At 36.3% G+C, this 72,089-nt stretch overlaps 4 protein-coding genes and 1 long non-coding RNA gene across 7 annotated transcripts; 2 read left to right on the top strand and 3 right to left on the bottom strand.

The window, feature by feature from the left end:
* Positions 1 to 15,229: 15,229 nt before the first annotated feature.
* Positions 15,230 to 16,416, bottom strand: LOC113351528. Its single transcript, XM_026595494.1, has 2 exons — positions 16,366 to 16,416; positions 15,230 to 16,234 (listed from the first exon to the last, which is right to left on the bottom strand). Exons 1-2 carry the CDS (start codon positions 16,414 to 16,416, stop codon positions 15,230 to 15,232), a joined length of 1,056 nt encoding a protein of 351 aa, XP_026451279.1.
* Positions 16,417 to 24,151: 7,735 nt separating this feature from the next.
* LOC113353648 lies at positions 24,152 to 25,574 on the top strand. The gene is made up of 2 exons (XR_003361442.1): positions 24,152 to 24,290; positions 24,626 to 25,574. It is a non-coding gene; the product is annotated as an uncharacterized LOC113353648 (long non-coding RNA).
* Positions 25,575 to 50,048: 24,474 nt separating this feature from the next.
* On the top strand, positions 50,049 to 56,482 carry LOC113348251 (NADPH:adrenodoxin oxidoreductase, mitochondrial-like). Of its 3 annotated transcripts, XM_026591957.1 has the most exons (14): positions 50,053 to 50,403; positions 52,370 to 52,557; positions 52,733 to 52,837; positions 53,158 to 53,271; positions 53,387 to 53,440; positions 53,608 to 53,724; positions 54,179 to 54,288; positions 54,386 to 54,459; positions 54,794 to 54,855; positions 54,984 to 55,179; positions 55,255 to 55,318; positions 55,484 to 55,551; positions 55,856 to 55,989; positions 56,096 to 56,482. In XM_026591957.1, the coding sequence occupies exons 2-14, from the start codon at positions 52,399 to 52,401 to the stop codon at positions 56,324 to 56,326; spliced, it is 1,488 nt and encodes a 495-aa protein (XP_026447742.1). In that variant the 5' UTR covers positions 50,053 to 50,403; positions 52,370 to 52,398; the 3' UTR covers positions 56,327 to 56,482. The 3 variants fall into 3 exon arrangements, with proteins under 3 accessions (XP_026447741.1, XP_026447743.1, XP_026447742.1); XM_026591956.1 differs by having other exon boundaries at positions 50,049 to 50,403; positions 54,984 to 55,318; XM_026591958.1 differs by having other exon boundaries at positions 50,051 to 50,403; positions 53,145 to 53,271; positions 54,984 to 55,318.
* Positions 56,483 to 56,572: 90 nt separating this feature from the next.
* On the bottom strand, positions 56,573 to 57,271 carry LOC113351527 (protein THYLAKOID ASSEMBLY 8, chloroplastic-like). Its single transcript, XM_026595493.1, has one exon. It carries the CDS (start codon positions 57,269 to 57,271, stop codon positions 56,573 to 56,575), a length of 699 nt encoding a protein of 232 aa, XP_026451278.1.
* Positions 57,272 to 58,413: 1,142 nt separating this feature from the next.
* Positions 58,414 to 62,309, bottom strand: LOC113348250 (probable beta-1,4-xylosyltransferase IRX9H). The gene is made up of 3 exons (XM_026591955.1): positions 60,521 to 62,309; positions 58,995 to 59,244; positions 58,414 to 58,906 (listed from the first exon to the last, which is right to left on the bottom strand). The coding sequence occupies exons 1-3, from the start codon at positions 61,441 to 61,443 to the stop codon at positions 58,736 to 58,738; spliced, it is 1,344 nt and encodes a 447-aa protein (XP_026447740.1). The 5' UTR covers positions 61,444 to 62,309; the 3' UTR covers positions 58,414 to 58,735.
* Positions 62,310 to 72,089: the final 9,780 nt, after the last annotated feature.

The following is a 72,089-nucleotide window of genomic DNA, read 5'->3' as shown; positions in this document are numbered from 1 at the left end:
ATCACAAGTTGTGGAAGCCAAAGCAAGATATTCTGCTTCGGCGGAGGAGCGAGAAACTGTAGTTTGTTTCTTTGTTTTCCAAGATATAGCAGAACCTCCAAGAAAAATAAAATGCGCCGTGAGAGAACGACGACTTATTGGACAACTATCCCAATCTGCATCACAATAAGCATCAAGAACTAAATCTGAATCAGCTCGAAGTAAAATACCTTGCCCAGGGCTAGATTTCAAATAGCGCACAACCCGGATTGCAGCATCCCAGTAAGATTCAGTTGGATGTTGTAAGAACTGAGACAAAATATGAACAGAGTAACATAGATCTGTCCGTGTGATATTTTAAATAAATTAGTCTCCCCACTAGGCTTCGATACCGAGCAGGATCAGGCATAAGTGCGTCTGAAGCAAGAGCTAGCTGATGGTTCTCCTCCATTGGAGTACTAGCTGGTTTGAAACAAGAAGACCTGTTTCTATTAGGATATCTAGAGCATATTTACGTTGGCAGAGAAAAATACCTTTGGAACTCCTAGCCACCTCAATACCAAGAAAATACTTTATCTTTCCCAAATCCTTCATATGAAAGCATTTACTGAGATAGGTTTGAAATTCACAAATAGCAGCTTTATTGTTGCCAGCTATAAAAAGATCATCCACATATACGAGAATATACATAATAGTATTGCCTTGTCGATAGAGAAATAATGAATGATCCGAGGCACTAGTAGAGAAACCATAGCTACGTAACGCAGTTGCTAGCTTTGCGTACCAACACCGGGGAGCCTGACGCAATCCATATAAGGACTTACGAAGTTTACACACTTTGCTAGATAATCCATTACTGAAACCAGGAGGAAGCCTCATAAATACTTCTTCATTTAAATCACCATGAAGGAACGCATTGTGGACATCCATTTGACCAACTCCCAGTTATTAATTGCAGCAACTTCCAAAAGAGTGCGTACCGTAACCATTTTGACTGTAGGGGCAAAAGTTTCCGTGAAATCAATACCTTCATTTTGATGATTACCGAAAACTACCAATCTTGTTTTATAGCGTTCAACAGAGCCATCAGATTTCCTCTTAATCCGGAAGACCCACATGCAACCAATTGCTCGTTTGTGGGCAGGTAAATCTTCAATTGTCCATGTATCATTGGAGATTAGAGCATCAATTTCTTTCTGCATTGCTTGATGCCATCTTGGATCTGTCATGGCTTCCTTAAATGATTTGGGTTCAACGTCATTGGAAATAGCTGCAATAAAAGCACGATGTACAACAGAAAAAGCATCACAGTTCACATAATGTGTTATAGGATAGGGAGTACCTGAGGTCTTGAATGGTATGGGTGAAGCTTCAGAGGAAACTAATGTTGTGTTAGTCGTTTTTAAAACCCCTTGCCACACAAAATCTTTATGTCTAATATTCTCAAACTTTGTACGTTTTCCCCGTCCCAATTCCGCATCTACAACTGTACGGCGATGAGCTTCACCAACTTCAGTCACGGTGGAAGAAGAAGGGATAGACTCTGTACGCACAGCAGGATCAACAATGGATTCGACAGAAACAGGCTCCAGCTGAGGATGTATCTGATCAGAGACGTCATCTGAGACGTGTACTGGGTCAATGTTTCGAGAGATCAGTGAACTGCCTGCAACGTTCGGAGCAGTTGCAATACTATCAGGTGAAGAAACAGCGGAATAATGACTATCCGAGACAAGCGAATCATCGGCTGTAAGGGGATCTCCAGACATGTCTCTGGACATTGGTGCAGCAGTGGTGTCAAGATATAATGAGTGCAGAAGCAGAAGTTCAGTGTCATCACCTAGCGTAAAATTGTCTTCGATAAAGTGCACATCTCGTGACTGGAAGTATTGACCCGTGTCTAGATCAAACAAATTCCAAGCCTTCTTTCCGAATGGATAACCAAGAAATATACATCGTCGACTTCTACCGTCAAATTTATCGCAAGGATTAAGATTCTTCGCATAACAAAGACAACCAAACACTCTGAGAGAGTTAAGAGTCGGGGCTGAGCCATAGATAAGGTCGTACGGTGTCTTGAAATTGAGAATACGAGATGGAGTTCTATTAATTAGATATGCAGCGGTTAATACGCACTCCCCCCAAAAATCGATTGGTAGGCAAGCTTGAAAACGAAGTGCACGAGCAACATTGAGAATATGACGATGTTTCCTTTCTACCCTAGCATTTTGCTGTGGTGTCTTAACAACGAAGTTTGATGAACAATACCATTTTTGCGAAAGTAGTAAATAAGACCTTTAAACTCAGTTCCATTATCGATGCGTAGAATTTTAACCTTTTTGGTAAACTGGCGTTCAATAAGTGCAAAAAAATTGAGTAACAAGGTAGGTACCTCATCTTTGGTTTTCATCAGATACACCCAAGCACATCTAGAAAAATCATCCACAATAGTTAAAAAATATCTCGAGTTACAGGAACGATTAGCGTGATAGGGACCCCAAACGTCGCAATGAATTAACTCAAATAAATCAACTGCCTTATTATCACTCAACGGAAAAGAAGTACGAGTTTGTTTTGCTCTGTGGAAAACTTCACAGTCATGAAAATCTAACGAATTATCAACACGACCAACTTGAGGAAGAGACTTCAACACTTGAATAGGAGGATGACCAAGACGTCTGTGCCATAATGCCGTAGTAGCTTTTTTTAACACAACATTAACACGAGCTGGTTCCCCTGGCAGCAGGTAGTAAAGCCCATCCATGAGCTTACCCATACCAATCGTCGTCCTCAGAGTATGGTCCTGGAAAACACAGTCAAAGTTAGTGAAATGAACACTAATGTTATGCTGCTGTGCATGAGTAGCATGCGAAGGAGAAAAGAATGGAGAGACAGAGAGGATATTGCAGTGGAAATCTGGTACGAACAGCACGTTGTGCAAAGTAAGAAAGCTGTTCAACTGCACGGTTCCACTTTTGGTCGCCTGTGTACTTACACCATTAGGCAGACCAACCTGAATAGGATTAATGATACGACAAGATTCAAAGAGAGTTTCATCACAACACACATGATTGGAGGCGCCTGTGTCAATAATCCAGGTACAACAACCCTTACCAGTTAAGCGAACGGAAGTTTGAGGTGTTGGCGTCTCACTGGCAATAGCATTCACTTTGGGGGACGGTTGATTGCGGAAAGGTGGTAACTCAGGGTTGAGATGACCCGCAGGTGGACGCTTTGGCTGGCGATTATCTGGATAGCCATGTTTCGCTCAACAACGATCCTCCAGATGTCCGTTATTACCGCAATAAGTGCACTTCAATGGAGGTCTCCCCCCCTTGTTTTCGATCATTGTGGATTATTTTCATGATCAAGAAAGGACATTGGAGTTACGAGATCCTCCTTTGGTTGAGTATATGCCTTGACTTCTTCCTCTTGTATGAGACGAGAGTATACAGTGTGCAGAGATGGAAGAGGTTCGGTACCCAGAATACTAGAACGAACGTTACCATAATAAGGTACGAGACCCATTAACAGTTCACATACCTGATCATTATTACGCCGAGTACGAAGTGTAGCGTTCAAACCACAAGTACAGCCGGAGCATTGACATGACAGTAAGGCATCAAAATCATTGATATCATCCCAGAGTTTCTTCATCTTCCCATAATATTCTTGAATGGATTCTCCATCCTTTTGTTTGCAACTAGCGACATCAGATTTGAGCTGAAAATTTTTGATTCCATTACCGAGAGAAAAACGAAGACGAATATCTTCCCATAAATCAAAAGCCGTATCCCGGTAAGAGATTGAGGATCGAAGAACTGGATCAATGGTATTAAAAATCCAGGAAACGATCATATAGTTGACCGTCCACCAATCTTCCAGGTCAGAAGAGTCAGCAGAGGGTTTTGAGATTTTACCGTTAATGAATCCAAGTTTACGTTTCACACCCAGAGAGATACGAAAACCTTTAGCCCATTCTTCATAGTTGGATCCTTTGAGAACTACATGTGTGATAATAGTACCTGGTCCATCGTTTGAAGCCAGAGCGTATATGGAAGGCTGAGTTTTAGGTAAAGAAGAAGATGAAGGTGGGATCAAGACTTCAGACATAGTTATAACCAGACTCAAGATACCATGAAGGTTTATATAAACCAAAAAAGAAACAACGATATGAACAAGACTACAAGAAGAAACGAGAATAATTGCTAAACTTTTCTGTGTGTTTCATTCTCAAAGAAACTTCTATATAAAGGAGTGGGATTACAAACAATAAGATATGAAAATATCTAACACAGGAAATAATCTTCTCAAAACAAGGAAGTGAATATTTACAAAATATTTACAAGAATATACATCCAATAATCTGCTTAAACATTTCATGTATCATTAGAGTCAAAGCATTATTAGATTTTTGTATTCAAACCCATACTTTAGAAGATATAATTTAGATGTTTTATAGATGGAAGTATCATTAGAAACCTTAAAAAGTTTAAGATTTCTAGATAGATTAGTTTCAAACCCTAGATTAGAAGGAGAAATGCGAATTCCATTGACATGATTGACACAATGAGTATATATGTTGAGATCCATTGAGCAATTTGATACAGAAGAAACAGTGAGTTTGAAGAGAAAAATGATTTTTTTTAAGGTTCCCGTTTTGTACTACTGACAAGTGGTTGAAGTTGGAACTAGAGATCCTTCATCCGAGTCGGTGAACTTCCCTAAGTTGTTAAGGTTTCGTAGTCTCGGGCTTCACTTCACTGACCATTTTGATGCTAGACCAAGATATGTTATTGATAGCAAACACCATGGGGGTTGGAAATCTCTTTCAAAATGAAAGACTTGATCAAATTTGATTAATTGGGGAAATTTTTATGGCAATCAACAAAACAAATATTTTTTGAGTTAGGTGGACGGGAAAATGAGATTTTACACTATGGGAAAACACTGGGCGGGGATGGTTGAACACGCGAACGAAGTGTGGACGCTGGCGGGTGTGGTAAAACTGCTGGTGGTTGTGGAAGAAATGCTGGCGTGCGTGGTAAAACCGTTGGCGGATAAACTACGACGGCCAATGATTATTTTTAAATGATCAACGAAACGGCTAGTTTCTACCACCATAAATACAAACCGAGTTTGATCTCACAAAATTAACAACAATCTTTCATCCGATCAATCTTTTTCTAATTTCAATTGTTTTCGATTTTCAACCATGAATCCTGATTTTGGTTCTTCTGAGGAAGATATGGATATGGTTGCAATATTGTATGAAGAAGAGAAAGAAATTTATATGGAGTTTTTGCGTCAAATATATGAAGACACAATTCAAAATAAAAGGAGGCGAAATTTTATGTTGCAATTACAAACATGGATGATACCAAATCCATTAGATCCACCAGAAGTTATGACTAGAAAATGGACGTGGCGAGATCGACATTTTTACCACGATAAGGTGATGCATGATTATTTTAATCATGATTATATCTATTTCGATGAATATTTTCAGCGCAAGATTTCGTATGGGTTGTAATTTGACGCAAAGGATTATTGCTGATATTTGTCACGTACAACCTTTATTTAATTACCAGTATGATGCACTACAAGTACGAGGCTTTAGTCGCGAACACAAGGTCATTGCGGTCCTATGTATACTATATTACGGGGTGCCAGCGGATTCCACAGATGATTACATCCGCATTGGGAAAACAAGCGCCTTTAGGTATCTCAAATAGTTTTGCAAAATAATAGTTGAGCATTTTGGTCCAACTTTTTTTTAAGAAAGCTTAATCATGAAGATGTTGAAAGAATCACTTTCGAAAACACCACGAGGGGTTTTCCAGGATTGCTAGGTAGTCTTGACTGCATGCACTAGATACGCCATTCGTGTCCGGTTGAATGGGCAAGCCAATATAGGGTCATTATCCAAAACCAACTGTAATTTTGGAATCTTCAGCTACTTATAATTGTTAGTTTTGGCATGCTATTTTTAGACTCCCGGGTTCAAATAACGATCTCAACGTTTTGTATAAGTCACCATTGTTTGAAGATCTTAAGCATGGGATCACGCCGCATTGTAATTTCACTATCAAATGTCATGACTACACTCAGATTTATTATCTAGCAGGCGGAATCTATCCAGAGTGGTAAACTATGGTTCAAGCTTATAGACAGACATGTTTTGGACCGATGACGGAGAAGGATAAGAAGTACTTTAACACCCAACAAATGAAATGCAGAACGGTCGAGATTTTAGCATAATGAAAAGGAAGTTCTTTATCATAGCTGGTCTGACGTGCTTTTTGATCTTCAAGAAATGAACAAAATTATGCTCACTTGCATCATTCTGCATAGCATGGTTATCGAAGAAACCAGAAGTAACCCAACCTGGACTATTTTTCCAGATGAAGATTTGAGGTCGAGGCTTGTGGTGAGGCATGGTAGTCCGGCAAGAGAATATAGACTTACCACTGACAAAATCCAAAATCGAGGACTCTATGGATAATTAAGAGAAGATCTAACTAAGTACCTTTGGTATTTAAAAGGATCAAGAGATGATGCGCGGGGTCGAGGCAGAGACAGATAGATATTATTTTTCAATTTAGTGGTGTTTATTTTATTTAATGTGTTATATAATTTAAAATTGTTTGTTTTTCAATTTAATGATTTTTATTTTCATGCAGTAAGACTAAACTTAAAATTAAAAATAACACAATTATATTAAAAGTAATTTTAACCAAACCATTACATCTAAATTAAACTTAACTACTGAACAAGAATTAAAATCAGTTACATCTAATCAAGACGATATTCATCTTCGTCTTCTTACGAGGCATCATGGACATCGGCATCATATTCTTCCACATTCTCATACTGTTCAATTTGTTGTGGGACTTGTTGTTCTTCCATATCCATTTGCTTAGTCCATAATCAAGTTGTCTTGCATTCATTGTTGAAGTGTTCAAGGAGAGTAGCTTGTTTATCTTATAATCCATGTAGTATTTTATTCGCGGAAGGAGAATTTTTCGAAGTTGCTTTATATCAACGTCACGGTCCATAGTTCTATCTGCTATTATGTTCATCTCAAATTCCTTGTGCTCTGTATAGTTGAACTCGTTTGAACCTCCTTCTAATATTTCCCATTGGGCTTCGTCTCTCGCTGCTTTTCTAGCTCTCTGACCCGCTCCTCTTCTTCTCTTGGTGTTAACGGCTAGAAGTTTATGCTTATTAAGGTTGGCACTAACCAATCTAAGGGGATGGGAACATCTTGGTTATAGGAGTTGAGGAACCAATCTGATTAGATGGAAACATCTAAAGAGTCTATTCATAAAAGCACAGAGCTCCGGTGTTAGAATTAAAAAAAACATGGTAGTTTCGACATATCTCGTTGAATCCTAATCCTTCTGTTTTTATTTTTTAAATGATTTGGTGGGGCACACGATTCAAGTTGTTACCATTGCTAGGGTGGAATAGAGTGATTGAGATACCAACAACAAAAAATAAAAAATGAAAATAAAAAAAATAAAAATAAAAATAAAAAAATAATAAAAAAGACCATTAGACCAACCAGAATATATTCAATAAAGTCGACCACTGGTGCCCTTGTATATGCCAGTTGTGTTGACTTAGATTTAGGTTTATCGACCACTGGTCCCCTTGTATATGCCAGATATGTTGATATTAGTCAGATCGGTATCTCAGTCCATTAGGATAGGTTCACCTTGGCAGAGGCCTTTAGACAGATATGGGAAACACCGTTCACTTTTAACCATCTCTTTATCCATGTTCTTAATATTTCCATGTGATTGGTTGACTCCGGTTATGATGTACAGAAACTATCTGAGTAAAGCTCTGTCACTTATATATGAATTTTAGTATGCTGAGTGCAAACTCGTGTACATCAATTGGAATTTCGCGTCAGGGTACTTCCTCTTATAGTCAATGATTGTATGCCAACCAAGGAGATTCTTTAGTGCCTTCCAAGGTTCTGCGTAGATAGCTAGGGTCTGGAGTAAATATTTTGTGGGTACACCTTTGGTAAACCCTCCGGAGACAACACTCCGCCACTAGGGCCATCTAGCAGTTTAACGGCTTGTTGCAGTGCTAAGTGTAGTCATTTTTATTTTCTAGATTTGCTCGAGGACTAGCAAATAATAAGTTTGTGGGTATTTGATAGACACATTTTTGTGTCTACGTTGTCCTTAATTTCATGTATTGTTGGTACTCGATTTTTTGTACTTATTATGGTATTTTATGTGTTTTTAGGTATTTTTGGAAATAAACATTCTTGGAAAAATCGGCTCGAAAAGTCGTCTAAAGCACCAGAAGGAACATGTTATTTAGACTCTCACTTGTGGATAAGGGGCGTCCAAATGATAAGGGGTACCCAAAGGATATTTGCACCCAAGCAGCTGTCAGAGACACCCCTCATGGCATCTGCTATTCGCACCCCAGGACCGGATAGGGGACACCCATCTTCTTCTTCACGGGAAAGATATTTGGCGGGAAAAGAAATCTCAACTGTGTGAGATTCTGGTCATGATATTATGGGGATATTTGTGTCTTTAAGACTTGATTATCTTTTTTTTACTATGATAGTAAGATTTTGTACGTGTCTTGAATGGAAGGAAATCGTATACTTTTGGATATTTTCGAAAACAGGGAAGGAATTATTCACGGAATTAATTGAAGATATTCTCTTCATTATTTGGCTCAATTAAATGAGAAGATTTGGATATACCATACAACTCAGAAGACGTGTGAAAATGGAGAGGAAATACTCCAGTGAAATACTTTCATTAACTGCAAAGATATTTTGGAGTAATTGAGATGATTGTCGACCTAAGATTGGCTTCACAGTATAAATAAGAGTTTCTTGGGTATCAATGAGGAGATAGAGAGTTTGGGAGAGTTACAGAGCATCACAGAGCCGAAAAATCGAGTTGCAGAGAACACCATTTCTGCTGCTGCAGAACTGAAGAACACGAAGAACAGACTCACGAAGACAGTCGTTTATCAACAGTGATAACGACACATAGGCGGGGGTCGTAGAAGCTGAACAGCGACAGTTGGCTTTTATCGTTTTATGTAACAGTGTTTTGCAACAATTAAAATGTTGCAAACACCCGATTTTTAATAGTTTTTCTCCAATTCATCATTTGTAAACACTTTGAGCAATGAAATCAACTTTTGAGCGCGTTTCCACAATGATGAGCTAAACCCAATCCTTGGGGCTATGGAGGAAGCCGTTGTTTCGGTAAAAGTGATATATTTTTATTAATTAATTACAACAACTCTATTATGATTTTTGCATTGAACTAAAAATTGTTTATATGATTTTGATTAGTTAGGTGTATTTTCTCTTGATAGAATATGCTTGATTTAGGGTTTTGATATTCTATACTTGGATTAACATCTATTCTTTTGTAAATCTACATGTCTAGGCAATACTATTAGAATCAATTTGAATGTTGAGTTGCATAATTATTGTTTTATTGAATCACTAATATCAACCAATGGTGGAATCCTAGTCCCACTCTCTCCATAATTTTCACAATATTTTTTAATTTAGTTCGCTATTTTTATTTATTAAAAAATATAAAAATCCGCTTTCACAAGTCTTGAACGAATCATATTACTACAACAACTTTGAAATACATTACGGTGCTGGCATGGCTTGCACATGCTCTTGGCGTGTCTAATTAGGGTTTGGTGCCGTTACCAAAGAATTTGCATAGCTAAGTGTATGTCGTGGCTAAAGAGTTGGCAGTGTAGCCAAAGGTTGCCAAAATTAGTTTGGTTTAGTGGCGAGCTTGTACGGTTGAGATTTGCATCTCAGAAGGAAGGATAGCCTTTTATTGTTGCAACCCTCCTTTTTGGCAGCCAGCGGCATGGAGGAATGTTCGGCATGGCTTAGGGATTTGGCACCGTGGCCAAATTAGGGTTTTGGCACCGTGGCCAAGAGTTGGCACCGAAGCCAAGATATTGGCAAAAGTCGTTTGGTGGCAAGTTTGTATGGCTGAGATCTGCATCTCAGGAGGAAGGATAGCCGTTAATTGTTGCAACCTTCCATTTGGAAGCCAGCGGCATGGACGGCATGGCTTTGGCGTGGCCAAATTAGGGCTTTGGCACCGTGGATAAATTAGGGTTTTGGCACCGTGGCCAAGAGCTGGCACCGTAGCCAAGAGAATGCCACAAGTCGTTTGGTGGCAAGTTTGTACGGCTCAGATCTGCATATCAGTAGGAAGGATAGACGTTGATTGTTGCAACCTTCCATTTGGCAGCCAGCGGTATGGTTGCATGGCCGACATGGCTTTGGCGTGAAGTGGAGCCGTTGGCAGTGTGCGTCTTGGAAGAGAGACGTCGGCAGCGTGCAGCTTGGAAGGGAGTCGCTTTCGGCTTGGAAGAGAAGCGCTTGCGGATTGTAAGGGAATCGCTTGCGGCTTGGAAGGGAACCGCTGGCAGCATGCGTCTTTGTCTAAATTAGTGTTTGACATGCTAAAACCCTAATTAGCGCCCTTTACTAGAACGCTGTAGAATTCCTGTATGGACTCAGATTTTGACGGTCTGCCCCTCCATTCTAATCGGAAAAGAATTCTTTATCTCCCCTCTCGGGAATATTTAGGTTTTGGTCTCGTTTAGGGGGTGAAAACAGCCCGACAGTAAAACTCAAGAGGAATTCAGGAGGGATGGCGGCATGGCCAAAGTTAGTTTTTGGTGGAACAAGCCAAATAATTTAGCGTTGTGGCCAAAAAGGTCGTCACAAGTCTTTTAGTTCGGTGGCGGACTTGGACGGCTGAGATTTGCATCTCAGGAGGAAGGGTAGCCGTTGATTCCGTTTGGCAACCAGCAGCATGGAGGCGTGGACGGCATGGCTTTGGCATGTTTTTAGGCGCGGCCAAATTAGGGTTTAGGCATAAACCTTGGAATTTGGCATTGGGCCATAAGTTTCCACGCGTTTGGTGGCGAACTTGTACTGCTGAGATTTGCATCTCAGAGGGAAGGGTAGCCGTTGATTGTTGCAACCCTTCGTTTGGCATCCAGCGGCATGGAGGCATGGCCGGCATGGCTTTGGCATGTTTTAGGCGCGGCCAAATTAGGGTTTTGGCATAAATCGTGGAATTTGGCATTGGGCCAGAAGTTGCCACGCTTTTGGTGGCGAACTTGTACGGCAGAGATTTGCATCTCAGAGGGAAGGGTGGTCGTTGATTGTTGCAACCTTCCGTTTTGGCAGCCAGCGGCATGGAGGCATGGCCGGCATGGCTTTGGCATGTCGTTGGCACGGCGGTGCGGCTGGCATGGTTGGGCCTTTGGCGCGTGAGGTGTGGCTGGCATGGTTGGCGTGCCGTTGGAACGGTGGTGCGGCTGGCATAGTTGGCATGCCTTTGGCGCGGAGGTGTGGATGGCATGGTTGGCATGCCGTTGGCACGGTGGTGCGGCTGGCATGGTTGGCATGCCTTTGGAGGAGAGGTGTGGGTGACATGGATGACATGGTTGGCATGCCGTTGGAATGGTGGTGCGGCTGGCATGGATGACATGGTTGGCATGCCGTTGGCATGCCGTTGGAACGATGGTGCGGATGGCATGGTTGGCATGCCTTTGGAACGGAGATGTGGCTGGCATGGTTGGCATGACGTTAACACGGTGGTGAGGATAACATGGTTGGCATGCCTTTGGCGCGGAGGTTTGGCTGGCATGGTTGGCATGTCGTTGGCACGGTGGTGCGGCTGGCATGGCTTTGGCGCGGTGATGCGGCTGGCATGGTTGGCATGCCTTTGGCGCGGAGATGTGGTTGGCATGGCATGCCATTGGCACGGTGGTGTGACTGGAATGGCTGGCATGCGGCGCGGAGATGTGGCTGGCATGGAATGCCATTGGCACGGTGGTGCGGCTGGCATGGTTGGCATGCCTTTGGCGCAGAGATGTGGCTAACATGGCATGACATTGGAACGATGGTGCGGCTGGCATGGTTGGCATGCCTTTGGCACGGAGATGTGGCTGTCATGGCATGCCATTGGCACGGTGGTGCGGCTGGCATGGTTGGCATGCCTTTGGCACGGAGATGTGGCTGGCATGGCATGTCATTGGCACGGTGGTGCGACTGACATGGTTGGCATGCCTTTGGCGCGGAGATGTGGCTGGCATGGCATGCCATTGGCACTGTGGTGTGGCTGGCATGGCATGCCATTGGCACTGTGGTGCGGCTGGCATGGTTGGCATGCCTTTGGCGCGGAGATATGGCTATTAGGGTTTAGCGTGTCGAAACCCTAGTTTAAATTATGTGGCACGCGTGATTGGCGCGTTTGGATAGCATGCGCGGCTGGCATGTACAGAGATGATGCCAGTCAGTACCGAAGGCTCTGCCGTGGTGCATGGCATATAAAAAGGTACCCCGGTAATTTTACGAAGTCATGTTGAATGGTTCAATAAATGTGCTAGTGGCGACATTATTACTCAAGTGTGACGTCACTGTCTGACTAAGGTTTTACAATTTTAACCCTAAGCTAAAAACCACCATCAACACTATGAAGATCTATTGGATGACCAATTCAAACTTGTGGTGGGAATTCTGGTGGAACCGATCTTAGCTTATGTTGAAAGTCAAGGTAGAACCGATCCCTACATATATTGGAAGACTTGGTAAAACAGATTCCTACCTATGTTGAGAATCATGGTAGAACCGGTCCCAAGAGAAAAACACATTTTCAACATTTACATATTACTTTACGGTTTCGTGTGAGTTTGGAATTAGGGTTTGCTAAATAGGAAAAGTCGATTTCGACATAATTTGAACATATACATTATTCTTATCGTTAATTGTTTCAAAATATTCCTTGATACTCAAGGTGATCCCAAACTAAAATATTAAGAATCTTTTAATTAAGATTTTCGAATAATATGTTTTTGATTTTCCAACAATCAAAACATATTTCTTGAAAATATATATTAGTTAAGTGATAAACTCAAAGAACTCATGACTTCTTTTTTTGTGTGGTTGTCGATCACTTTTCAAAGGTAGCAAACTTTGTTCCTTGCAAGAAGACTATGGATGTCGTGAGTACAACAAATATTTTCTTTAGTGAGATAGTTAGTTTACATGGAATCCTCAAGACCATTATTTCTGACAGAGACACTAAGTTATTAAGTTGGTTTTGGAAGACTTTGGACTCGTCTCCGAACCAAACTGCAGTTTAGTAGCACATCTCACCCTCAAACTGGTGGACAAACTGAAGTAGTAAAACGATCATTAGGGAATCTTATTCATTGCTTATCCATAAACAAGCCACGGTAGTAGGATTTATATCTCTCTTAACATGAGTTTTCCTACAATTTAATACTTAATTGATCTACTGGTTATGCACCTTTTAAAATTATTTTTCCCAAGGTTCTTAAACTCATATTGGATCTCGTCTTTTTACCATATCTTCCTGGTTTCAATGTTGCAACTGATTGCATGATCGAGTCCATACAAATGCTACATGAATCTGTAAATAAAAACTTGGAAGATGCTAACGCCAAGTATAAGCTAATTGCTTATCGTCGACATCGTTTTCAGGATTGTGAAGTTGGTGATCAATTTATGGTGTACTTAAGAAATAATCGTTTCCCCAACATGCACCTACAACAAGTCAATGTACAAGAAAATTATCCCTATCTGCATTCTCAACAAGATCACCGACAATGCTTATGTTGTTGGCATCCAAGTTAATATGAACATCTCGTCCACATTCAACGTTAAGGATATTTTCCCTTATTTCCCAGTGACGATGCTTCTCTTCCAACAACGAACTCGGAATCTAGTTCTCTTCAAAAAGGGGGCATGATGTAGGACATCTAAACCAAGTCACCGCGTTTGATATGAAAGTCAAATCTCGTTCTATTTCTAGTATTGTTTCTTAATTTAGGATTTCATTGTTCTAGTTCTTATTAATTTCCTACTATACCTTGATTTCCCTTTTCTAGTTATACTGCTTTTAGGAAATAGTGAAGCATATATAAGAAGGTCTAGTATTATAGAGTTTTTACACATCCAATATTATTATTTTATGCGATTTATTAAAAATATTTTATTTAGTTATTATTGTTCTCTAGTTATGTCTTTGTTTATGCGAATTTATTGATTTTACACAAGTTTTCATTATTTTCTGAAACTTTTATCCAAATTATACGCTTCCGCTACGTTAATATGGCTCAGATGTTATTCCATTGTGGCGCCAATGGTTTGCCATGACACCTAATATGGTAAATGGGTTTGTTTGATATGGTGCACAATAATTGGTATTAGATTGGGCTTTTTTTTTTGTTTCCTTATTATTCTCTCTCTTCTATAATTTTGTTATTTTTTTTATGAAAAATCCTATTATTGGGGCTTTGAGGGGTCTGACTTCGGGGGTTTAAAATGCTAGGTGGAGACTAAATGGTATAGGGGGAGATCAGATTTATGTGAAAGTTCAAAAACACCCTCATATATTTTCATTTAAGACACTTCTACCCTTCCATTAACTGATTAATCTAATCAATAAAAAAAACTGATTTTCATTAAATGTAAAAAAAAAAAACCTATTATAGGGGCTCCAACCAAATGGTTTCAAGGGCTCACAAGATGACAAAAAACGGGTCATGAATTAGTAATCTTAAAAACCCCTTATCCATCATTTTTGTTAATGGATAGAATATCGATTAGATTATGTAAACCAAGTTAGATTTGTGACATGATTAGGCTAATGATTTGATTTACACTTATCGAAATAAAATCAAAAAACATTTTTTTTTTGGGAGTGAAGTAGAAAAAGAAGAAGGGAAGAGATATTGAGGAAAATCTAAAAATTTGGATTTTCTCAATGAAAATGGGTGAATCTAACAAGATTCATGAGATAGGTGAATCCTCATCCTCCAAATCACAAAACAATCCTCCAACTATAAATACTCAATCATTTTTTTCTTGTGATTGATTAAAGTACCTAAAAAATTAGATTTTTTTTGCTTTCAAAAAATTACCAAACCCAGGTCGTAAGTACACCTACGGTGTGAAATATTGATACGACCAAACCGTAAGCTCAATATACGGTATGAAAACTATGCACTCCAAACCGTAGGCTTACCAGTTGGGTGTGGAATTTATGAACTCCACACCGTAAGTGAGTCTACGACTCTACGGTGAAAAACCCAGCCGTACTGCATGGCAGTGTTAAATACTTTTACGGTCTCTTTTTCCCACCGTAGGATACTTAAAACTAGATCACTTTTCACTTCAAAACAAACAAGAGGGAACGGAGAGAATTCCAGACTCAGACGTTGTAGGTTCAGATGATGATGACAAGTCGTTTCGATGAATTATTAAAGCTTCCAGGCGATGAGCTAGAGTAAAAGCCAAGAGGGAGCTGTTTACTTCAGCAACGATAGGAATTTTAGTGTTTATAATTAATGAACCTGCACCCAAAACAAATCCATTCATGTCCCTTGCCACCGCAGCTGCGTAGGAGCAATTGGAAGCCACAGCTGCATCTACATTCACCTTAATGACATTAGGAGGGGGAGGAATCCAACAAGCATCAGTCGGAGTATGCTGGTTATCAGTATGCAGGGACTGAACTTCTTCTAAACCGTCATCCTGGCTCCCTTTGTAAGTGTTGAACCAAAACAATCCATCATTGATAATAGCCTGAATATTGATAGATGCCTTCTCAAAAACAACCTTGTTTCGAGCATTACATATAGCCCGCCAAAGGCAAGCTCCCATGCAAAAACTATCAAACCCATCTTGTTTCGACAGCCAAAACTTACAACAGGCTAACACAGAGCTCTCTGAGATAAAGGAGGTGCTGAAATTTAAGGGAGAAGCAAATAAGATAGCACGGGATACCTGACAATTAACAAATAGATGGTCGTTTGTTTCCACAGCACACCGGCATAAGGGGCAGTCCATTTGCACTCCCTCTATGTGACTGCCAATTTTTGCAAGCACTCCAACACCATTTCGTAGCACTCTCCACAAAAAATTGTGGATTTTTGGGGCAAGAGACTTCACTCCCCAGAAGCGTTTCAATGGGAAATCATTGTCATTGCGAGAGGATGGTTCTGCGGCACTGGAACGAAGGAGTTTCTGAAAAGACTGAGCCGTGTACATCCCATGAGGAGTCAAGGACCAAATCAATTTATCACTGCTTATCCTTGTTAATATAGATCCTTTGTATCTGTTCAGCCACTTCTGGTTCAAAAGTGGCATTAATGAGAGGGATATTCCAGCGTCCTTCACCTGCAATGATCAGGTCCTTAATACTTGAGACACCGTTAGTACCACTTTGAGGAATAGAAGGAGTATAACCTGGTATCGTTGCTACTCAAGCATCAAACCAGACTTTTATAGATTCGCCATTACCGACTGACCACAAACAACCTTCCTTCAGATATTGCCTGCACTCCAGCACAGCAGCCCATGTAGTTGAGCATTTTTTTGAGGCTTACGAGCACTCCAAAAGTTCACATTTTTGAAAAGAGGAGGAGGACTGATGTTTAGATTGAGTTTCTATGATGGGGTTTTTTATTTTTATTTTAATTACTTGTTGTAGTCATGCTTTGTATGCTTGTTTAATGTAAGTGGTGATGAGTAATGGAACATTGGTTGTCAATCTATTTAGTTGTACATGATGACATTTACAGATCCCCAAATCATATGGTTACGGTTTGAATTCCAAACCGTATACACACTCAGAAGAGACTACGGTGTGGAAGTATCATACTACAGTAAGAAACTAAACAAGTTTTTCTTTTCTACGGTGTAAAACCCATACCGTAAGAAAAATCAGATGAACCTACGGTGAGGAAAAATGAGTCTACGGTGTGAGGAAAAATGAATCTACGGTGTTTAAGAGAAAAATATCAGGTGAACCTACGGTGCCGAAAACTTACACCATGTTTGTTTACTCCTGACTCATCTGAGTCGTCTGGATCTGAATCATCTGGATCTGAGTGAAATCACCTGACTCATCTGGATCTGAGTCGATATGTTTGTTTTGAGTCAGATCTGACTCATCTGACTCGGAAATAAGTGAGTCAGTGGTTTGGTCCCATGAGTCAGGGGTATTTTGTTACCTGACTCAAATGAGTCCGAGTCAGGGGTTATGTCTGAGTCATAGGTCGAGTCAGATCTGACTCAAAATGGAAAACAAACGGTCTGACTGCTGACTCGGTCCGAGTCAGGGGTTGACTCAGATTCAGACGCCGAGTCAGCTGCAAACAAACAAGTTCTTAATCTACCATCTGAAATCTGGATCTGACATACATTAAGAATCTACGGCATGGATATTGTAAATTTCAAACCGTAATGAGTCTACGGTTTAAACATTAACAACTCGACACCGTATACTATGTCTATGGTTTGAGTTTTAAGAACTCCAAGCCGTAAACTCAACTGAAACTCTCTTTTTTTAAACCGAAATCGTCGATTCGAATCCATACATGAGATAAACAATAAATAAAAAAGACGGGTTTTTTATTTATACCTAATTGAGGTCATTGCGGGTGGATTAATGGAAGATAAAACTCAATTCTTAATCTTCATCGGATTCATCATGATACGGTGGATTATTTGCATGTACTGATTCGAAATTTTAGTTTAGGTATTGGATAGGTATTAATAGTTAAGGGTATTTTGGTAGTTTTGGATATAGGTTTAGGTCTCCCCTTATTTTCATATAGAGCATTGAAATCCAAAGTAGCCCTCAAAACCATTTGGTTGGAGCTCCTATAATAGGTTTGAAAAAAAAATTGAAAATCAAATGAATTAAAAGAGAAAAAAAACTGTCCCCTTTTCATTTTCATTCCCTTTCTTCTCCTCCGCCCTTCTTCTTCTTCTTTTTCTTCTTTCTTCTTCTTCCATTCTTCTCCGTTCATCAACGATTAATCGTCGATTCAAAAAAATTATGTCGTCGACTAAACTCATTGTATAAAAGCATGAAAGCAAAGGAAAAATTAGGTCATTCTTCGTCGAATCAACCTCCTATTGAAGCAGAGAAACCAACTTCAACTAACGAAGTGGTAAGTGAAGATGAAGAGGAATTGAATGAAGGAGATGCACCAGCCTCCCAGACTACTGAGATGACAGCAATAAGGTATGAATCGAAATACCCACTTTTTAGTTAAGCTTTTTATCGATCTTTCATTAAGTTCGAAGATTTTAGCTCTGAAAAAACTGTTTCAGAAACTGTTTACGGCTGGGAGTTCTTTGTTTCCCAGCCGTAAATAAGTATCACAGTTAGGATATGTTTGTTTCCCAGCCTTTTATATGTATCACGGTGGGGAGATCTAAGAACTCCCAACCGTTTATATTTTCACGGTTGGGAAATCTAAGAACTCCCAGCCGTACTTTAGTTGATGCGTACGAGATAGAATAATCTTATTCGCAACAACTTAATCACGGACTTTCCTAGCCGTATATATCTTTGTGTTCGAATTCATGTTTCAGCGGTAGTGGTTACGTCTAGGTTTTCCTATCCTTAATATGAGTAAGCAATGAGAAAAAAAACTTCCCAGCCGTTATTGTTTTTACGGCTTGGTCGATAAATCAAAATCCCATCCGTTATTTCTGTTGCGGCTGGGACTTTTCACTTTTCCTAGACGTTTTTTGATTACGTCTTGGTCGTTTGGTAATTAACCCATTCGTAACTGTATTTTCGTCTGGAACTTTGCATACATCCTAGCCTCTTTTATGCTGTCGGCTGGGTTTTGTCAAGATTTCCCAGCCGTTGTGACTTATCTTCTTTTGCATTCTTGTCTGGTTTGTCTTTGAACAGAAACGAAAAGAGGACGAAAAGATCAATAGAAGTAACACCTTCTAGTGAGCCCAATCCGCAACCTCGTCACGGAAAACCATTGGGTGCAAACGCAAGGAATACAAGTTAAGTTGGAGTTGGTGGAGTAAGTGAATTTGTGCTTGATGTTAGTGGAGGAAATGAAGGTGGAGTTTCAGGAGGAAATGATGGTCTTGCTGTTACTGGAGGAAATGAAGGTGAAGTTGATGTAGGAAATCAAGGTGAAGTTGTTTTAGGAAATCAAGTTGGAGTTGCTATAGGAAATCAAGGTGTAGATGTTGTTGCTGTAGGAAATCAAGGTGTAGATACTGTTGTTGTAGGAAATGAAGGTGGACTTGCTGTTACTGAAGTTGCCACTTCTAGTGCTGCTCTTGATCAAGGTGTAGTTGTTACTGAAGTTGGTAGTTCTAGTGGTGCTTCTCTTGATAAAGGTAAAGTAGTGGTTGAGGAGGACAAGAAGGATGGAAATAATAAGTATCAACCAAAGGATAATGCAAGAGACGTCATTGATGCTATGGAGTTTTTACCTAAAAAGAATAATGAGAGACCTTGGGGTTTGTGAAAAGATCGTTCCGTCTTGATTGGTTACGAGTCATCATGGGCTACTAGAGTCTGTGCCGCAAAGGTAATAAATCAACTTAATATATCTTGTTTCCATTTTATTACGGATATTCAATCGTAACAACCATGATTTTTATATTATTTATAGTTTCCCGATAAAGCGGTTCCTAAACTAAAGCACTAACAACCAAGGTTTTGGCCGTTGGAGGGTGAGCATCCAGAGCATCCAGATGTGGTCGCTTTGGTAAAAGATTCGGGGTTATGGTACGGAATCGAGGCGCTGCATAAGTCGTATGATGTTGTGACAGTTTGTAATTTTAGAGAAAGATTCTGGCCCGAAACCATGACTTTCCAACTCCCATTCGGAGAGATGACTATGACTGGTGATGCAAAGGAAATCACCGGTCTTGCTTTGGAAGGAAAGTCTGTGTACGAGGGTTTCAACAATACTCTACCTTATGATGAGATTTATGTCTTGGCTAACCATTGTCTTGTATGGAGCAAAGATCAAGCGGAAGAAGAGTTTGAGATTGGTTATGGAGCCCCGCCCAGAGCTAAAAGGGGATTTAAACAACAAGGTGAACGTCGTGAAACAGTTAATATGTCAAGGAAGATTAACCTGTTCGTCTGAGGGAGCATTTTGAGGATTCTGACCGTAAGACCAAGAATGGAGAGATCGTGATGGACACAGAAAGATCTAGACATACGGCTATAGCTTACTTGTTGCACGCTCTTGGGACCGTCTTTTTTCCCGATTTCTCAAGAAATAAGGTAAATGCTTGTTGTTTGCAGTGGTTGAATACTCTCAGTCTCGATTCGGAAACAAACGAGGTTCTCAGGTACTCGTGGGGCACCGCCCTCCTTGCTAGTGTGATGGACAATCTTTGCAAAGCTTCTAGGTGGAACACAACACAAATTACGGGATGTGTTGCTCTTATCCAGGTATATTTTTGTGTTAATATAAAAAATGTTGGTTTATTTACTTTTATATATATATTGGTTTGTATGTATAATTGATTAATTTTTGTTCCGTAGTCATGAGTTTACGACCATTTCAAATCCTTGAGGCCTACTCGGGATAAAAAAATGTCCTCTAGAGAAACCTACAGGAGGAAGATACTCCTTTAACGGGACCCAACACAAGGATAAAGATAATGAAATTGTCGAAATGAGGAGAAAATTGGATGATTTGACAATTAATGATGTGGTGTTTGATCCATATTTGAAACTTGATGAGGATGTTGGTGATAGAGTATTTTCTAATGTGGCGACCTATACGGGACCTTTGTTTCATTCAACCGGGTTCGTCATTTTGGATCCTCGTAGAACGCTCCGCCAAATTGGTATTGTCCAGAAAATTGTACCTCAAGAATCTCGTTTTCCATTAAGCGTAGCCAACTCCATGATTAAGGAAAAAGATGTCAATTGAACTATGCAACAGCAACAGCTCCGTCGATCGTAGATGGGAATGCTCGTTCCCAACAAGCAAACCAAATGAGTAGTAGAGGGCTTGAAGCTGCTCATGGGACTTCCGAAGCGGATGCTAATTACATGGGATGGTATCAAGAGTGGGATCATCCTTATATGGAAAATTTGGATCCCGAGGCGCGGAAATATTTTAAGAAGGCGGCGAAAGAGAGTTCAAAATCAGCGGAAGAGATAAATAAACAAAATTACTGGGAGAAGATGGTGGTACGTATACTACTAATTATGTTTATAAATGTTTTTTTTTGTTGATTATCTATGAATAAGTGTATTTGATATGAAAAATAGGTTGAACGAGTTAATTGGGTGTCCAAGGACGTCACCCGTATGATTGATTCGGGAGAGAAGTTAACCGTCCCTGAACTAAGATTACTTCGGAATCGAGTCCAAGGCATAATACTCCCTGAGAAAGGAGGTTTATATCCTCAAGAAGATGACCGATCAAGGATAAATAAGAGGGATAGGTCTCTTTCTTCTAGCGACGACTCGGATACTCCCCCCCGTGAGCAAGCTCCATCAAAGCAAGGAAGAGGCGGAAAAAAAGGAGACCGTACTGGAACAAGTTCTCGAGGTGAATCAAGTGCTCGAGCTGGAAAAAAAAAGGCCGTGGTGGAACAAGTGCTGCTCGAGGTGGACGTGGTGGAGGTAAAAAGACTCCCACTCAAGCTGGTAAGGGAAAATGAGGTAAGAAGGCTAGAGTTGTAGAACCAGTTGTTGAACGAGACCAAGAGGAAGATATGGATGCGTTTTTACAAGAGTCTTCTGGGGAGGAATCAAGTGAATGACAATCTACTCGCTTTTTAGTATTTTACTTCATGAATATTTTGTTATCTAAGCCTTTGACATTTTACTGTTTTCGTTCTTTGGTTAAGGATTGAGATGGATGGATTTTTATAACTTTGCATTTATGAATTAATGTTAGTCTTTCAATGTGTTTAATCTAAGAAAAATGAGGAAAAAAACAACATCATTGTTTTTTTCAGGAATTTTCGGCTAGGTTGTTGCTTCACAAAACCTAGTCGAAAATGCCAATAAATATTGAGAAATAAACTTTCATGGTCGTAAAATTGAAAACGGTTAGAAACTACCAGTCGTAAAGTGCACCACAGTTAGGAAACCCGTCCGTGGCCTGTTCACGGTTGGGAAAAACCTAGCCGTGTTAAAAGCACGGTTAGGTATTATATCCGTAAATATATTTACGTCTTGGTCGACCTAGATACTACCTAGCCGTTATGTGGGAAACTGTTCGGAAACCCATCTGTGACAGTTTACGATTGGGACATTCCTAACCGTATAGTACTCTGGTAAACCAAAAAAAAAAGGCTCCTAGAAACGGCTACATATCTAAGCCGTAATTTCCAGCATGAACAGGAATCCCAGCCGTTTTTCTGGCTAAAAGTAAAAAATAAGGATTACGGCCAGGAATCCAAACCGTAACTCTGACAGACCACCAACTTTGCAGGTCATACATAATTACGGCTTGGTATGCCTAGCATTTCCCAGCCGTAATGCTCTATAATTTCACTTCTACCATTTCAAATCGGCTAGTTTTTTGAATTTTGAAAAATATATCCGTTTGAAGACTAATCTATAGAAGGTTCTAGCTGTTCAACCACCTATTTAAACTTGAAATAAATTGTTCTCCATATAACCACCCATTCCAAATCAAAATCACACCTACAAGCTCTAGTAAAACTCCTAATAACTCAATGCAATGTACTCAAAGGATAAACCCGACTTTAATTTGGATGAAGACTTATCTCTTTGTCAAAATTTTGTGTTATGCTATCCAAAGAAGGGAGAAGAACGAAGGAATGGTTGTGTACCAAGTCAATCTTATTGGAAGAATATTTTTGAAATTTTTTGTAGTGAAACAAGTAACCCTAACAGACGCGATAGGAATGAATTGTATCTTCGATTCTCAAACATACGCAAAAAAATGGAAGAGTATATGGATTTACTTCGTATATGCAAGCAACTTCGACTTAGAGGTGAGACTGATGAAGAAGTCGTAGCTCAAGCTAACAAGGAATGGAGGAAACAGAAAGGTTATAATTTCAACTTCGAAACTCAAATGACCATCATCAAAGATTTCTTGATACATCGGAAGGGATGTTATTAAAACCAACTTTGTAATGGGGATATATTAAGCATGTAATTTGTTTTATTGTGGTCTAGTTAATGAAAGTATTAGTAATTTTCAATCGTATTAAGAATTCATGTTGAATCAAAAAATTTCTCAACTTTCAAATCTAATTACGGTCGGGAATGTTTGTAAACTCAATCGTTTTGCAGACTCTGGTTATTGAAGGAAGAATAACGGCCAGAAATTAGTAAATTCTTGTCCGTTTCCTATAATTACGGCTGGGAGTTCCTGATTTCCCAACCGTTTTGTGGTGTTACGGCTGGGAATTTCTAATATCCCAACTGTTGTGTTGATTTTCGGCCGGGTCGACAAGTTTACCCAGCCGTTACTGCAGAAAATTCCATTATTTTTTTCCAGATTTTCGACGGATTTGAACTGATAAAATTGATGTTGGGAGTTGATTATAAGGTTATCTTGAGTTTTGTGATGAAGGGTTTCGTCATTTGTCTTCAAAATTTGTCAAAAAAAATTTCAACAAAATCATCATTTTTCCTTCTTCAAAACTCAAAAAAAATCAAGTTTAGATTTACAAAAAATTAATATTTGGATTAGTCTAATCGATTCACTAAGACTGATTAGGGTTTTTCCAATGGATTGCATATGAAGATAAATGTCTAAGTCCACATAGGATACACATTCATTTTTCCTAAAATTCTTCTCCAGCCCAATTTTTTAAATCAGTGTGAAGATGACATGGCTCAATCTTTATTAGACATTGTCAAGATGAATGTCAAGTTTTAGACATTCATCTTGACAATGTCAAGCTATCCTAGTAAGCTTTTACTTAACTAAAATTAATTCCAATATATTAAATAACCATTTTTAGTTGTAATAAAATCAAAATAAAATTTACATTTAATTAAAAAAAAAATAACAACCAACAGGCCATTGGAGGTGAATTATTTTTTCTCCCTAAATTTAAGTTAACATTGGAATAAGGATGTCTTGTTAGTGATTCCGCCTAGGAAACACACACAACACCATTGGAGAAGCTTTTAGTTAGCTTAATCAATTTAATTAACACTAATCAAATTAAGAATAGATTAAACATTAAAGAAAATTATAGATAAGGGGTCATATAGGTTGTTATTTGACGACCCGAAAGAAAACCCAATACCCCACCCTTTTTAAGCCAAATAATAGGATTCTTTTTTATTTGTTTACAATTGAGGTTGTCGTTGGTTTCTCAGAGAATATCTACACTTTCTCTTATCTCTTGTTTCTCTCCTGTTCTACATCCTCCGCCGTCAACTACTACTGATCTGTTCTTTGTGGATCGATTCAAACATCCATCAGGCTTTCGTGATTTGGTATGTAAACATGTGCTTTTGGTTCCACTGTATATTTAATTATTATTTTTCTGCAAACAAAATTAGAAAATACACCCTTTTAATACAGTCAAGCTCCGTGGTGAGCCTTCCTTGGGTAATCATCAAATCAGAACCTGTTAGAATACTTGAATTTTAAGAGTGTTTATAATGTCTTGAGTAGCTAATTCCACTGTCTGTTTCTCTTCTTTCTCTATTGTTTGCATTTCTAGGGTTTCAAATTTCATGATCATCTTTTATTTGTTTCAATTTTGAATTTGTTAATCTTACAATATATGCCGTCATTTATTTGGAGGATTTTTTCTTTCTTTCTTCAGGCACAACTAATTCAATGTCTGATGAAGTGGATTATGAGAGAATTGCTCGGGAATCCATCGCATATAGACGATCACCTACTCAAGAGCAGAAAGACAGAGATACGAGAGTTTTCGGAAAAATACGTAAGCGTAAACCTTATAATTTCGAAAGTTTCAGCAAGCGATTGAAATATCATAATCGACATTGTCCAGAGGCTTTATGGAATGAGATTGCCATATCTGACGACAAGGAGAGGTATATAAAGGAGCTACGGAGGCAGCACCAAGAGAAACTTTCCCGGCGGTTACACCGGGAAACTGCCAAGAGGTTGGGGGTGACTATGCCTTTAGATGATCTTGCGGACGTGATCACCCCGGTTACTGCTGCAACGAAGAATAACCAGCACCTATAGCTTTCAAGAAACGGCATGCAATTACGTGTATCGATCCATCCGTACACAGCAAGAGGACACAATAAAAAGTTAGAGATGGGTACCCTTCAAGCCCATGCAAATGGTTTCCGATTCTCAAATTGCAATATCCCTTTGCAGATGGATGTGATGTATGACAACATAAAGCATGCTTTCTATCAAGATGTTGACGAGAGAATGGCCCCTTTCTTGCACTTGAACTTGCACAACCCCGTCATTCTAGGGTCTAAAACAACAAAGGATATCCAGTTCGTTTGGTGCAGACCTCTGCGGGGAGTAGAAGGAAGGGACCTCTTGCTCGTGATTCAGACAAGCTTGACAAAGAGCGGCAAGAGACTGTGGGTAATCAACTTATGCATAAGTTTGTCTGGGAAGTCGATTCTATATGGGGTCCATTGGCTTCAAATGAATTTGAAATGATAGAGATACATCATGGATTCCATGCAAATCTCCCCATCAAGAAACACACTTCCTCACCCTCCTTCCTTGTAATGACTTTAGATTGCCTGGTTCACCTTAATGAAACACCTTTCTTGGTACTCACTCTAAAAGAGACAGAGATTGTAAATCTGGTGCGAACTCAATCTGACTCAGAGGTGTTCAATATGACATTTGTGTTTTAGGACTTCGGGCTTGATGTCTGTCATATTAACGCAATTCCTGCAGAGCATCTCCTTCAAATTAAAGTGTGGCTCGATGCAAGAAGAGTTAAGTACTACGAGAACGAGCAAGATATTTCAAACTGGCGGACCCAATTAAAGACGATAAAGGATAAGCCAGAGAACTTCATACAACAAGGGGGATGGGGGTTTCTCAACCCGGGGGAGGATCCCAACGAATACTCTGACAGCTCTGTGGAGGGTCTTGCTAGATACAACATGACTTCGGAAGACTCAGATGGCGATTCTGATATAGGTCCAGAATATAAAGAGAAGTGCACGACCCAGACAATAAGACGGGTAAATGTGGTGATGTCGGACGAATCAGATTCTTAGAGAAAGATGAATGCCTTACCTGTGGGTAACTATATATATTCTTAACAGAGTAGTAAGGCGGTGTTATTTTGCCTATCCTAAATAGTGTTGGCTTTTTATGATTTAGCATCAAAAGTTGGATTAATAACAATCTCGTTTATGGTTAAGTTAGTGTTGGCTTTTTATGGTTAAGTTAGTGTCTTAATAGTTTATGTTAAGTTGGATTAATAACAATCTCGTTTATGATATGGTTTATAGTTCTACTCATATGGTTAAAGTTAATGTCTTATAAGATTTTCGTTTATGATAAACAAGATATGGTTTATCGACAATGTCTTATTAGTAACAATCTCTTGTCTTATTCGTTTATGCTAAGCTGGATTAGTAACAATCTCGTGTTTATGATATGGTTTATCGTTTATGATATGAATTTAAAAATCTCCCGTTTATTATATGGTTTATCGTTTATGATATGAATCTCTCGTTAATGATATGACAAAATAACAATCTCGTTAAAGCTATGCTAGATGAGGGTAATAATTCTCTGAGCTGTTCTATGTGGCCAACATGAGGTGTCTCTCCAACTCAAGTTAGAGAGACCAGTTTTTCACCCGTGCGACGCACGGGTATGTTTCTCACATATGAAATGTTAGGGATTCACGTTGTGCAATATTTTTACGTTTTTTAAGTCTTTTTTTATGTATATCATGGCATTTTCTTAAAAAATTTAGGAGATGATATTTATTTTTCTCTAATATATTCTTGAGTAGAAGTGTAATAGAGATCCCAATACATCGTAGTATTAAAAAAATCCTCATTTGGCTGCTTGATTTTCTTTTTATAAATTCCCCCATCTCGAATATTTTATGTGATTATATTTATTAACATAAAACAAATATCAGACAGCGATTTCCTTCCATAGCTTAATGGATTTTTTAAAAAAAAAAGTTTCTCTACAAAAATCTAAAAAACATTTACGTGCAAATTTTTAAAAACATAAAATAAATTCAAATTTAAAGAACATAAAGAAAATATAATCAAACAGAAATTGGGAAAAAAATATAGAAATAATTATAAGGAACATATTTGCATAGTGCACTGGAATATCTTTAAGTTCTTCAGTAAAATTGAGTTTACCTGGGAATATTTTCATCATACCTGATAACCAGACTGATACGGTGTTTTCACCGATGAAGTGCAATCTTGGATCTCTAGGGACACACTGATATATCCTGTTGAAATCGATATGTAAAGTTTGTAATGACTACTATATCTTGTAATTTTTCATACCGACTCTTAAAGATAATTGCATGAGTATGTATATTTCCGGATGTATACGCGGGGATTATAAGACTTAAGCCCGTGAATTATACAAATATTGAGTAAATCCATGAATGCCAGTGAATTATGAGTCACACACGTGATTAATCTATGTGTACACAATAATTATGTGGTGATTAATATTTTAAGTTTACTAAGTGTAATAAATATTATAAAATGCATATTTTGATCAAGATTCCATATTTGAAGAGAATCCATAATTGTACATAACAATGTGTACGTAAACTCCATATATATTGAGTTAATTTAAACTCATGAATTCGTGTGAATCACATTTTCATGTGTATTTTAAATCCGTGAATATATTGCATTCATGTAATTATTTGTACAAGTATGTGTATTCAAAATTCTTATATAATAAAGTGATTGTGTGTTTCATTTATTAAGATAAAATTGACATCAAACAGCACTTTTTGTTCTAGTCTAATTGGTTTATTTATTTTCCTTTTCTTTGCACACTTCTAAAAACAATTTTACATGGATATGCTTAAGATTTCGAGATAAATCACTAAGCCCGATACAAAAAGAAACTATTATTAGTCCTTAAGCTATATACGGGTATATACTTTAATAAGATCCCTAAAGAAAAAACTATTGACGATCTAGGTTTCATTTTACTAACCAGTATATCAAATTCATGCAATTTATAGGAATGTGTGGTTCGGTTACTAATTCAATACATTCACGATAAATTCAGATTTAATTTTAACTTTCAACTTGAATCAAAATTAATTGATAAAGAAACGCGCGGGTGATATAATATTTAATATTGGATGGCAATATATCCTTGTTAAGAATAATGAAATATTACTGAATGTATAATATGCAACGTATACTTGTTTAAGATAACAATGTATATCATTTTGTATGATGATTTTTTTTTCTAAATATCTCTGTATATGAGTGTGTGTGTACATATAAGTGTATCCTTGATTTAACCAAAAGAAGTGCCTATATATGTATTTTGAAATTATATGATAGACCCTAAATAATAAGGACCCACAAACTAATATGTGCTGAGAGAGTGTAAGAATGCCGCTAAATTATAAATTCAATTCGTGTATTAAGTGAGTGAAAGTATTATATAAATATGGAGTATTACTTGAGTGACTTTAAGTGTACCCGTGAATTTATAAAGTGACTTATATAAAATGTTTATTTATTTGTACGTGTGAATTTTGCAGTGAATAATACTCTAAGTTTATTAATTGTAAATTATAAATATTAGTAACATGATAAATTTTGATTATAAAATATTTATAAATTGTCTACCCATCTGTGAGTTCATCTGAATATATACGTATTTAAATTTAGGATTGCATGATCTCATATGCAATGCACCTGGAGGTTTCAAGGTCCAAATTTGCTATAACTGGTTAGTAAATCAACTACCTGCTACATTAAGTGAAGTCCCATATTCCTGCATATGGGTGCAGTTTGTCCCACCAAAAATTCAATACTTCGTGTGGTCAGTTGCCCAGAATGCCATCCTACAGTAGATAACTTATTAAGAAGAGGATGTCAAATCCAATCAACCACTTGTGCTCTTTGCAATTCTTGCCCAGAATCTGTAAACCATCATCTTCTACACTGTGAGTACTCTCACAAAGTTTGGTCTTATTTTATAAATGGTTACAACATTAGATGGGTGCAAGGAGGTACAGTTTCCATGCAACTGCAAGCATGGAAATTTGGAAGAGGAAGAAATAGGGAAAGGAAGTTATGGCATCTGATCATTTTCGCAGTGTGTTGTTCACTTTGGAATGAGAGAAACCGAAGAGTAATGACTCACAAGAGACCCAAAAGTGTAGCAGAGACAATCATTGAGATTAAGAATCTCATATACATCTAGGGGACATCAAAATTGGTTCTTTGCAATCTCTTTTAAATACTTGATCATTCATGGGAAAGTCATTCTTGACTCTAGATAATAGAAAGATTTTGTAACAGAAAGAACTGGTTATGGGCATAGAGCCTAACCATTTGTACAAACTAAAAATGGGGCCCTTGGGCCTTATTACATTTTTTCTTTTATATATCAACCTTTTCAGTAAAAAAAAAGGATAATCTAGGATTGCACATATGATGAGCGTATGCCGAGCGCATTTACACCTTTAAGTTTCCGTGAATTATAATGTTGTGCACTTTTAAAAGAAGTAAACTATATGGGTTCATTTTAGTTTATTGGAGTATTATTATTTCTTTGGTACTCGATTTAAATTATGTACTCGATTTAAATTATGTTGTATATTTTTAAAACTCGTAAACTATCTGAGCTCATGTTAATTATATAACATCAACAGTTCCATGTGTTCCCGATTATAATTATTTCTTCGGTACTCGGTTTGAATTCGTATTTCTTTCGTACACGGTTTGAAGTTGATCTGTATTTCCCGCACAATTGGTGCATCTTTTGCGTGGCATAATAAAATCAACGCAGTACATAAAAGAGCGGGGCAATATTTTAGTGTTGTCAAAGACGTTCCGATCAATTTTGGCTAAATTGTCAAACATATTTATAGGCAAACATTAGCGGTACCAAACCAGATTTCCCACTTTCAAGAGAAAAACAACAACTAAATTTCCCACTTCCCTTTACAATTAGTAAGAGACTTCACTAATATTTAGTAGTGGTGCTGCAGTTCGCAACGTTACAGTAGAAGTAATATCCCATGAATGATCCATCACACCACACCTTAATATTTACAATGCGAAAATCTGACCAAGAACGCAAACAGTAAAATATAATTCCTTATATATATGTATCTTGTAATGGAAACATAATGAAGGGACGAACCTGTGGATATAATGACTTGTACTCGCCTACCATTAAGAAGAGCATTGGGTTGGATGACTTTTCCATGCAGCCCATGCGTAGCTGATTAATAGACATGAAGGTAAAATTTAAATAAATCATTGTCCAAAGGATTAGTGTGTGCAGAACTACAACCTAATAATCCACATACCCATTTTATCAAGCGGTTCCATGATTGTGGATATTCCTGGAACTCACAAAACAATTGCGAATGATTGCATCTACATTAGAGTATATCATTTTCTCTGACTAAATTCAGAAATTTGTGAATAGTCTGGATTTACAAAGTCTGTAAATATGCAACAAAAACCGTAAAATGAGCAGCTATTACATTTTTTTAATGGAAACTGCAATTCCAATGTGGTTTGTCTGGAATACTATAGATGAAAGAGTATGTTGTTGATTGCGTACCTTCATTATTCATTACATACTGAGTTGCCGAGCTTTAAAAATTGACAGTGGAATGAACAACGACGTGTGGCTTCCAATAATAACAAAGTGAACAATCAACGGCTTCGAATCTGATCCTTGAACAAAAAAAAAAGCCAATTAACTCAAGCATGATAAAAAAAAATAAAAATACATGAACACGTATATCACAATACTAAATAGTGACGTGCGTAATCCATGTTTTTTGGTTTTGCTATAGATAATCATATATGTTTAAGCTATGACCCGCACGTGGAAGAAAAAGCTTAGCACGCAACATTCTCTCACAACCCTTTGTGATACTGAAGATGATTAATGGTTGGTATTGTTGCAACTTTGTCCAAGCAATTACAAATCCAGTGAAATAAAAGAAAATTAAATTTATACCACGATGAGTTGTATAACTGAGTTGGGTTCACATAAGCTGTGGGGAAGCAAAAATTAAACAGTTAAATACCAAGATTCAGCCACGCGTGCCATAACTATTTTCCCATCGGTGTCGTGTATAGTAACTCACAATTGCAATTCACGCCAATTTTTAGATCCACAGTTAGATAAAAGAGGTTCTTCCAAATTAGAGAAGCCGATGCAAGAAAAAGCATAGACGGTTTCAGAAAAAAAAACATATACACATAAAAAAAATTGTTTGTGGAGAAGTGATGCAACAAATTTAACTGTAACACACTTAATTAAAAGCGCATCTGAAACAATTGGTGGCCGCTACCTGTTCCATAGAAACCAGCAGCTGAAACAAAGTCAGGGAGAGTAGTAGTTCATTTATGCCCAGAAAAAACAATATGGATATATAAGAGTTAACTAAAGCACAGTATCAAAAACTAATGAGCGTTGTATTATACACAAAGCTCCACCACTACCGTCTACCCATTATATGCAACAACAAAAGCAGAAACCAATGCTGGTCTGCACACCATAACCTAAGATTTGTATCAGATAAAAATAACTTCAATTCAGAAAGAAAATAAATAAATAACTTCAATTCAGATAGGTCTGCAATCCATAACCTATCTCTCTTTTCTTCAACCCTGCAATTCCGTAGTTTCTTGCTCAGTAAAAGAGGTGAAAATCAAAAGAAAAAGAAGGGAAACAACTTTTAATCGGGTGCGGCTCTTTCCGTCTTACATGGTATATACGAAGATTTTGAAGAGATGTTGATTCACCGATTTCATCCATGCTAAAATCTATCAGAGATTCCCATTAAAATAACATTCAACGGCTTGAGAATACCTACAAAGAAACAACCGCCCGTGAATCAAATAACAAAATACAAATCGTAAAAAAGAAGAAAGAAAATGCCGCCATTAGAAGAGAAAGGCGACGTTGAAAGATGGGGCTTGGCTTATGCTCAATGCTTTATATAAAGAGACAAATTACCCATGAATAAAAAGATTTGTTTCGAAAAATTATTACACAATATCTAAAAGATCATCTAAGATTTTTATATTTTTTGCTTGATGCATTTACCTATCGTGTTAATTTTAGAAAGCTCAAGCAATGGAAATCGCGGGCTTACCTATTTAGCTAGTTTTTTACTAATGTTATTTTACCTTAAATTAACCTTCTTTTAGAACACATACCAAATTTGCCATATTTACCCAAAAGAAAAAGGGAAAAGAATTATATTTTGATGGAACGAACATTAAGTTAGCACAAATAATATTGAAATCTCATTCATTTTTGTCGGTTTCACTTTTTACTGAATTTTTTTTCTTCGTTCTTAGCTTTACTGATTTTTTTTCTTGGTTCTTAGGTTTGCTTTAATCATGTAATACCTCCACGATTTTATATTAATGATTATGTATTTTGAATATTAGGCAGGATTATTAATCAAAAAAAAATACAGAAGAAGAAGCACGTTTCTACCTGCAGGTTAGCATCCACCTTTTTTCATTGTGTATTTCATTTGTAAATTTTGATTATTGATTTTTTAGTTTCAATTGAATAGTAATTAGACTTAGTTGAATTATCAACAATATAATTATACAATATTATAACCGGACATTAGACATTATTATTATTATTATTATCGTTTTTCTGTGATTGGTTTAATTTTATGATAAAATCATGATGAATAATGCATGTTTCTTGTGATGAATTCGTGATGATGGTATTTTTTTTTATGATTGAATAAAGCAGATTTATTTTATCTATTTTCGGAATGTTATGATATTTTATTATATTTAATTATTTTAGGTATTTATTTTGTTCGTTGTGATTGGTCGAAAAAATATATTGTGGGGAAAATATTTTTGTCGGATATTGTTGTCTAAAATACTGTAATACTACCAAAACAAAAAAGTAAGGTGGGGCCAGAATCAGCCAGAAGCTTCGGTTAACCACGTCGCTCGAAAAAACTCTATTTTTATATAAAAAATATGTGGTAAACGTGACTAGGATAAGGTTAGGGAAATATGCGGCAAGCATGACTAGGATAAGGTTAGGGAGATATGTGGCAAGCATGACTAGGATTCTTTTTTAGCCTCGTGCTTTATCCATCAAGCAAATGTGAGGATATAGAAATAGAAATCCAAGTCACTAACCTGTTAAAGATACAATTGTCATTCTCCATCTTCTAAATCTTTGTAGTATGCACGGTTTATTCTATACGTGGTGTTGCTAAGTGAGGTATTGCAAAAAGTATGAATATTACTAGGATGCTGGTCGCTTCCCTACCTATTGAGGGAAGAAGGCCTTACCTTTACTGGATACTGCAGCCACTTTGCAATCACTCTATTTTGACAAGGAATCCTGTGGCTTTTAAGGCTTAGGACAATCATATGAAAGGGTGGGTGGAAAGCAATGGGGTAGGGGTGATCCAACTGTTCCACATATTGTAACACTGAGAACGGTGGTTGTATTTAGCACCATGGACTGTTCTGGATGGTTTCTTTGACCATTTTGCAGCTTGAGAAGCTGACTTCTGCACAGGCTATTATATTCCAGTTCACCAAGATCAGTTCTGGATGGTTTCTTTGACCATTTTGCAGCTTGAGAAGCTGTTGCAGTGTGTGTACTGGTGGCATCAAATTTTGCAGCTTGAGAAGCTGCTGCAGTGTGTGTACTGCAATCCAACAAGTAGATCCAGAAAAGGTTTTACTTCACTAGACCGCTGACAGGGAGTCCAGGCATTAGGCAGGTTGCTCAAGAGGCTGAGATGGTGTTTCCTGGTGCGCATGTATAGATTTGTTTGTGTTCTTTGAGGTTGGTTTCTCGCTTTCGGGAAATTCTTGCTGTAGTCTTCCAAAGGGGTTCTGGTTCTTCAGATGCCAAATTTGAAGATAGCTTCATCCTTTACAGACTTTCTGATGGGGAAATGCAAGTTCTCGAGAGAAAGATTTGTTCCTAAAAGCAATTTATAAGACCTAGGAGAGACCGAAAGAGGGGTTTTACGGGTGTGTCTAACGACAAGAGCTTATCATTTTGTATGTTGCTATGATTCCATCAGTTTGTAGTTTAGTTACACACACTAAATAGTATCTTGAGTTGTTGCTTATCATCAAGTTACCAGTTATAATTTGCATGAAAATGATAAGTTACCAAGGACATAGACGTAGTGCGAGTGAACTCGTTTCAATGCCTTGATGGGTGGTCTTTCGTTGACCAGTCATCATTATATGTAATGAAGATGAAGATGCAAGGGACCAGTTTTTTTCCTGTTCCAGTGGGTTTAGTTCTTTGAAATTTATCTAGAGTCTCTAGTTGGCCGATTGGGTGTAGTTTTCAGGTTAGGGTTAAGGTAAGAAGCTAGAACATCTTCTGCTTCTTTTTTTCTGGATAGGAAAGATGATTAAAAGTTGATTCATTACAAAAACTACTGTCTGGAGGTAACAAACCAATCTTTAGTGTCTGATAGTTGCAGAATTAAAAGTTGCTTAGGGAGAGTGTCATCAGCAGAATTTGCTGTTCTCTTTACAAACATATAAATTTCCAGTCTCTAAAAAAAGCTTAGTCTGTGTAAACATCACTGAATCATACTAGCAGCCCAACTAACACTTTCAGTTACATCATCACAACATTCCTCTCCTTCCAGGTGTGGTTTCCAAGTACCTTTTCAGTCTGACACAGCCCATTCCAGTACTGCTTTCTAACATTGCTCTTGCTTCAACCTGCTCCCCATCTAGCATTGTGGTATAGCATAACTACCTGCAAAACTCTTTGAATTAGTCCAATACATGAAACTTATATCCACCATATCTTCCTGTGCTTTGTATCCAAATACTTAGATGATTTCTTGCTGCTTTCAGTGCAATGTGATTAACATACCAGCACTATTCAAAGCAGATATATTATACACACAACATTCAACTCAGGGACTTGACTTGACAAACTTTTCATCGTGCAGCTAGTAAGGAATGCAAGTTCAGTGGTTGATGTAAACTAACACAAGCAGAGAATCCAAAACGCAAAAACTTATGAAAATCTAAAAGCAAAGATAAATGTACTCATCTTCTTACTGATGCTTTCAAAGACGGCGTGTTCTCTTGTTTGGTAATTGATAAGAGGGGAAATGTAACGTCATTCAACTCTTTAAAACTCATGGTAACAACCGTAGGCTTTTCATCATACACAAGCACGGTATCTCCTAGCAGCATGGAGAACTTTTTGTCGTCATCTGATATCACGTGTTCAAACCCAAGCACAACCTTGAAAGCCATACCTGGTTCCACAATTCTATTATTCTCGACATCTAAGCTAAGTTGGAATTCGCTGAAACCAATTCCAACACCCATTCCAGCAAATTTCGTAAGTATTATAATAACTTAGGTTCGCGAGACTCAACTAGAAGTTGTCCTGCTTTACAAGCTTCATTTAATTTTATTCCTGGCCGAAGAGTTGTAATAATTGCTTTTTGTGCCTCCAAGAGAATCTCATATGCTAAAGTTTGTGAAATAGAGGGTTGAATTAGAAGTGTTCTAGAAGTGTAAGAACAGTAATCATTATAGGTTGAGCTGATACTGACTACAATAATACTTTCAGGTTCATAGATCAAATTTTTATCGTTACTTGCAACGAATTGTCCAAACTCGAATTCCAAATCATTCCCACTTTGTATTCACGCCGTGGGGGTGTTTGAAGAAAAAGAATATCGGAGCCTTCCCAGTATGTATTTGCATGAGACTTCCAATGTTCATAAAATACATCTGATCGATTTGGAAATTCTGGAATATCTATGGATTTCATATGACCACCCACTAGCAATGGTCCTCCATCCTCAGCCATAGAAAATAACCTGAAAATTCAGACAATTTTACAGGTGAACAAGTAACAAAAGAGCAACATTGACATTAAGAAAAGAAAAAATCAATCACTGCTAGCAATTAAAAAAAAAACAACAACAAAAATTTCCATTCATGTTGATCCCACTGTGATTATTTAAGCTCATTTTGTTTCTTCAGATACATTAAACAAAATATAAAACAGTTCAGAAATGGAGATGAGATCAAAGTTTAGTTGACACAGACACACCAATCCTCACCCATTGCTTTTTAATTCCTTGATTCATTAAAAAGCTTAACAAATTTGCACCATTTCACCCCTAAAACAATTTTATTACTCCGAAATTTGTACTCAGAACTTGGGGAAAAACGGTATTGAAATGGGGAGTTTTCTTTTTAACTTTCAATTTTTATTCCAAAAAACATCTCTACTAATCTATGTTACTCTTTTTTTGATCAGCAAAAATCTATGTTACTCTTCATTTAATAAGAGCATCAGATCTAAAGAAGTATAGATCACAAAAGTGAACCAGTAACACAATGAATCACTAACCATAGAGAAGAATTCTAGTTATTTTAATTATCTGAAATAACCCTCTTTTCAAAAAATCTTCTAGAAATACCGGACAAATAAAAGAATACACAAAAATAGGATTTATGGACATATATAGACAAATGTTAATAATTATTTACTAACATGCCATTAAGGTCCTGACTTTTTATGCATGGTCATGTGTGAATATATTACAGTCAGCTGCCTAGTCGGAGGAGATAAAATTATTTAAAGCAGAAGAGAAACTTTCCCAGCTGTCTGAAATCTCTCAAATCGCTTGATCGATCAAGCGGGTCAGTAATAAGGAGATCAAAAGTGCTGCTTACCCAATTTTAGATACGATTCGTTTTGTTTTTTTAGGAGACTTTTCTATCTAGCACAAGACCAAAAAAAAAAACCGTTCGTTATTTTTCCCTTCGTTAATACTTGGTATTTCAAAACTAGGATTTACTAATTTCGTATGGTTTTATAACTAGGATTTGCTGATTTATTTCTTTGTATTTTTAAAACTAGGGTTTCAAAATATTTGGTTGTGTTGGATTTGCCTACCATCAGTTTGTTGGTGTTTGTAAACAAGGTTTGCTACTGTTTGAGAAAATGTCCCCCAGTAAACTTTGTACTTGAAACTTCGCTGTTAGCCGAAAGTTGCATTAATACATTTACCATATAAATCTTGTACTGTTAAAAGTTCTTCTACTTTCTATTGAACTGATGGGGGACGGGGGAGGTGGGTGCAAGTGGGATCCACCAGATTTTGAGAGGTGTTGTTTTTGTAGTTATAGCGACCTGCGGGTGCAAATGTCTATGGCATAATAAAAGTTTTATATTTTTGAGGGGGTCAAAGTTAGTTTTACTAGCAAAAGACTCATGCCATCTGCGCCTGCCGATTAAACCTAACGTTTGAAACCCACCAAGACAACAAACACCATCAGGATTTCTGTGTTAGTATATTATGTTGGAAAAAAAATGGGTTTCACAGAGGATGAATGAATCAGAAAAGAAAGTGTTGCACTCCAAAACTTTCAAGGCTTGTATAAATTTCTTTTAGACAAATATTTCTACCCTCCCAATAACAATTGGCGATTACAACAGGTATGCGAAATATTGCCTTCAGGATACAATGAAAGCCCTGCAACGAAAAATTGAATTCAAGGTTTGTACCCCTTGATTCAATCAAGAACACACAAAGAGATTTCTGATTTCTGATGATGCTTTTTGAAACAGAGAAAACAGATTGATTTTTCTTATATATTAAACGAAACTGGGAGAAGCTATTTATAAAGGGTTTTGCACCTGTTGGGAATAGGTTTTTTTATTCGCCAACAGGTTTCTATTCACGAAACGTCAGGTTCCATCATCAACAGACATCAATGGTGTCTTTTGGATTCGAAATTTTCGAACAGGCTTTTATCGGCCAAATAAAACCTTCAGTTCAAAAAATTCTTATGATTCGTGTATGACATTTGAGAGTTTATTTCTCTACCAAAAATCCAGATGGAACATAGCCTAAGCCTAGGCATCCTTTTTATATTTGTATTAGAGTTTGTGGGCGCATATGTACTACACAGTGCACATGCAATGCGATAGAGTCTCAAATTAACGCATGTTTGTCAAGCCTTAGTGTTCCAAATGTTTTAAGACATTTATGTACTTTTCATAAATGTCAAAACCTTGCTATACATCTCTTCTTTTGGTTTATTACCGTGCTTTTTGTTTTCCATCATTTTAATAATATCACTACGGCACCATGCCACCATCCTTTCTGTGTATAAAAAGAAGCAAAAACACAATACAAGGACGGGAACGAAAACTTGATATATTTTCTATCTAATCTTTACCACATCTTCTTTGTTTAATTCAAAGCAAAAAAATCAATTTAAGTTTTGGGTTATAGGCAAGGGTGCACAGGAACCGAGCCGGACCGATGGACCGTCCGGGAACCGGTGGAACCGTACCTGTTTTTGTACCGAACCGAGGAAGGGGGTACAGGTACCGGTCCAAAAAATAGGAACCGAGGCTACGGAGGTACAGGTACACAGTCCTATCCAAGTCCCGTACCGTCCCGGACCGAATGTACCGAGTAGTAATAGCCATTAGATTTAGGAAACAGTTTAGCAGTCATATACCTTTCTTTTTTCAGTGTTTCTGACTCTGGGTGTTGTGAATAAAGGCTTTGATTCAAGATTCAATTAATTGGTTTCTAGCAGAGCAACGTTGGATATTAGGACATTTTAAACTCAAAGATCACTTTGCTGGTGAGTTGATCCATCCTGTTGTTATGCGCCAAAAATATCACCAAATGGTACTAATCACTTAATATTACTGGTTACAGGTGATTCCATTTCGTCATAACCACTCTTTCTCTCAAAATCAAGTAACTACATTTGTTTTATATGTCAGTTTTAATGTAGACCTTAGTATAATGGTCGTTTTGCTTGCGCTTGTCATTGATATCAAATCATATTTTCTTGCTGTAGCTGAAGAAGACTGAAAGTATGGTGCGGCGGTACAGTTCATCACGAGACGACATCAGGAAAAGCATCAAACATGCTTTAATGTTGCTCTGAAGTTTCCCGTTCCACCAATCGCCAATTATTTTTCAGTTGTAAGGTGACCTTCGTAATGTTAAAACTTTTTTTACTATTTTTCATTTACAATCCAAACAACTTAATTGGCTAAGTTGTATGTTTGTCCATGTACTTGTTGCAGGGTAGTTCACCCTATTCATGAACAACCTTCATGTGCTACCGTAGGGTGGTATTGCTTTTGTCCTGAGTACATCATCCTTCATGAGCTCCACTGGTCATATAGGCCAGGACAAGAAAGGAAGTCTGGCAGTATAACTCACTGCTTGAAAAAATTTGTCTGGAACCGAGACTGGTACCGGAACCGTATATGGTACCGTACCGGTCCCGAATAGTACCGGAACCGGGGTACAGGGTACAGGTACCGGTCCAAAAAATAGGAACCAAGGCTAGGGAAGTACAGGTACTCGGTCTCGACAAGAACCGAGCCGAACCGTACCGTGTGCACCCTTAGTTATAGGGGAATTTCTTGTAGGGGTTTTTCTAGCTCAGCTATCACTCTAAGGTAAGGACCCTTGATTGGTATTTGGATGGTTATTATTCTACTTTCAATAATCTACAGCCGCGGGGTATAAATATTCTAGAGACATACTTCATAATACTATATATAGATTACTGTAGCTTAACTATCTATCGATCAAAAAAGAAAAGGAAAAAAATTGAATGTTGGAACAAAATTTGTTCGACCTCATAGCATATAAGTTCCGGCTACGTCCCTGACTGATGGCAATGTGTTTTGGTATTTCGACGTGTTTTTTTCCTGTGGAATGTACTACATTGGAACAGGGTTGTTAGTTTGCCTTTAGAGCGGGTTTTTAATAAGTTGCGGCATCACTGCCATTTGCTTTTTTGATTTTGTTAATGTCTTAGAAAATGATTTGGTTAAAGTTTTAGAAAATATTCTTTTACTTGGAAATTCACTTGGTGATCAGTTGTGATATGCGTGTGCTTCCAATTTTGTTAGACTTTTATTTCTCAGTTTTTGTATTGATAACTAATTAGCCGGAGAATCATGATCCGGGGATTTTATGTTCAGCGTTCTCTGTTCATGTGTTGCACATGCAGTAAGACTTGAGTAATCGATGCCTCCACTCATTGGGAATCCTTTATTTGAAATTGAAATGATTTTGAGTGTGTGGTTTTTTCATATATTTTTCTCATGTTGTAGTTGCATTTATCCATAAATGTGTATCGATCAGACTATAAATTGCATTTGCGTTATGTATGTTAATTGTATGTGTAGCATTCTTACGTTGTTTTACAACTAGAACTACTATTCTTGAGATCATTACTAACCCAAAACTATTGTCATAGGTGCCAAGTTATGTGTATTCCTGGAGAGGTTCCAACAAAGTATAAAGATTCAATGCCAGTGGTGAAGAAAAGGTAAATAGGTGCAATTGGAAACACTATTATGGAAGTTTTATTTGATTAAGCCTACAATATCTAGTTTTATCCTCTTATAGTAACGAGTGTAATGACTTCTGCACAAATGTTTATCAATGCAATTGTGTTTTGTAGGACGTATATCCACCCCCGGAAATACAGGGATGGCTACGGAAAGATTACGACTTACTCCAGCTTGTTGTCTTTAAAAGAACTACGTGAAAAATTAGAAGACCATGAGCAAGCCATTTTCCGAACAACTTCAATTGGGCATCTTCTTGACATGCCTGAAGAACAGTCGTTGTCTGGGGCGTTAGTTAATTACTTATTGTCTAGGGAGGTTGCCTACCCTGTTGTTCCCGGGGAAAAGGCCGAAGAAAAAGTCGTAGAAACATGGTTCAGGGTTTGTGACGAGGAATTTGGCTTCGGGAAGGTTCCTGACAAGAAATCAGGCTCTATAAAGATTTGTGACAACCCTTTTAACAAAGATCTCTGATTTAGGAAGCTCGAGTTTACTTTGATTTCTGGTCTTAGTTTTAGGAAGCTAGATCAAGCCTTTATCTGTCTAGCGGAACCATCTACCCTTAAGACAAGGTATTTTTCCACCATTGACAGCGTAAAAGGTTCTCATCTGAGAGCTTTTATATTTGGCAAAGAGGTTGAATCTAGTTCAAAAAAGAAAGAACCTAAAAACACAAAGGTTAAACTTGAAAGTAAAAACAAAGTCATAGTAACCGAGAAAAGGGTTGATTGTTCTAGTGAAGAAAGGGTCAAAGTGGCTTTATTGTATTTTGTCCACTTCTTCCTTCTGGGGCATGAAAATGATGCTAATGTCGAGGATGAGTTCTGGCACCTTGTCGACAACCTTACAGAGTTTAACAAGTACCCTTGGGGGGAATTAGTGTATGACAGGACCATTATAAAAAGTAGGTCTGCATCGTACCTCCGAGAAGTATATAATGATAATCTCCGCCAACTCACGATATATTCCTCAGTAAGAATTATATAAATGCCCTCAATTCTGACGGGCTTCACAAACCCTCATGAGATAATAAAAATATCCCTCTCCAACTACAGGCCCATCAGGGGTCCATCAACATTTTTCTTCTTTTCGTATTTGCCCTTCCTCCTTTAAACTTCGTTTGTGAAGTCCGTCTCTTCGAACATTCAGAGAAGAGAGAAATCTAAATCTAAACTCTCCACCACCATCTCCATTTCTACCACCACCATCTCCATTTCTACCACCACCATCTCCGTCGCCATCACAACCAACACCAGTTCCATCACCACCACCACCATTACCACATACCACCACTACGAATAGAGAATACAGTGGAAATAAAAAGAAAAACAAATTCAAATCTGAAAATTATCTTCCAGCCATCGCCACCCCCACTGCTATCTCATGTGACGACGGATGGTGAAGAAGAGATAACGATGTTTTTGCGCTTAGGATTCATGAAACGAAGAAAGAAGATTTCTCTTTCAGCCATCGCCACCACCACTGCTATCACCACCGTTTCATTACGAAATCGATAAGAACAACCTACCTGAAGAATCGATTCTAGTTTCAGATCTGGAAACATTGCGTGTTGTTGTTGATGACGATAATAATAGAGGTGGGGGTCGTGGCGGTGGCGGTGGTGAAGGAGGATATCAAATCTGTTGTTTTATTAGAAGAAGATGATGGTGGTGATGGCGGTGGTGGTGAAGGAAGATACCATATCTACAATGATGGTAGTGGTGACGGCGATGAAGGAGGTATGTATTTCAATCTATCAATTGATTATCTTCTTTCTCTAGTTTGAGTTTCTGCTGGTGGTGGTAATATGTAGATAAAATCAATCATGAAGATTGTGTTGATTCAGGTTCGAACGATGAAATAAAATCAGTCTTGAAGATAGTGGTGGTTATGGTTGTTGTGGTGTTGGTGGATATTCTGTGTGCTGGTGGTGTTGGTGATGCTGGTGAGATTAGAACGATGAATTTTGATGATGGAGATTGTGTTGGTTCTGGTTGGAATGATGAATTAAAGTTGTTCATGAAGATAATGGTGATTCTGGTTGTTTGTGGTGTTGGAAATGTTGTACGCTGCTGGCGGCGGTGGTAGTGGTGGTGGTGAGGTTGGACGACAAGTTGCTGAATACTACTCCATCAACTATTGACAGTAATGACTGAATCTGTTTTCAATTTACATTTGATTGCACTAGTATTTGTGTCAATGATCTTGTGATTTTGATTGTGTTTCAATTGTTTACTGGTAATGGTTTAGGTGAATTGTGTTTATTTGGTGTTGTACTGGTGGTAGTGGAAGTTGTTATAGTGGTTGTGGTGGTGATTGTGGTGGTGGTGAGGCTCGAATGATAAAGAATGATATAAATGGTAGTCAACAACCAATATTTGTGTATCAACAATAGAAATTGATCTTAGTGTAAAGAGTCAACAACAAATATTTGTGTATCAACAATAGAAGTTGACCTTAGTTTAGGGAGTCAACAACCAATTTTTTGTGTATCAACAATAGAGAAATGGAATCAACAACCAATATTTGTGTATCAGCAATAGAAATTGATCTTAGTGTAAGGAATCAACACCAAATATTTGTGTATCAATAATAGAAATTGACCTTAGTTTAGGAAGTCAACAACCAATGTTTGTGTATCAACAATGGAAAAATGGAATGAACAACCAATATTTGTGTATCAACAATAGAAATTGATCTTAGTTTAGGAAGTCAACAACCAATGTTTATGTATCAACAATGGAAAAATGGAATCAACAACCAATATTTGTGTATCAACAATAGAAATTGATCTTAGTGTAAGGAGTCAACAACAAATATTTGTGTATCAACAATAGAAATTGACCTTAGATTAGGGAGTCAACAACCAATGTTTGTGTATCAACAATAGAAAAATCGAATCAACAACCAATATTTGTGTATCAACAATAGAAATTGATCTTAGTGTAAGGAGTTAACAACAAATATTTGTGTATCAACAATAGAAATTGACCTTAGTTTAGGGAGTCAACAACCAATGTTTATGTATCAACAATGGAACAATGGAATCAACAACCAATATTTGTGTATCAACAATAGAAATTGATCTTAGTGTAACGAGTCAACAACAAATATTTGTGTATCAACAATAGAAATTGACCTTAGTTTAGGGAATCAACAACCAATATTTATGTATCAACAATAGAAAAATGGAATCAACAACCAAATTTGACAAATATTTTTGAAATTTTGATTTTTTGGATCAACTTCAGTTGTTGACACCTAATATTGACGACGGCGGCAACAAAAAAAAACAATGGTGGTGGTGTGTGGCGGTGGTGAAATATTATTACTGGTTGTATTTAGTAAGTGGTGGTGGTGAAATGGTGCTGCTGGTGGTGGTGAAATGGTGCTGCTGGTGGATGTGAAATAATAGAAAAATCTATTTTTTAATGAATAAGATTTTTAAATGGAAAATAATATTGTAAGTAAGGGTATTAAGGTAATCTATTTTTTAATGGATAAGATATTTAAATGATAGGGGTATTTATATTGTTGTATAAGGTTATATTTATTGGGTGTCAAAACTAAAGGTATTTAATAAATTTACCCTATTGGTTAAGGAGACTTTGACGATATTTTAACTGACATATGAGAATTTCAACGGTGGTATTTGATTTTATTTTAATGTATCACGGGATGCCCAAACTGCAAACTGACAGGTTAAAGAGGTGATTCCGCTGAGGTATGAATTAGGAGATGGCAAGCGGCAGATTTCTTGTGTGTCGTTTGGAATGCCAAGAGTGGAAACCAGAACTGCATGATTTGCCAAGCCAAATGGAAGGTTAGTCCTTTACAAGGTGCTAATTTTACTCATCTCTCTCATAAAAGAGTACCATCCTCTCGCAACTTTTATACCCAAAATTTGGGAACCTTTTGGTCATTGAAGATCCCTTGGATTCACAATCTCAATTCCCCTCTAACAGCTCCCCGCACATTTGATATCAAAACATACCGAGAAATGTCAGATGTTCACCTCATAGAGAAAACTTGAGCGCGATGATTAAGCTTAAAGCTCTTGTTGTTGATATTAAGCAAGACAATGATGTTGCACATATGCCTCAAAGTTGTCGTGCCCTAGTTGACCTTGTCACAATTCTTGATGTAACTTGTAGCATGAGGGGCTCCAAGATTGACTTGTTAAAGCCAGCCATGAGGTTTGTGATAGAGAACACTGGCCCTTCTGACCAGTTATCTATACAGTAGTTACTTTTTCATCTTACGTCAAACCAAGGACAGAGAGAGGTAGGTGCAATTGAGGTCCGCAGACCCAAGTTGTCTTTCAAATTTAGTTACGGTAGAACCTCTGTAAATTAATACTCGTTAAAATAATAAAATTTCTTAGTCCCTTCATGGGCCTATAGTACTAAATTAATAATTCTGACAGTATAATAATTTAATATGTTTCAAAAATCTCCCTTAAATATTTATAGGTCACAAATATATATAAATTAATAATTACTAATAAAGAAAATTGAATTTTTTTTTTATACATATCAAACTTTGGGAAAATATGAATCAATAGTTGACTGTTTGTCTTTGAAGTTCAAATCTAATTGTATTTCATCCTTAATTACGGTTATTGACCGACCAACAATTTAAATGGTTTAATTATGGTTATTGACCAACAGTTTCTAATGGATGAATATCTAATTTTATGTAGTCAATAGTCAATAGTTGAATACTTCACATTCCAAATCGTTCAAATTAAATAAGTCAAATTCAATTTATTGGCGTTATCAATAGGAATATTCTCTAAATCAATATATATTATAATTTATCTTTAAAATAATAAATTATTAATTTATCGATAATTTATTATCTCTTTAAATTAATAAAATTTAATGGTCCGAAGGATATTAAATTATAGAGGTTTAACTGTACATATGCTTGGCATTTTTGCAATTTATGTTATTCGTGGGTGCATATATTGTTATGGGGTCAAAGTAGTAAAGCTTAACAAAGCCAAAGTGGTGTTTAATCTTGATTTTTCGGAGAAATCAAGATTACTGACCCAAGTTGTCTTTTATTCTAGTTGAATGAAAAAAGAGAAATGACACTCACAATAAACATTGTTGTTCAGAGGTTAGATAACGCAGCAAAAGCTGGAGTTGGAGCGACTCTATGTGATCAAACAGGTACTGTCAGAGAACCTAGAGGATTTTATGTTGATTATACTACCAGAGATGAGTTAGAAAAAGTGGGAGCAGATGCGGCTTTCCAATGGATAACACAGTGGAGCGGACACACAATCTCTTTCAGGAGCGATTCAGAACCACCCTTGTTGTTGTTGATAGGAATGTATGCAAAAACTCGCCAACAGAGATATAAAATAAGTGAAGATTTTGAGAACAAAGAAAAATTTGAAATCAATTTCATAGTCCAGGACTTCACTTTAGTAAGGACAGAAACTGTTATTTGGGCAGCAAGACTTGCTATTTTTTGTAACAAATATATGATCAGACATAACTGGGTTGATCATAGCCTGCGGGCGATTCTACATTATCTAACCATTCAAGACTGCATCAATCTGTAATGATCAATCGATGTTCCAATTATGGAACAAATGATATCCTATTTTTAATGCAATGAGGTTGACCTCTTTTATGAAAAAAAAAATCTTGATTTTTCGGTGGGTACATGGCTAGATTATGTGTTGAGAGACCATCTAACTGGAAAAATAGATGTTTACAGTTATGAAGTAGTTTAATTAAAAATTGCCAATGGTAAGACCAGTTATTGTTGATTTATCGTCGCCGTCAAAACAACATAGCGGCAGTATAAACGAACATGCATTATCTCCGCTAACAAATGCTATGCTAATGATCAGGAAATGATTTTGATCTATCTTTCATTTTTTTAATGAGTTTTCCCCTTTTATTCTATTTAATTAATTGAACACATTTTGTTTTCAAAATCATAACTTTAACCAAAAAATTGTTGTTTTATTGAGTTGTGACGAAGTACTACCCAGATCTTACACCGTTGGGAGATAATTTTACATATATAATGATCCTTTTTTTATCTTTTTAATGAGTTTTCTCCTTTTGTTCAATTTAATTAAAAACATTTTGGTTTAAATAGAGGAGAGAACCCAATTTATATATGTACGTAGTATATACAACCAGTCAATAGAGGAGAGTTCCCTTTCTACACTCTATTTTATTTAACTAAACAGATTTTGATTTAAATAATAGCATATATATATATATATACCTTATCAGTATGGAAGAGATTTGATCCTCTAACCTCATCTTCAAAGTCCTAAATCTTTTATCACTCGGCAAAGCTCTAAATGTTGATATAAATGTATAAAAATATTCTTTTAAAACATATATTTCCAACAAGAATTAAAGCAAGGGTAAATTTCCTTGAAGCTTCTCGCAATAGTTCAAGTAAACCTGCATTCTGCTCACTTCTCAAAATGTGGATCCATGTCTTCGTGAACTCGAACATAGTGTCGGGAACTCCAGCCCTAACAACCAAGCACTGAAGACAGATAACTTCAATGACCTCATGCTTTTATAAAGTGGAGGCATTTGGAGAATAAAAATGTTTGAATCTCTCCGGTAGGTTCCAAAATTAGATTCTCAATGCTCATAAAGTGTATCCAAACCATTGGGAAAGTCTGGAACTTCAACGGATATCATATACACGTCCACCTACTAACAAGTGTCCTCCATCTTCAGCCGTATATCCATAGAAAATTATTGAATTAGCAAGACTTTGTGAGTTCACATGACAGTAAAAGAAAAAAATGAGAAACAAGATTGACACTGTAATCTTTTGTAACTATCATATCTAGTAATCATTCTAGCATAACAAATCATCTGATTAATAACTCAACGAACCTAGTTTCTTAATATAATGATCAACTAAAGTGATTTGATATAAAACAATCACTACAAGTGATTAAAAAAAATAACCAACTAGAACACTTCAGTGAAACTACTCATTCAAACTGTAAAGGAAAAAAAATAAAAAAGCAAGAAAAGTCCGTCATTTTCTACTTCACACTTATCAACCCAAAATACGATTTAAAAAAAAAAGAAAAAAAACTTGGCAAATGAAAAAAAGGGGGAGGGGGCTTGCAGTTCAACCAGTCTCTGAGTTATACCCCCAAAAATAGAATTGCGCTATAATAATATGCTTCACATCTATCAAGTTAAAACCAATGTTACACCAATATCTAAAGTATGAAGCTTCTTGAAAAGCATTTCAAGATGACACAATGAAAAAAATATATCATAAAGATGCAATGAAAGCCATATCCCCTTCTACCTTAAAATTAAATGAGTACAACATATGCGAACAACCATACAATTTAAGTTTTCGAGTGACACCTAAGTTCTTTAACAACTGTAACGCTCTTCATCATTTAGGACATGAAAAATTATTGAATTAACAATACCCGACCAATGTCTAACAAAACATGCTTGATTGAACAGCCATACAATTTAAGTTTTCGATTGGCACCTATGTTCTTTAACAACTCTAACGCTCTTCATTATTATGACATAAAAAATTCTTAAATTAACAATAGCAGACCAATGTCTAACTAAACATGCTTGATTGTTAACTACTTTTGACATGCATGACATGTTGTCAGATAAAAATGTATAAAAACCCGTTGTTTTTTGAATTAGGAAAACTTTTGAACAAAAACATGAACGGATTTAAAATTCTTGTCGATGGTCCAAATTGGGAAGCAATATCCTAAAATGATTTCCAAAGAAACACAAATACTTAATACAATACTCACATTTTGATTTGAATATGTTTGGACTATTTGGAATTAAAAAGAGTGAAACAGTAGGGTCTTTGGAGCTAGATCAAATTCTTCTTCTGAAATCATAACTATAAAATTGTTACCTTGTGGAGTTGTGATGAAGATACTTTTACGCTTATACATACTACTCAAATCTTGCACAATTATAGATGATTTTACATATGTATAGATCCGTCTTTGATAAGATAAAAATGCACAAGTCCATAGCAATATCAAATCGTCAACACCAAAAAGATTATGGCTAAAAAGGAGTTCATGTTCACACCCGGTACACGAGATAGAAGCTACTTTAGGTAACCGGAGAACGAAAATCGGTCAAGTAAGTCGATCGGGCGCTTTGTAAAGATGAATCAAGTTTTGAGTCATAGGTAATGGTGCCAAAATAGGGTCACTAGGTAAAAAAATCCATCATCCCTTTTCCATTATTTTTTTTTGATAATGGCATACCTACCCTTACATAATTAGTGTTAATTATTATGATTGGATTTAATGATAATGATTGTTTAAGTTAAGTTGTTAGTGTTATATTAGTTGAAAAATCAGAGTTTTGTGAGAGAGTTGGAGTTTTTGAGAGGAAGAAGAATTGAAAGAAAAAACCATATATTTTTTAGATTATTGTAATTCAAGATGAGTAATTCAAATGACGAAGTAAAATCTTCATCTCATAACAAAATATAATGCATATGTATACTTCTATATTATGTTTAATACCCTTTCTATAGATTGAATTCCTCAAAAAATTGAATTTTCACATGCAAATAAGGAGAACCAGAGAGAGGTTCAGCTTATAATTATCAGCCGAACCTACTTGTGATGAACAGTTTGGCTATTAGTTACTAGCCGAACCTAACTGGTATGATACGTAGATGAACAATTCAGCTCATTCGAAAAATAATACCTATTTGGCCTAACTTGTATTTTGAGAAAAACTCATGTTAAAGGTTCGACATATAAACTAAGTAACGAATCAGCCAAAAAAATTTAAATTACAAGTTCGGCTTATAAAGTAAGTATATAACCAGATGAACCTGATATACATAGACATCCTGGAAAATTAATCATAAGGTGCGACTAATATATCAATTTCAGAATCAGACGAACCTGGAAAAAATACAGCTGTTACTTTATTGTGGGATCAGATGATTCTAAAATCGAGTTATTAGCCGAACCGGACTCCGTTTTCAAAGAAAATACTTGTTCTGCTCTATCTTCATATTATCTAATCAGTCGAACCTACAGTTCGCTAAATAATATCAAACTAGGTTCGACTGATAATTGAGATAAACATATCATCCAAACCGTTCTTAAGAACCCGCAAGGTGACGAAAAAAGCGAAGTTCAGATGATAAGTCGTCTCCATTATACGCCGAACTTAACTCTTGCTGGATCACAAAAAACTATGTTTTTTTTAATGATTAAACCTATTCTATCGATCAACAACAACTATATACGAAACTAGTATGTAGAAAATATCAAAAAAAACTAAAAATCTATGTTTAATCGACGATCAAATATTTATGAATCGATGATTAATTGTGGCAAATGAAAATCATGCCGATTTTTTATTTTTAAACCGAAAAAAACAATAGATATTTAAGTTTAAAGCTGAATTTTTGTTTTTGAATTTAGTTTAGGCCGAAATGTATTTGAGTGATATAATCTACTTAAAAAGTAACCTAGTAATTTCATCATGGATAGGACACCCCTTATAAACATACCTAGATGATATCATTTAGTATGCCTCAAAACAAAATTAGTGAAGATGTTAACCTCTGGGCTCCTTTTGCAAGTGAATGGCTATAAGCCCAGTGCCACAAAATTCCCATCAAAGGATACGTCGTCGTCTTCTTTTACACCCTTCCAGTCTTCCACGAGGCATTGCTAAATGCTAAGTTATAAACCCCTCGCACTTGTTGATTTCAATTTCTGAAACAACTTTTACCCGCAAATTTTCATCATCTTTTTTTTTTTTTTTTGATACTCAAGAAAAACAACTTTTACTCTCAAATTTCTGAAACAACAAAACCCTAATTCTCAGTTGAAACTTGTGATTACATATTTTCTTGATTTGATTTCTTTTTCAATGAGGTTGATTCTCGCATTATTAGGTTAAAATTTTCTGTGTGAAAATCATACCTATTTCCCGATTTCTTGCCTCCAAAGTCGCGGTCTGGTGATTGTGTGAATTCTCTTCTTCACAGGTAAATTTTCAGCTTCTTCATTACTTCTTTTGGGGGGTTCTTTTTTTTTTTTTTCCTGTTTAAGTTTAGCTGTAATCCAATTTGGTTTTCGATTAGACAAAGAGACGAATCTATGCTACCTATTTCATCAAACAGTTGACGTGCATGCAAATGAAAAAAACCAGAGAAGCCTTTGTGCTTAGAGTAGAAACAGTATTTCGTAATTTCAGTAACTACTAAGCCAATTAATGTAAGCAGAATTCAAAAATGGAATAAGGTGGAAATGCAAAGAAATTTTGACTGAATTTGTAGTTTGGAACTGAAACTAACGTGGAAGTTGATCTCCGGTTACTTCTTGCCTTGGTTTTAACCTAAAGTAAACTTTGCTTTTCTTTTCAATAATCAATGTAAATGCAAATTGTAGGGGTAGAGATGGTGTAATTTATCTGAGAAATTTAACGGTGCAAACTTAGCAGAGGAACCAATTAGACTCCAGTTTGATTTCACGTATTACGAATTGTTGTTTTGTGGTACTCATCTGATTGGAGATTTGGGTGTTACTGTTAATCTTGGAAGCCAGAAGCAACACTTAGTGATTTAGATCACTAAAACTTTAGGGTAAAATCTGACTTGTTTCTTGTTATTCGGTAGTTTTTATTTTGCTTACAGCTCATAACTTGTCTCATTCATCTATTCTCTGCACGAACTTCCTTGCTTCTTCCGATTTGGGTTATATTGAAATTGTTAAGAATAAGTTTTGTGCTGTGAGATTTAGGTTTTTGTTATTTTATAGTAGAGTGGAAATATCTTGCTGCTGTGCAGAGAAAACTGGTGTTTGTGGTTAAATGCCCTTATGATTTTCTTTACTTTCTCATCGGCATTTTTACGGTTAGATATCAAAGTTTTGCGCTGTTCATACTTGGCGATTTCCATAGAAATTTATAGCATTGAATTGACGATATCTCAATTGAATTTATAGCAACAAGAAACAGAACATCCAAGAATAAGCAGTTTCTCATTTACAGTCCATGCAGTTCAGGATTACCTGGTACTGTTACAGCATAGTCTCATCATAAATTACCAACAGAAGTAAAGCCTGAACAAAACAAAAGAAAGAAAAAAGCTTTTATTGCTCAAAACTCAAAAGTAATGTTTAGAGTGGTGGTAATAATGAAGCATAGCTTCAACTTATCATAGATTTCCATATTAAATCTTAACTCAGACACTCATACATACATAATGGGTCTGGGAACTGAATATACAACAAAATGCCAAAATATGTAGAAGAAGGCAGCAGACAACAAAATCCGCTTTCAGCTCAGCAAAATTCTTATAGAAGTTAGTATAGAATAGCAGTGATGCAACAGACACTGGAAGCTTGTGTTTATGGGAGGAACTTCTAGTTGAGTTCTCCATCTCTAGAGAGTGGAGTCAACCTGGCAACTTAAGTCACAAATGAATGGAATTAGAAGCAGACTGCTAGAATGTATCTGTACGACAATTCTTCTTTTTCTCGGATGTAACTAGTTGTCAATTGAAGCTTTTCTACCAAACCAACCGTTAATTTATAGCATTGAATTCAGGCTTGATTCGGTAAGTATGTCTGACTAGTTTAGTTGTTAGAGTTGGTTTAATCCTAATTTATCTGCTTGGATTTTCAATTTGTTACATAATGTGTGAAAAGTAATGAAACTGATGAAGTTGAATAGACATGGTGATATTTGTATGAAAATGCATGGGATATGCCATTTCTCAAAAGACTTATGAGTAGGTCTCAAGAAACATGATATGATATAAAGTGAAGATGCTGATGTGTCTGACGGAGATGATAATGAAGATATTTGCATTTTACTTAAGACTGTTTTAGAGCTTATTACCGTTAAACCGATTCAGAATCAATATTGTGAGCGTGAGGATCCAATGAAACATGATATGATATAAAGTTTCTTATCTATTCTGAATGTGTAATTTTTTTCACAAATCACAGGTATACCAAGCAATTGCTGAAAAATTTTCATGCTGCAATTTTTTCCTGCCTGCCAAGCAGGGGCAAAGAAAATGGTGATTTTTCGTGGAAGGACATTGTTTTTGAGAAAATTTTCATCTCTCTCGTCTCATCCTTTACGTGTTTGTATAGTTGGTAGTGGCCCTGCTGGTTACTATACTGCTGAGAGGGTAAGATTCCATTTCATTCTCTCTCTTATCTGATTGATTTGAATTTTTAGATGGGTACTTGTGAAATCTGAGTTTAGGGTTCAAGTTTTTTGGGCATTTGTTTTGATTATTGTTAATGAAGGATTTGAATAATTTATTAAGGGTTCTGATGTGATTTTGGTTATGGCGTTGTTAGTTATTGAAAGCACATCAAAAGGCAGAAGTTGATATTATTGATCGATTACCGACGCCTTTTGGATTAGTTCGCTCCGGAGTAGCACCTGATCATCAAGAAACCAAGGTAATAAAACCCTAGAATCTCTCCATATTGCGTTTTATTCTTTTTCTTTAGGGTAGTCAATTTTGCAGATTCTTGAATGCTAGTTAATTTTGCGTATGAAATGATTTCTAAGAACGATTAGTATATATTATTTGTGTAGTCTTTATATTTGAAGACCATGAAAGAAATTCGATATTTTTTGACCGTCTTTAACTCGAGCATGTTAGATAAATGACCCTTTATCTCTTCAAGCAGTATATATGTAGTTTTTATATGAAGGAGCGTATTTGTGGCAATTAATTTTCTTAATAAAGCTTATTTTTACCAGAAATTTGCAACAGGTTGTGATCAATCAATTTTCACGTGTTGGATTGAATGAGAGGTGCTCATTTTTTGGAAACGTAAATGTCGGGTCTTCAGTTTCTCTCTCTGAACTTCGCGAGATGTATAATGTGGTAAGATAATAGCTATAGGAGAACAATGCCATCGATAAATTTTATTATCTTTCATTCTTCAATATCCTTTCCAACGGTAGTCCTCTTTCTTACCATCTTGAGGTAAATTGAACAGGTGGTGCTTGCATATGGTGCCGAAAGTGATAGAGATCTGGGTGTTCCCGGAGAAGTATGTCTCATACGCTATAAAGAGTAGTGCTCCTCTGTAAATTGTATTATAGTCTGAGGATAGTTTGGTTTGTATAAATCTTCTCTAAGAACTACAAAGTGTTAGCTTCAGACTGCCGTTGGTATTGATATTGACTGGTCAGTTTTCTTTTTTCCACATATATTTAGGGTTTGGCGGGGATACACTCAGCTAGAGAGTTTGTGTGGTGGTATAATGGGCATCCGGACTTCAGCCAGTTAAGGCCTAACTTGAAGAGTGCTGAGACAGCAGTAGTTCTTGGTCAGGTATATTCAATTTTACGTCCTGAAGATGCTAATCTGCAAATGTAAAGCTTGTATTCTGGTAAAAGTTGTTGTAGACTAACTGCATGATATAAACATTTATGTATTTCTTTGTGTCTACCTGATCATGTCATATCTCTGCCCTGCTTCTAGAGGAGCATGTTGAATTAACATCACTGTACACTAGCCAAATGACTGTATGAACAGAGGCACCAAATACAAAATGGTAAAGGTTATTAACATATAAGAGAATATGGGATAGTATAAATATATATGTATTTTCTCTAAGGAAGAAAAAGATGCTCAAAGTAAGAATTTATATGGTAATTAGTTAAAGAGTTTGCGGTTATAGTTTGATAGGTCGTTTACAAAAAGTTTCATATGTTACATGGCTTATAAATATATACCAAATATATATACTGATTACTGATTCACATATGGGTTTGTTGAGTTTCAGGGTAATGTTGCTCTTGATGTTGCGCGTATACTTCTAAGGCCAACAGCCGAATTAGCAAGAACTGATATTGCAAACCATGCGCTAGCCTCTCTGCAGGAAAGCTCTATAAGGTTCGGCTTGCTTGCTTTCGTATTCAGTGCAATCATACATATTTTACATAATCCTTGCGACTTGTCTAAAAAGATATGCCTGTTAAATGGTTTACAGAAAAGTGTATTTGGTTGGGAGACGTGGACCAGCACAAGCAGCTTGTACTGCAAAAGAATTGCGTGAACTTCTTGGTAATTGCTGCTCATTTATGAGTAACCTTGTACGTAAACAAATACATTGTGGATTGTTATAGTAGAATGAAAACATTTGATATTTGATGCAATTCTAAGCGTTTGAATATGCTATATTCTTATTATATATGCTAACTTACAGTTACATAAAGACTTATGTACCTTTTTAAGCACCACAGCATATGTTTATGGTGTACCTTTCCTAGAAAAAGAACTAGGGAAGTACCATATTTCATATCACGTTCCAGTTTTATATTAGTATCTTGAGAAAGGGATCCGTATTGTATTAGGGCTTCCTTCTGGTTATGCTTATGGTTTTTATGAGTCTTCGCAGGCATTAAAGATCTGTATGTTAACATTCAAGAAGGCGATCTTATTAAATCACCGGCTGACGAGGTGGGTATCGTTTTACAAGAAGCATATGCTGTTATACTTTAATTTTGCGTTTAACTTAATGACACATGAACATTCCCACTATGGAACTCTTATACTTCGTTTCTAATTTGGTATTGTCACTCTTCAAGGAAGAACTGAAGAACAGCCGTATTCAAAGACGAGTTCACGAGTTGCTCTCCAAAGCTGCAATTTCTCAACCTCATCCTGTTCCAGGGCAGAGAGAACTCCATTTTCTGTTTTTCCGAAGACCAGATGAGTTCTTGAGTTCTGATGCTGGAAATGATCAAGTCGCTGGTGTAAATTTTGAGAAAACAGTTCTTAAAGGTTTGTTACATCGAAACAAGGGTCACAACTGTACTTTCCATAACTCAGATTTATTTGATTTCATTTCTTTTGTAGAAAATGGTGAATCTGGTAAACAGTCTGCTGTGGGTACTGGCCAATTTGAAGAAGTAGAATGCGGGTATTATTATCTAAACAAATTCAGTTTTATGTATCTGCAAGTTGTGATGCTAATATCATCCAATACAGAATTTGTTAACACTAAAACCAACTAGATGTAGTTGTAATACAGTAGTTATGTAGGTCATGGAGATTTCATTACATGTGCTTCGTTTTCATTGTGCAGGATGGTGCTGAAAAGTATTGGCTATAAGTCCGTGCCTGTTGATGGTTTGCCATTTGATCAACGTAAAGGTAAACAGCCATTTTTGAAATTTATGTATGCTTGAAATTAATAGGCGAACAATCTGGGTTAAGAAAATTGAGTTCTGATGGTTTTGTGGATCGAACTGGAATTTGCTGCTGATCATATATTGCCAATTTTGAAACGCTACTGAATTTGATATAAAACCTTCTTTTCTTCTTTGCTGCCTCTCTTTAGCGAGACTGTTGTCTCTGGAATTCCCTATCTATTCAGTCTGTTAAAATGCCCAATTACCACTGCTTATAAGTTTGTGTTAGTACTCTTTCTTACCATCCCCATCAAATGTTTTGTCAGGTATCGTTCCTAACTTTAGAGGCCGAGTTCTAAGCAATGCGTCAGTTCTTGATAAAGGATTGTACGTTGTGGGTTGGTTGAAGAGAGGACCCACTGGGATCATTGGAACAAACCTCTACTGTGCCATAGAAACAGTAAGCAAATCTTTCCTTTTTAATCTGAAGTTTTCTTGTCAACAGAGTTTATTTTTAGTAGTATATTCATAACACTGAATTGTTAACTTAAACGAGATTTTATCAGGTTGAGAGCATACATGAAGATTTAGAACAAGGAGTTTTGACAACATCAACCACGCCAAAGCCTGGCAGAGAAGGGCTTCTTCAGTTACTTGACAGCAAAAATGTTAAGTTTGTGCCATTTAGTGGCTGGGAGAAGATCGATATGAAAGAGAAGCATGAAGGCAGTCAGAAAGGAAAACCAAGAGAAAAGATCACCACATGGAACGAACTATTAGAAGTTGCCCATGCTTAAACCTTGGCTAGGAATGACAATGCATATCTGAATTCTGAACTTCAACTGTGAATCCACTTATTTTTTCGCTGAACCATAACTGGTTACAGAAACAAGTTTTGAACTAAATTTTTGTTCACTGAAATATAAGTTTATACAAATTACAATTGATATCTAGTCATTTGCTGGGTTTTACCTGGTGATTTTAAAGATAACAAGTGAAGAACCAAACTTTAAAATCATCAAATAAAAATCATTTACATTATTTCAAACACTACTCAATTTCTCCAATACCCCATCAATAGAAACCCCAAACTGTGCATCAACTTCATCAGCAACATCATTTTCACCCAATCTTCTAAGCCCTTTACTCAAAATCCTAACAACATATTCATCAACACTTACACCAGATCCCCATTCCCCCTCTTTCATCAACCTATAAACCCTAACAACAGACTCCTTCCTCCCAGCAGAAATCAAACCCTTAATCAACCTAGAAAGTCCTCTATCATCACCCATCAAAACTTCAAACTCCATCTCAGAAATCACATCATCAATCTCTTGCATCATTCCATACTTACTCAAAGCAGATACAATATCAGCATACAGAGAAACATTAGTCTTTACATATAAATCTGATTTCACTTCAACAAACACTTTCATAGCTAGCTCACAGTGACCTTGTCTAAGTAATTCACTTAGTGAAGCCAATAAATCGTTTTTGATTAACCGAGAGAGGTTTTTTGAAATGATTTCATTGATTTTGAGTTCATCTCCTTTTGCCCTTTTAAGTGCTTGAACTGCTTGCATTGCTTCTGTACTTAAACTTCTTCCTTTCACTAATGGACCTCGATTGTTTCTTGGTCCACATCTTACTGTTGTAGAGTTTCTTCTAATGATGGGTGTGTTTAATTTTGTTTTTAGAGATAATAAGGAAAGATTTGATTGCAGAGATGAAGAAAACATTTCTAGTGAAACTGAGAGAGGAGGCAGAGAAGAGAGAGATGAGTAATGGATATACGAACAGATAAAATTCTTTTCAAAGGACTTTACTGCCCTTTATTTCACAGTGGTCTCGGGTTCGAATCATTAGAACATCATTTTGTTTGTAATATTTTTTTGAGTACTCGGAACCTTGCCAGGGGGAAGGAGTTGCTGCTGCAATTCAACTACAAGTGACCAAAAGTCTCCGGATCGTGGTTGGTTGAGATGCTGCTTGATCAAAAAAACTCTGGGAGAGCAAATTTTTTCTCCTTCACTTGTATATACATGGTTATATGTAAAGAAAGGTGTTATATCAAACAATGTATTTCCAATAACTTGTAATGAAGTTTCTTGATCATGCTCAAGTTATGCAACTGCAAAAATGTATTTCGCGCTTTACACAAGCTTATGCTTATGGAGTTGGAAATTGGAACGAGGCGGCTAGAGCCTATTAACATGACTAACTGCTGACTGACCCAACCTTTAATCCTTGAAATCGCATGTATAACTGAAGGGTCGAGTCTCGAGACAATATTGAGACGAGCGCGTGTCGTGTAGACGAGAATCAACACAAAACCCAATTGAAGATTGGCTTTGAAGGTTTCGAACAAGATTAGCAGTAAAGAGAATAGGTCATAAGCATCTACGAATACAAACGATAAGAGAGTAAGAAAGATGGCAAGTACGAGACATATTAAAATGAGGAACATGCATAACAGAAGGATGCAAGAGATGAAAGAACCATGGATAAAGGCAAGGAGAAAGAGATCCAAATTTGGTATCATGTTTGACAGGAAAAAAAATGAAAAGAATATATCATTTGCTATGAATTTTGTGGGAAGTGCCTTTTATGTAATATGAAGTTTGTGGAGTTGAATTCATTTGTAAGATATGCAAGTTCTCTCCTTTTGGATGGTTACATTCTTTGTGTGTTTGCAAATACAAGGACAGCATTTGTTCTCTCCTTCCCTTTGGTAATACTTTTATAGGGACTCAAAAGCCGATACAATATCAGCATAAAGTGAAAGTGTGAAACACCAGTTTTTACATACTCCCTCCGTTTCTGGGGAAGTGCATAGTCCCAGAAAGACAATCCAGAACTGAATTGATGATTCGATATAATATACGCAAAAATAAAAGTAGGATTCAAATTGAAATTTGATCTTCTGCCAGTGGTATAGTGATATTCTAATGGTACAAGAGTGAAGTAATGGCTAGATGGTATCGGAAAGCAACATGGGGTGCTTAAAAAATAAAAACGGCCTTCAATAACACCCAGATAAAGCGACTATCAACAAAAACAGTGCTAGACCACTATGTAAAAGCACTCTACCTATATAGGTAAGAAAAACAAACATTGCTGTAAGAAAAATTAAAAAAATTGGGCCCCGACAATTCGAGGCTCTGGGCAATGGCCTAGCTGCCTAGTCTATAAGATGGTTCTGTTCAGGTAAGTGGTGAAACAACATCCAGATTTTTCTTAATCAACCATTGACTGGGGTACATGGACAAAAAAGCTTCTAGAGGGAGATGCCAAACCAGAATTCTCGAGCAATCATCCGGAAAACCTTCCATCTGGGATTCATCTTCAACTAATTGCTCAATAAATGTGCTCACCTGCATAATCAACAAACATGGAATAAATCTAACTTCCATATCTGGAATGTATTCTGCTATGTGCGTGTGTGTAAGAGAAAAAGCTCACTTGTATGACTTCTTTGACTTTGTGAAGCTGCCTAATAGGTTCCAGCATTGGGCGACGCCATCTCTTGGGGTCCCACAATATTGTACTATTAAAAGCAAGCCCCGAGATAGGAGAATGGAATCTCCGGAGTCTTCGGTTCCTATCAGTTGTGTGCCATCCAGTTATTTGGCTTGCATTGCAAACAGGAGCTACCACCGTGGCTTTACTCTTGCTATTTGTTAACATGGCAACCGGCCATGTGCCGAAACGACTGCAACCAGAGGAGACAGGTGAGAACTTTAGAAAGACAAAATTAAAGAGCATTGCTAGCTGGATGTTGTATCTATAGCAAATGAGTGTAGTAGGCCTCTATAATTTAGTCCAACAGGAGTAATAAGGGCAACAAGCCCCAATTTCCTCTTTAAAAGTACCTATTTCTATTGTTTTAGTAAACAACCTCAACAGAGAAGAATTAGAAAAAAAAAAAACTACTTCAACAGCTGGATTTCACACTTTTGCTTCCATTTTTTAGGAGTTAGATACCACCAACACTTCCAGAAAAAAGTGTGTTGTTAGAACTCCGTCAGGTAGTCTTCTGAACCCAAAGGGACGCGCATAAATTATAATAACATGATTACTTTTTCCACTATTCTAATCAATAAATCCACAATAAATAAGCAAAAATTTGAATAGACACCAAGCAAATATTAAAATAGACACCAAAAAATGAGCATATCATAAAGTACTATTTATCAGATCACTTTCGTCATTCATTTCCAATTTTTTAGCTAGCTAATATTCACTTAGAAGCTTAGCAATTCAGGAAACTATTAGAGAGCATTATTGGGAAATATTTTGAGGCATGTAGCCGCACACTGTTTTGAAAGTTTTACACATTAAATGTGGCAGAAATCCTGATTCATCAGCCCAAACATAACCATATGGAGTATCGAAAAACTTTACAGAGTTCGCATTAATTGCATTTTCAATGTTGAAAGAGAAATTAAAGACAAAACAAACATCGGAGGGGAGGTAAAATAGAGCAACAACATACAGTAAAAGAAGATATACTTCCTGTTCCTCTCGTGTTTCAGTAGATTCGGATATTAGACACGATTAATGTTTGAAATAAATCTTAAGGAATTTGACTAAATTTGCTGTCTTCGAGTTTTAGATGAGTGAAAGGATGCAGTCCAAAAACTAGTGGAATAAAGATTCACATTAAAAGAAAGAAAGAAAGAAAAAAAATCTCCCTGTACCTATGTCTCCTCCCTATGAACTCCAAAAACTGAAGGAAGTCAATAAAAGCAATAAAAAAGGTATGAGCAGTGGTCATTCCCGGAGATGAAAAAGAAGGTGTTCTGTAACAATCTAAACTTTGAGGACACCTGATCATGACACATGGTTTTCAGGTCTCCAAACCGATTGTGTCATCATGAATCAAGAAGGTATTTTCTATGATATCCGTCGTTAACCAAATGAAAGCATGAAAAGTAAATAAACAATAGAAGTTGCAATGAAGACGCATAAAGAGAAAAGTTTAGTACCTGATCTTCCTCATTTGCTCAAAAAGCTCGAGAGTATACACATTATTGTCGTCTGCAAAATACACGATTCCATCAAGATGATGCATTTCAATGTGCGACAAAGCCACATTTTTTTGGTGAAGACCTCTGTTCCTTGTAGTGGTTTCATTCTCATTGCACACAAGATGTCTATACATAACCCTAGTTTTCCTTAAGATATCAGCTGTTTCTGGCGACTGTGACGGCATCTCCACCACTATCCACAACAGTGGTGCTTGCACCAGCTTTAGTGTCTGACCCAAACGATTCAGATAGTAGGCTTGAAATGGTCGAGCATATGTAGATGTAACAATTATCAAAAGCTTCCGGTACACAGAATCTGAATCCTCAATAGTCAATTTAGTAGAGGAGTTAACATCAGAAATTTCATCTGTCATATCCCGCTTATCTGCTAATATCTCTAGGCTAGAGTTTTCTTTTGGTAAAAAATTCCCTAATCCTTGTTTCCTGCTTATGAAGGTACCATCGTGCTGATTAACATTTCCAGCCACTGGGATGGCATCGAATAAGAACGTTTGATTCTTCGACATAATATTTTCGGAAAAGTTGGAGAAAAGGGGCATGAAACCAAAGAAAATACCAATTGAAAAGAAAATGAAAATATTGAAAAAAGCTCTTCTCCAAAACGACACCTTAGATTTTGATCTCTCCAAGGACCTAGATGATCTCTGTGTGAAAATACCAAGAAGAACAGCTTGAAGTCTATACAAAATTGGATTAGACTCCATCAAACCCAAAATTTTAGTCAATAACCCTACTGATGGAATGTGGTTCTGAGTAGTATTAGAAGACTTGGACAAGGGAGAAGGCACTGAATGAGCCTCCCCATTAGTTGCCCTAGCTTGTGGCACCGGCGACAACGTTCTTCTAATAGTAGACGCCATTTCAGTAAACCCCAATCAATTCACTATTACTTAGTATTCGATCCAACTTTAAGAAACATCAATTCACTATTACTTAGTATTCGATCCAACTTTAAGAAACATCAGTTCACTATTACTTAGTATTCGATCCAACTTTAAGAAACACACATACATATATCCAAACAAGAATCACTTCATCCAATCCAAACCCCCAAGTTAATCCTTCATTTCCATGTCTTAAATTTAAGATGCCAGTTATCATCCAATCACTTAAATTCTTATAAAGGGTTTCCTTACATTACAACAGAATAACTAATTAAGATTGAGTAATGAGAATTTCTCTATCTATTCCCAAAAATCTATTTATCTGGTGAAAACCCATGTCAGAAATTATCATCCAAATGGACATAAATGCTGAAACCCAACTAAACCCATCATTTAAACAACCAAATCAGACCCAACTGCTCACTAGAAAACAAGATCTCTAACTGAAAGAGTACAGAAACCTAGTGTTTTCAGAGATATGAGAAAGAAATAAAAAGAAGAACTTTACCAGTAAATGAGTGATGGGTTTTTGTAATAGCTTGGAGTAATAAGTAATACTGAACCCCTTCTTGATTTGTGTTCTCTATTGCAGAATGTTCAACTGTTCTGGATCTTGTTGTTTGTAAAGTTCTGAAATTTCTTTTCTGCTTTACCCAATTTATCGGTCTCTCTCCAAGGAAGGGAGATGGGAAGGAAGAGGTTTCTGAATCTAGTTTGAGTGTTTTTTACAGAGTATGAGATCAATGGAGGAGGAAGGAGAGGAGAGAGTGTTTTTGTCTTCCACTGTTGTTTTCTTTTTCCTCCCAATCAAAAGACAACGTCGTGTTGGTTTTCCTTTTGTTTGGTTATACCTGTGTTCTGGAACTTAAGGAACCATACTTGATTTCATATCCCGGTTCCAGTCAAACAAAATCTTACCAGTTAACTAGTCGCCCCAACTTCTTGGATACACATCCGAAGTAGTTTTTTGATTCCTAAATATCAAAAAACAAGAAGTAAGTTTGGGTCTAAACTTTTAGAACTACTTAAATTCGACCTTTTGTGAAGCTAGAAGTTAAAAGATAAGAAGTTAGTTTGGGTGTAAATTTTCAAAACTATTTAAAATCAATCATTTATGAAACAAAAAAATCTTTGCTTCTGACTTCTACTTCTGATTTCCAAACGCGTTATAAGCCCTCTGGTATGTAGCAAGTTCAAGTTTCCTCGAATCTGGCCTGAACCAGTCCAGCATGTTGAACTCGGACTTTGTAGCCCATTGTATTTTGGCAAAAAAATGTAACCAAAAATGTACATGTATGTGATTAAAACCAACTGATCAAAATGGAATAATACTATATCCAACCTTTTTAAATTGGATCCAAATTAAAGATACTTACGGTTAACCGCCGTGGTTCCCAAATTCAAGATTCAACTTGCCAAAATCGTGATCAGATCCCTTGATTGAAAGTAATGTTCACAGGATTGCTTGAATGGGATCTTGAATCAAGTTTGTTACCTCCGATGATTGGGCGCATGGAAATTTTAATTTCCATGCCCATCATATTGGCGCGTCAACTACCAGTCATCAGGTTTGATTCTATGAGTTAAAATCTAGCAGCTCTATTTGCATGTAACTATCGGGCGCATCAATCGTGAACCATCAAACTTTTTTTCTATAAATTAAGTTTAACGTTTGTGCCCAACAATTGAATGCATCAAACTTGAATTATCATAGTGGTTAGAGCTTGATTCAAGCTGACGTGTCGTCAACTTGAATCTTGGAGATCCACGGGGATAAGCTTAAAACTGTTCATATCCGTGTGGAGACTAAATTATCATGGATAGTTAATAACATGTTTGGAAGCTAAAACCAAAGATTTTTCGCTTCAAAAAATATTCTTGAATGCTTTTTTACGGTTATAAGTCATTTTAAAATTTGCTTTTTGACATTTTAACTTAGTTTAGTTCAAAAATTACTTCTTAAATGTATTCAAAATATGCCTTTAATCGATTCAATTTAGCATGCTAAAAATATAACCGTGATAAATATGTAATAAATACCGGATGTATTTGATATTTATATTTCAAGTTGGGTTAGGGAGGAAATTGAAGTCATTCCTATTTATATAACTGATAATTCAAAAGATTGTAAGTTTGGACTGTTAGCAATCCTGAGAATGTAACTATTTGAGATGAGCTTTGAACTTTGTACAAAGGGATACTCAGATGTACTAGTTTTTGTTGTAGTTCTATTTTCTTACAAAAAAAAGATAAACATTATCTCAGATGTACTAGTAACATTTTTCGCTTCAAGAAAATATACTTTATACTCCCTCCGTCCCACTATTAGATGACCTGCTTGGTTTACAATTTTGTCCCATCATTAGTTGACCTATCTCATTAAACAAGGGATATTTCTAAAATTATCCTTTTGATTGATTATCGTTAGCATAAGAAATATGTATAATTTGATATTCATGTTATATTCGTTACGTATGTGTTTTAAAATGATTTTCAACGATACAATGTTTACGAAAATCCATGATATAGTTTGAGAGATAATTCTTTTATAAATTTTACAAGTTATTACTAATAAGTATATAGTTGTAAAAAATACTTAAAAACACTCATTTCATTCTTTGCCTTAAAAATTATGCAAACTTCAACTAAGTCATCTAATAATGGGACGGAGGAAGTATAAGATAATGTAACAATTTTTTTTGATAAACCTTTTAACAAACCTTCTGTGCCATACAAAGATGATGATCATGTGGCCTCTTTAAGATTATATGGAAAATTTATCACTTCTTGTTTTCTTCGGCGCAGTTAGCTGAGCAAAATTTCCTTTTTTCTTAAAGGAAAGTACCAAGATTCTTTTTCCTATATTTTCTCAATATCAAAAGCACGATCTTAATTAGGGTATATTTTTATAGGTTTGTCATCCACCTCCTCGGTCATTCTCGTTTGGATACTTTGTTAGAGCATTGCTCGGTCGAACTCGCATGCGTTGCTATCTCAAGCATGTTTGTCAATGTTAGTGATCAAAACTATAAGTCTTGATTTCTAGCCTATTTATAGATGTCCCGGACTAGGACATAGATAGTATAGTTGAGCTTAGATCTCTCAGCATTCATCATTTGAAGACGAAGAACTACTAAGGAGAGCTTGTGGAACTTCATCAGCAAAAGGTATTTGGAGACTTAAACTCATCTATCACTTGGAAAGTCTATTCCTTCTCTATCTCCTATATTGAGACATAAGTCGTGTTACGATATAGTTTTCTATTATACACATTTGAGATTTCGAGCTGAGTTCATCTCGCTTATATATTTCTCGAAATATGTGTTGGCAAGCTTTCGCTTTAGCCATGTTCATCTTACATTCGTTGACGAAAGTTCGAATAAGATCATATGAAAATTGTCGAGTTACATCTAACATGGTTTGTGTGATACAATCATTTGATGTTGCCTTGGAATGTTTCATTATGATAATTTCAAAAACTTGAAAATCGCTTTGACGAAAAATAGTTTATGAACAACAACTATATAACAACCTCTAAGAAAGTTTCAATGATTGAAATTAAGAGTTGATGAGATAACCGTCCTTGGATATAAGCATATATAATGTTCTCACATTAGTGTATAAATCCATAAACCGGAAACCAAATATATGCATATGTGTGTATATAAAATTGGTGGAGGGGACAAGATAAGTATGCGTATCCGTACGCATACTGGTAGAAGTTTTCGAACTGAAAATAACTGTTGTGTTTAGGAATTACAAACTCCAAAACTAGTCACCTTAAGTATGCATACCCGTACACATACTAGGGGGAGTTTTCGAACCGAAAATATCTGCTGAGTTTGGGAATTACAAACTCCTAAACTGGTCACCTTAAGTATGCGTACCCGTACGCATACTGGAGGAAGTTTTCCAACCAAAAATTTCTGCTGAGTTTGGAAACTTGACAAAATCAAATCCGGTTGCTTAAGTACACATACCCGTTCGCATACTTAAGCTGGTTATTTTGTTAAATCGGTCAGTTCATGAACTTAAACATTTAAATCTTAAGGAATGCAATCTTTGCAAACCGTGGCTATAATGTTCATGATTGATTCAAGTGAATCAAACCGATTTGATTTCGATTATATCTTCTATGCAATTGAATAACTCTTTAACTAGTTTCATTTGAGTCATTTGAACTAGTTATGGATAAGATGAATAAGGTTAATATGAGAGTAACCATGTGCCTAACCTCGGTTAATTATTTGATGAGCCAACATGATGGCACACGTTTGGGTACGGTTCATAAACCTAAATGAGGGTACATTTCATTTATGTGTAACAAGCTAAATTCGATCTAACGGTTGAAAGATATTATCTTGGTTGAATCAGGTTTTTCATCTAACGGTGATTATTAAATGCTTTGTTACCAAGGTAACTTGGACTGCAAACCCTGATTTGAAAACTATATAAAGGAGAACTCTAACAACTGGGAAACCTAATCCCCACACCTCCTGTGTGATACTAGTTTTATAGCTAGAGTCGATTCTCCTTTAACCTTAGGTTTCTTCTCGAGACCCTGTAGGTTAACGACTTGAGGACTTCATTGGGATTGTGAATCCAGACCGATAATACTTCTTTTGTAGTTATGTGATCTGATCTTGCTGTTTCTATCGTACGAGTACAATTATAAAATTGGCTTGAGATTTATTTCTCCGATAAGAAAGATAGAAAAGTAGTCACAAACAACTTCGTCTCATCATTTGTGATTGTACAATATCTAGTTTCTCCATCATACGATTTTGATTATTGTGAGGTGATTGATAATAATGAGCTGTTCTTTGGAATATAAGTCTGGTTTATCAATTGGTTCACGTTCACCTTGATTTATCAAAAGACGGAACAAAAACTCTTGGGTATTTCTAAGGGGGACAGATTTATTCATTTCTATAAACTTTTCTGTGTGAGACAGATTTGTTTATCAAGTCTTCGAATTTGGTTCGTAGAAACTCTTAGTTGTGGGTGAGATCAGCTAAGGGAATCAAGTGCGTAGTATCTTGCTGGGATCAGAGACGTAAGGAGCGCAACTGTACCTTGAATCAGTGTGAGATTGATTTGGGTTCAACTACAGTCCAGTCCAAAGTTAATTGGTAGTAGGCTAGTGTCTGTAGCGGCTTAATACAGTGTGGCGTTCAAACTGGACTAGGTCCCGGGGTTTTTCTGCATTTTCGGTTTCCTCGTTAACAAAATTCTGGTGTCTGTGTTATTTCTTTTCCGCATTATATTTTGTTATATAATTGAAATATCACAGGTTGTGCGTTAAGAACAATAAATTAGAATATCCAACCTTTGGTTGTTGATTTACATTGATTGACACTTGAACATTGGTTTTTTTTACCGTTCAAGTTTACTCATCCTCACAGATTTCTATTTGCTGATTGCGGATTGAATTAAAGAGTTAGAGATATAACACTCTTTGATATACTTTATTCTAGATTGAGTGTGACTGTCTAGTTGATTCTCTAGAAAGTGTATCGGAGTAAGTCCTCTCAGATTGCCAAACGAATTGTTGGGTGTGGTTGTTAGACCCCGACATTTTCATACTTATCTAGTACTTCACTTTTATACCTTCATGGCATTCTTTATTTATATTTCGGAAGATGAACATTCGATTTGAATCGTATTAGCTCTAACAGTGCTAGATCAATTATGATCTAGCAGCATAACACCTATGCGAAACACTTGGCATTTTATGCAAACCATACTTTAAACCATAGTAATATCTACCAAATTCCTCTTATCCTACCCCTCACAAAAATGATTCGCAAAAAATTTTACTATGTTGTGTTTCGCTTTCATTCACTGTCAATTCCCTTTCTTCCATCTTTACCTTTCATATATATTTGCTCCACCACTACCAAATCCATATAAAGTGTGCAATTTAAATTGAAGTTGTTGGATCTTTACCCGCGTTCCGAGAAATTATCAATGGAGTTGAAGATAATTCTGGTAGTTTATCTCCAAGTAAAACCACATTTATCGTACATTAATTCAATATTACTACAACATTACTTCGTGGATTTTAAGATCTCCATCATTCACATCACTTATGTCGAGGAAGTTAAAATTAAAAACTGTCACTTCACACAAAATTCCATTTTAAATAAAAGGGAAAAGTAAAAATAAATGTTGGAACAAAACAGTTCTCTTTACAATCCAAACCTAATCCATGGAGAAAAAAAGAAAAAGAAAAAACAAATTCAAATCACCCAAAATAACAACAACAACAACAACAACAACAACAAAAATCTAAGTTCAGGTTTCAAGTATGAAGTAATAATCAATGCATTTAATTAAAAATCATACATGTTGCATCTTGATCTGGTTAAATGTTACCTTGATGATATTTTAAATAACGTATCCACCAGCTATTTATATTGTTAATGATACCATATCTTTTGTGAGTTCTTGAAGTTTCTGAAATTGATAATAGAAAATCTTCGATTATGAGTTTTTGAGATGAACCCGTCTTTTATACCAGATTATATATAAGCTGAAACACGAGGGTACCCAAATACGCCACACTTTTTTATTTCAACCTATAAGTTTGATACCAAGTGTGACTGTCTATGGACAAAGTCGAGAAAATACAACAATAAGGTATTCACTTGAGAACAATTATGGTACAAGACCGATTGACTATAGGATCAATGTCAATCGATTAGGATTTAACGTAATAGTGTTATTTACTTTATTATAATAAAACAATTATAAAGCGGAAGTAAAGTAAATGACACAACAAGATTTTGTTAACGAGGAAACCGCAAATGCAGAAAAACCCCTGGACCTAATATAGTTTTGAATGCTCTCAGAATTAAGACGCTATACAAAGAAAAAACCCAACTTTGTATAGTTGAGAAGCAATCTACCCCTAGTTACTTAGTTCCTTCAGTCCTGTATCTACGACTGTCTGGTCACGCACGTGAATCCCAATATAGAAAATACTTATCTTGAGTTACTTTAACGATGTAAAGTCTTAAGCACTCAACTCCTTTGTCGGGTAAGATCAATCCAAATAAGTAACTTAGATTTATATTCACAACTATCAGATTCGTATATTGAAGAATATCACCCAACGATAGTTGCCGATTAAAACGACTATATGATCAAATCTATCAAAGATAAATCTGATCTAAGTTGGATCCCAGCCGATCAAGATGTGTGCATGAATGACGAGATACAAAAACCAATAAGAAAAATCATCTTGTCTACAAATCTTCAATTGCCTTCTTTTGTAGATTTTAACATCAATTGTAGCTTATCAAACACCATCTTTCTGTGATCTTCTTTATCTCAAACTGGACTTCGGAGATCAGAGAGCTTAAATACCTATTCCGAATAAAACGGAATCAGGGAAATCTCTTAATAACTTTTACACATTGATAACGGAAAAAGGATGTGACGCGACGAACCAATGATGTGGATAGTGTTTTCCCAAACAATTATGTTGTCACAAATAAGGATAGTGTAAAACTTGAACTAAGGAGACGAAAATAAAGTAAATATTTACATAATTGGATTTTCAACATCATTTGTAGCTTGACGCTATGTAGATCTTGTGGTGACCCCATGAGGCAGCAATCTACATTTTCTATTTAGCTCATGTCTCATTGAAATTTTTATTCTTAGCCTTTATGGTACCAAAATCATTCATTAAAACTCTAAAACCTGCTCCTCGAGCCTCCATAATATTTTCCAGATTCATTTTGACGCTTCAATACATTTTTTTTTGACAGTTCACTTCCCATAAGTAGCAAAACAGTATAATTTCCGATTAACGAGATGTCATAAGTAAAGACTCAACTTACAAGTTGTTTGACATCCAAATCAGAAGAAGTAGCTTTTAGAAGTCACAAGCACAACCTAACTTTTTTAATTCCCAACATAACTTATGGATTAAGTCGGAATTCAGTTTTAACTTCTTAAGTCGTATCCACACACCCTCTTGGGTCACGGTGTATATACTATGCTCTTTAGTATGTTAACTCTTTACTTTCTCTCTTCATTTCAGTTTTAAGGAAAAAGCAGAAGAAAGAAAAGTTCCAAACGAAAGAGAGATACTACTGCACAAGAATGACAACTTGTGACAACATGTGTGTGGATGATTAATTAGGACCATGATGAGGTTGAAGTTTTTACAAAGTTTTAATTTTACTGACTCTCTAGTTATAAGGGTCTACTTGATTTGCTCTCAACATAAATTTTGTGTTATGAAAGAACAGAGGATACAACCAAAGATGTTGATAATGGACTTTTAAAATCGCATAAGAATAAAGATGTGATCTCAAACCCCATTTTCAGTTCATGCATGTTAAACACAAAGAATATTGTTCATAATATTTTATTTTTATTATTTTTCTGTCTATGAGAAGAGATCTTCTAGGTTGGGTGTGGCAGATATATCCAAATCTAGGCTATTAAAAATTAGTGAGAAGCAATCCGGTTCAGTAGAACTATTACTAGTGGTGGTATTATTATCCTTGATGAGAAGCAGTCTAATGAGCACTGTGACTTATCCATTAATTAGCTTGTTCTCAGATTTCAAAGATGAATATTTATAAACTTATAACTAGTGTTACTCCAATTTTTTTTTTAATAATTGTCATGTTTATACAAAGGACCAGTCATAAGACTCCTTGTCCGGAAACGAAAAATAAAAAAAGTTGCCCCATAATTTGTTTAGCTTCGGATAAATTTTAACAATTATAATTTGAGGGAACATGAGTTTACCCATATTATAAATTCTTTTAATTTTTTTTACAGATTAAACGTTTTTTAATTATTAACTCACGTTTTGAGAAACATATACCGATTTTTAATTAGGATTCGCAAAAAACAAAATTTGTTTATATATTTACGGATTTTGTTACTTTCAAACTTTTGATGGAAAATGATAGGTTTAAAATTTTAGTTTATACATGCAAAATTTATTGTATGCTTTTTTAATCTTTTCAAGTACGAATATTTTGAAACGAACATATATTTTTTTGTGCATAAGTGTATTCTCTTATGATTTAAAACTTGATATCATAAAAGTATTCATGCATGACGAAACTCAATAATATATTCATATTATGTTAATGTATTATTATTTAATTCGTTGGTATTAACTAGTTATGAAAATTTTTCAATGTCTCATGATATAATTTTACTTTTTGCATATGAATACTGATGTGTTTTCAAAGTTGTTGTAGTAATATGATTCGTTCAAGACTTGTGAAAGCGGATTTTTAGATTTTTTTAATAAATAAAAATAGCGAACTAAATTAAAAAGATGTTGTAAAAACTATGGAGAGAATAGGGCTAGGATTCTACCATTGGTTGATATTAGTGATTTAATGAAACAATAATTAAGCAACTCAACATTCAAATTGATTCTAATAGTATTGCCTAAACATGTAGATTTCCAAAAGAATAGATGTTAACCCAAGCATAGAATATCAAAACCCTAAACCAAGCATATTCTATCAAGAGAAAATACACCTAACTAATCAAAATCATATAAACAATTTTTATCTCAATGCAAAAATCATAATAGAGTTGTTGTAATTAATTAATAGAAATATATCACTTTTACCGAAACAATGGCTTCCTCCATAGACCCAAGGATTGGGTTTGGCTCCGCATATTGGAAACACACTCAGAATAATTTTTCATTGCTCAAAAGTGTTTACAAGTGATGAAATGGGCGAAAATAATGATTAAACCGGGTTTGCTCTAAACGATCCCAAAACTCTCCATCCTCATTGATACCCAAGACACTCTTATTTATACTGTGAAACCAATCTTAGGTCGACAATCATCTCAATTACTCCAAAAGATCTTTGCAGTTAATGAAAGTATTTCACGGGAACATTTCCTCTCCATTTTCACACGTCTTCTAAGTTGTATGGTATATCCAAATCTTCTCATTTAATTGAGCCAAATAATGAAGAGAATATCTTCAATTAATTACGTGAATAATTCCTTCCTTGTTTTCGAAAATATCCAAAAGTATACGATTTCCTTCCATTCAAGACACGTACAAAATGTTACTGTCATGGTAAGAATATAATCATGTCTTAAAGACACAAATATCCGCATAATATCATGACCAGAATCTCACACAGTTGAGATTTTTTTTTTTTGCCGCCAAATATCTTTCCCGTGAAGAAGAAGAAGATGGGTGCCCCCTATCCTGGGGTGCGAATAACAGATGTCATGAGGGGTGTCTCTGATCAGCTGCTTGGGTGCAAATATCCTTTGGGTACCCCTTATCATTTGGGCGCCCCTTATCCACAAGTGAGAGTCTGAATAACACGTTCCTTCCGGTGCTTTAGACGACTTTTCGAGCCGACTTTTCCAAGAATGTTTATTTCCAAAAATACCAAAAAACACATAAAATACCATAATAAGTACAAAAATTGAGTACCAACAATACATGAAATTAAGGACAACGTAGACACAAAAATGTGTCTATCAAATACCCCCAAACTTATTATTTGCTAGTCCTCGAGCAAAACTAATCTAGAAAATAAAATGTCTACACTTAGCACGTGCAACAAACCGTTAGACCGCTAGGTGGCGCTAGCGGCGAAGTG

The sequence above is a fragment of the Papaver somniferum genome, chromosome 2, assembly GCF_003573695.1.
Source record: "Papaver somniferum cultivar HN1 chromosome 2, ASM357369v1, whole genome shotgun sequence".
NCBI lineage: Eukaryota > Viridiplantae > Streptophyta > Magnoliopsida > Ranunculales > Papaveraceae > Papaver > Papaver somniferum.
Note: the sequence above shows the minus strand (reverse complement) of the source record. Positions and strands in the feature narration are given on the sequence as shown.

Coding starts and splice junctions, on each gene's coding strand:
- LOC113348250 (XM_026591955.1), bottom strand. CDS start 61,443: ATGGCGTCTACTATTAGAAGAACGTTGTCGCCGGTGCCACAAGCTAGG. Junction 59,245..60,520: donor GAGCAAATGAGGAAGATCAG/GTACTAAACTTT, acceptor CTCTGGTTGCAG/TCGTTTCGGCACATGGCCGG. Junction 58,907..58,994: donor AAGTCAAAGAAGTCATACAA/GTGAGCTTTTTC, acceptor TTGATTATGCAG/GTGAGCACATTTATTGAGCA.
- LOC113351528 (XM_026595494.1), bottom strand. CDS start 16,416: ATGGGCTGCTGTGCTGGAGTGCAGGCAATATCTGAAGGAAGGTTGTTT. Junction 16,235..16,365: donor CTGAAGGAAGGTTGTTTGTG/GTCAGTCGGTAA, acceptor TGATCATTGCAG/GTGAAGGACGCTGGAATATC.
- LOC113348251 (XM_026591956.1), top strand. CDS start 52,399: ATGCTGCAATTTTTTCCTGCCTGCCAAGCAGGGGCAAAGAAAATGGTG. Junction 54,856..54,983: donor TTAAATCACCGGCTGACGAG/GTGGGTATCGTT, acceptor TCACTCTTCAAG/GAAGAACTGAAGAACAGCCG. Junction 55,552..55,855: donor GCCATTTGATCAACGTAAAG/GTAAACAGCCAT, acceptor ATGTTTTGTCAG/GTATCGTTCCTAACTTTAGA.
- LOC113351527 (XM_026595493.1), bottom strand. CDS start 57,271: ATGTTTTCTTCATCTCTGCAATCAAATCTTTCCTTATTATCTCTAAAA.